Genomic DNA, 72,089 nt, shown 5'->3' on the forward strand with positions numbered 1-72,089 from the left:
AACATGAGCGATCATTGTGAATTATGTTAGTGTCTCATGTTCTAATCGTATTCGCATTTCTAACTATAGAATAAAAGGTTGTAACTTTCTGTTAATGGAATTCCATATTTAGTGAGTGGGTTGATAAAGCAATGTCAGACATAAAAAAGACCTTCAGGAATCCTGCATTTATAATGTATTAGTCATCATCTGTACTGAGGATTCCTAAACCTGATGGATTAGAATTCCCTTGGGGGAGTATGAAATAATAGAGACCTACTAAATTAAAATCACTGAAAGTGTAGCATGACAACTGTAGTTTCAGAATGCATCCCTGAATAGTTTGATGATCAGCCACACTTGGAGTCACACCACCTATGTGGAGAGTCAGACGGATCTTTTATGTTCCTGTGTCATGCTTCTTGTCATTAATGGGAATGACATTCTTGGGCTTAGAACAAAGATTTCTAATTACAAATCATCAATATATACTACATTAGGACCTGGTACTAAATGTAGAATTAACTAAATCCAAAAGGATACATTCATGTTTTAAAAGAAACAAACATTATGAAAATTTTTAAAAATTGCAGAAATTGGGGTGGCCTTCTTAGAAGGATTTTTCAGCACTTTTAAAGTTATCTTAGAAATGTGTAAGTTTTGGTGGTACTTAACAGCTAGAAGACACAGTGAAATTTATTTCTATTTTTTGTCTCACCACATATTGGCTGCCAAGTTGAAAGCCACAACCTGGAACTTCATTCAGAATGTCATTCTGCCTTGTTTTGTTCTTTTCAAGTCTGACCTTTACTTTATCCAAATATCATTTTGTCTGTAAATATTAAAATGAGTTGCTGGCCACTCAGTGTTGTAAAATACGTGAAACACTTTTAAGGATTTTCCGGCTGGCATAGAAGCTCTAATTGTGCAAAGTCAATCTCTTAAAAACGTTTTACTATGGACGGCATTGCTTGCCATAATTAGGCAAGTAAGAGAGTCACTCGTGAAGCTGTAACAATTGGGTATTATGCTTTCATCTCAAATAATTTCAAATATTAAATGTTCATAGAGTAGGATTTTTAAAAGGTCTGTGCATCTTAAAGGCCACTTAGGCTACAGTGGAATTGCCGGAACCCAGCATGTACCAAAATGTTTTTGCATCCTTAGGTAATAAAAGTGTGAACCCCTGTGGCTGAAAGAGAATTTGAGACATTATCCTATCCCAAACTCCCCAGCCTGGTTTTTGGTAAGGAGGTCATTTACCCCATCCCAGACATTTAGGCATTATTACCTGCCTACTGTGGTATTTCGTAACCTCTCCATCAGGAAATGCTTTTACATATCTGAAATGTACTGTTTCTACCTCCCCGCCAACCACCCTCCCCCACCCCCAGAATTCTGGTAGGAAAAAAGGCTGCTTTAAGATGGAGAGTTCAGGCTGCAGACTAACTCTTGAGATTTGTTCTTCTATTCGGAATGTGGTAGCTGTATATTTGGGTCCCTCGGAGGATACCCAGAGCCATCACACAATTATGCAATGTATGCACTACAGGAAAGCACCAAGTAGAATGATGGTAGGGGTTTATATTCATATACACTCCCGTCTCTAAACTCAACACCTACCCGCATGTTATGTCCACCCTCCAGCACCCTCCTCTACACCGAGGAGGAACACCACAGGGGGATTTTGTTGTTGTTGTTGTTTTGTTTTGTTTTTCCTGAACTTGCTCAAAGGTGCCCTAATAGCAGCATTGACGACAGTGGCTACAGTAGTGAGTCTCAGTCTTCAGAGGGCCTAGACTCAACTTGGATACATGTTTTTAACACTCCAGTTACTCTGATACAGGTAGTCCAAAATCCTCTTTCAGAAAGAGTGTGTGGGTAGTTTAGCTGCATTCGATTGGTACCTGGTTGTCTAATCAAGCTACTTCCACTGGGGTCACAGAGGCTTTGGGCTGTTTGGTTGGACCCCATTTGATTTTCAGACAGAGGTCAGTGGAAGTCTACAGGTCATCAGTGAAGTTGACTAGCATCAGCGATATTTATATAACTTTTGACACTATATATTTCACTTTGCCTGTTTTTTATCCTCATGTTAGATATTTACTGTGTGCTTTCTTTCTTGTATTCAAAAAAATATTTATTAAGTACATAATGCATAATGTTTGAGAGACCATGAAAATCCAGTCATAATTTAGTAGACTGCTTCAGATTTGCACACATATAACCCCAACTTAAAGTGTAAAGTAATAAATTTAATAAAAATCACAATGCTTTAGAGTTTAGAGACGAACACATGATACCATTAGTGTTGTGACATGATACATGATCCTATATTATCTACAAAAGCAAAGACAGGACTCAGACACACTAATAATTAGATTTAAAAAAAAAATTTTGTCGCTTCACTTATTTTATCATTCTTTCCCTTTGACATGTTATAATAGTGCTGATAGTTAAAGTCTATTGACCATGACATTTCATGTGTGTGATATATATGATTATAAATTTGAAAGTTTTCAATTGAGATTTTTATGAGATATAAATGCATAACATAGATTAAAATGATGATCCTTACAGAATATGCATACTCAGGAGCTACTAACTTTCAGTTTAGATGTTGGTTCCAATATTGATTTTTGTATTGCAACTCTAGAAATAAATTCGGAGTTAAAGTTGACAGCATAATGCTTTAAATGCGTTGGATTGTTTTAGCTCTGGCAGTTTATTTTTTAGTGGTTTTGGTGTATATTAGGATTTTAATCTCTTTAGACTACCTGTGTGCAAATGGAGAATGAAAAGCCGGTTGGCTGATCATTGACCCCTAGGCACCAGAGTAAATCTCATCATCAGACTAGTTTGTAACCATATGAAAGGATACCTCTATCTCTTACCTGCATGATTGCTCCTACGGTTCACAGGAGATACTGTACGTAAATTAACATTTTTTTTTTGAAATTGTAGATAGTTAATTGGGATTTTTTTTAAATCTGTCCCCTGGGTTAGACAAATAGATGTAATTGGTGAGGGTAGAAACAGTGAGTTTGGAAGTTCTTCAAAGCATTCTTTTCAAACTATCTGAGCCCAGTCTGAATTTCTCATTTGTAAAATGGGGAAAATATTAAGAGCTTTGTGATGGATTTTTGTAAGGATCAGCAAGATGATGCATTGCTTAATTCAATGCCTACCTGACATAGGGTATGTGCTTCAACTTAACCCAACAAATGATTATGGAACATATACCATGTGTCAGTTACACTGTGCTAGGTGTGGAGGAAACAAATAAACAAAACAGTTCTGACCTTGTGGGCCTAATAGCAGGGAGAACATGAAGCTGTAGGTAACTCTAAATTCAGAAGTAGTCTGAAAGGGCAACTTTTATTGTCTATCTCTTGTAAACATGCCTGTTTATTCTTATTCACTCCAGATTTAGCAGCTTCATTTATGACATACCCAGTAGTTTTCATTACCTCTAAAACAAGTTAAAGTTAGAATAACATTTGTTCAATTCACCCTTCTTAGCTTTCTACCACTTCAGATAAACTCTGTTGAAGATAGAATAGAATAGAAAAGTACCAACTAACATATCATAATCAACTCCAGTTTCATTTTAGCTTAGATCAATTTCGAATGATGACTGGACAAACCACCTAGCTTCTCTAGGTGTAAGTTTCTTCAGTTATTTCCACAAGAGGTTACATTTGTTTTTTAAAAAATGAAGAAAGGAAAGATTCTTTAACAAGTACTTACTGATCGAGTACTCTAAAGCCAGATACTGTTCCAAGAGCTGGGAAATCGGCTGAGTCGGTGAACAATTATTCATTCCACGTCAGAGGGGCGAGAGGGTGCTAGGGAATAGAGAAGGGTAAGAGGATGCAAAGAAGTGACGGTGGCAACATGGAGATTTTTATTTTATTTATTTATTTTGGGGGGGGCTAAGGATTGTCAGGAAAGGCTTCCTTTAGAAGATGACTTAGGAGGAGAGAACAAAGGAACCCAGGGAATGAGAGGTAAAAAAGCTCCCCAGGCGGAAGGACCAGGAAGTACAAAAGGCCCTGAGGCCAGAGAGATGGAGATATTTTAACCACCACAATAGAAACTTTGGATTTTTCTCTAAGTAAGATGAGAAATCACCTGGAGCGATTTAAGCAGAGCCTTGAGATGAGTGTTTACCAGTGTCAGAAGGAACATAGCGAAAAGAGACCGCAGAATTGGACTAAATGTGTTTCTCTTGATCAACTTACCTATAGCATGAAACTCTTTGACAATATGAATGAATGATGTTATAGGTTTTCTTTCCAGGAAAAAAAAATGCATATTGCTATCCACAGAAAAGTTGGGTCTAGGCAAAATGTTTCAAAATTTCTATACTTTGTTCGATCCTTTCTTGATGATTCTCTTTTAACCGTAGTAGATCTCTGGGAAGAAAATGCTTGATGGAGGCCCTACACAAGTACTTGATTCTTTAGACCACTTGGAAAACTGGAGAAAAGAACAAAACGAAACTCATAATCATTTTAAAGGAGAGTCAACATGGCATTTCAACATAGAGACCAATTTAGGCAGGAGATATAAGGAGAAATCTGGAAATCTCTTTCAAGATGTGTTAATGTATCCATGCATGAATATTGTTGCATGTAAAATGTTTTACTGGGTGGGAAACTTAATGCAGTTTGTCCAAGCTTAGAAAGTATGGGATCATATTAGATGAAGGTTCTAATAAAGATACACCAAAATCCTAAATAAAAATACTACTGGTAAGAGCTTTAGGTATTTTGACTTTTAACTTTTGATTACTAGATAGTATGATGTATTTACTTTATTTTAGGATTTCAGGATGATGATGATGATGATTATTGGAAGATTAAGCCTAGCCAGCAGTTATATTTTTCTAAAAATTGCACTATCTCTTTAAAAAAAGATTGACATGCTCTTCGAATTGTGAAGCTGCTTTGTTTTCAAAAACAAATGGACACATTTCCTATTTAAATAGTGGTCTTCACTGTCTGCCCTTTGAATAAATGCTGGGAAAGTGTCTGATGTGCATGTATTTATCTTACAGCTTGACAAATGGAATGAAAGCCAAAGTGTTAAGCCATTACTGTGTAGGGGAGTAGAGGTCTTAACAAATACATTTGCTATTTCACTTTCTCTGTGTGTTCTGTGCATTAAAGTCTGGTTTACTGATATCCTCAGAAAGCGCATGGTCTGTTAAGTGGTATTGTTGACAGAATAGGGGTTGGCCACAGCTTCCAAAAGAGTAGCTTTATTTGGTAATAAATCCACAGCATTAGAAAGGTAAGAGTAGGAGTCAGGGATGGGCATGACGCGAAGACTCGAAGGAAGAACCAATGAACATCCCCCCACTCCCCAAACCTCTGGAAGCGTATGTTGGAGTTTCTCCTCTCAGACTAGGAATCAGCCATTACCTGCAGCAACTGTCCTGAGTGTAAAAGCATGGACACTAAAAGCCCATGTCCCCCAAGGTGGCATCTGAAGCTGTCACTTAGTTTCATTACAGAGACACGGCAGAGGTATAGGATGCCTCTTATGAAAATTCAAACTCTATGTTCTTGAGAAAATAAAAGATAAACAGTGACAAATCTCTTCAACCCCTTCCTTCACCATGCCATATCCCACTCCTTCCTCCTCACCCCTATCTCTTCATCTCTGTGTCCCTGTTTTTCCCTTTTCAAAGTAGACCTAGGTCTCCACCACCCTCAGAGATAGGAAAGCTCAGGACAAAGTGAGATCAAAGTTCTGTACTAGTTAATCCTTAGCTTTTTGAGCTTCCCAGGGCCCAGGTCCTCCTGATTTAAAGAAATTTCAAGAATAATTTTGACAATCAGTGATGTTTGCTTTAATTTGTTTTGTTGACTTGAAAAACTAGCTCTTGTATTTGAAGATATAATTTCACTGCATTGCAGTCTGCTTTCAAATTAGCTTTTTCTTTCTTTCTTTCTTTCTTTCTTTTTTTTAAAATCAATATATCCTGTTTTCTAAGGGCAGGGACTCTGTCATATTTATCTCTAAAACCTCGCAATGCCTAGATCAGTGCTTTGGACAAAGTAGATGCGTATTAAATGCTTCAGTTGAATTATATCAAAATCTCCTGCTATTCTTTAAAGAAATTTTAGCCAGCCATGCACCCAAGACACTGCCTAGGCAATCTAAGACTATAAATAAAAGGTTTTCTGTATATTTTGTATTTAAAATTACTGTTTTTGTCTTGTTGAACATAATAAAGTTATTCCTGAACTTGTTTTTAAATTATAACACTAGAATGGTTAAAATTTGGTATTATTTACCTATTAAAAGTTAATTTCTACTGGATATTCTTTAAAATATTTAAATTTTCTGAAGTCACTGGACCAGATCATCTAAATCCATAGGACACAAAGTAGTCACTTTATTTGACGCCGACATATTCTCTTTAGGATTTCCTTTAAAGAAAGTCTATGCAAAATCCACTGAGCATAAAAAAAGAACCTCTATTTCTAATAGTCACTGGTGCCTTTTTGAGCTTTCTGTGCCTGGGAATTTAGCATTAACAAAGGAATTAGTGATGTCTTATATTCTCTGTACTCTAATCTTATATTCAGCTGTGATATCATTCATAATTACTATATATTTAAATCTCAGTTTGGAATTCAGGTGTCAAAGGAAAAGTAGTACTGGAAAAGTCTTCATTATCAGTTATGAGTGGCTGTAAAACTTACAGTGTTAAAACATCCCTTGAAATAGACATTAGAGACTTGAAAAAGGGATAATATAAAATTGATCAAAACCTATATTTCAAAGCAGCTTTCCCTACCATCCATGAAAAAAAAAAGAAAAGAAAAAGAAGAAGAAAAGCTTTAGATAGAAGTGGTTTAGGGTTTTTTCATATTCGAACACTTAATATCAGGCAGACAGTTCTATCTTTTATTGGAAAATTTAGGTTGATAAATAGATATATAAATATATGGATAGATGGCTAGACCAGATCAGGAATAAACTCCTGAAATAAACCACTCACCATGAACCTCATCTCGTTGTGGGGAAATAATCATGGAGGCTCATTGACAGCAGAAGTTAATTGGGATTCTGGGGGAACATCTCCTGTCCAGCAGCTGACCAGCATTTTATTAGGGAAAGAGTCTTAAGCTTCAGTGGGATTCTGAAGAACAAACCCACGAAGAGCCAGATTGCTGGGAGAAGGAGGGATCAGAGCTGGAGGGGGGAAGGACCTGAATATTGACAGAGGTCTGCATCTCTTCCTGAAATGGCACCCATTTCACTCCCGCCAGAAACCTTTCTGCTCAGAATCACATAGCACTTAGCAGCAGCATTACCTATCATTGCAATTGTGGGTTTCCGCACTTGATAATAGATCATTAGTTTTCCCATCAGAAAATCCACACTTTAAAACTCTCTCTGTACATATGTTATATGTGCATACTCAAATTGTGAATAATGTATTTCAGATATAATTCTGGCTTCAGGCATCACACGTTTACTCCGGTAATATTTTATCATTTTCTATTTCCACCTATTCTACTTGTTTGGGGGAGGGGTGGTGAAAGTTAATATAATTATCTGTAAGGGTTTTTTTTTGTTGCTGTTGTTTGATTTTATTTGTTTATTTTGACTTATCAGATCCAATCACAATGTGGAAACAGGTATGTTTTCTCATTAATACTCTTGGAAATTGGAGACCAAATTAATTTGATCCAAAGAAATGAAAATACTGTGATTATTTTGGAGACTATGAAGATGTAAATGCAAAACATTTGAACCACAGCAGAATCTAATCACCGCTCGGTAACAAGTTCCTATAGCAAAAATGGATTATAATAACTAAGACCAGATTATTAATTGGGGAGAGAAATAGAGGTGTAGAAGAACTTCCAAGACACACATTATGGAGAGAGAGACAACATTATATTTAGAATTTATTTTTGGACGAAATGTGTGTCCTCGTGTTTATCTGTGGAACCCAAGAACAATAAAGAATGGTGATTTTCAAGTTTTTACCAATATCTTCGTTAGGCCTATTATGGTTATGCCATTAACTGGAGAAGTGTTACAATAATTTTCAATTCTTTTCATTTTTGTTGCCTTATTTTCTTGGACTTTTTTTCTGAAAGTAAATGCCAACGCATTACATAGTCACGTAGCAAATGTCTTATGATCTGCAAAGCCAGTCTCCAAAGTAAATAAAATACTACCCAAATCCACTTTGTCAGTAGCCTATCAAAAAAGTACTTTTTTGGATTGCTACTATTTTTCCTTTACAATGTGTTTGAAGGCAAGTTTTATATTTGAAAAACTAAATGAACGCTTGGACAGCAATTGATTCTCTCCATCACATCCCTGCTGGATATGCATCCACCTCGTTTTCCAATAGGGCAGTGAGGGTTCTGAATTTCCAGTCTTAGTGCAGATCCCCAAGGATTGAATATGGCCAAAAAAAAAAGCTGACAAGCCTTTGTTACCCAGCACTCTGGCCATCAAAGGCAATGCCAGTGATGGGGCAGAATTTGCCTCTCTTGCTGTTTCCCTGATCCTCTGGATAAATTGATTACTTTGATCCTTAAAGCAGTAAATCTGACACTTCTCAGCAACACTACATTCCCTTCCTCCCCATTTTGAATAGAGGGATGTTTATAGCACTTGTCTGCTGCTCAGAATCACAAATTCAAGATTAACAGTGGGACTGTCACCCCTAGCTGTCCTACTGTTATCACTGGCCCACTATGGGGACACGTGCATATTTAACTTGAGACCTTTTCGTGGTAAAAACAGCACGTCACAGCTGAATACATTTATTATAACATTAAATGACTAAAACTGTTTATTCTGTGAACATAATGGTTTTCTGTGTCTTCGGTTCATCTTAATCTGTTTTAGTGCCCAGCTTCTCTCAAAAACCTCTTTTGAATGCAGAGTTATTCATTTCAGAGAATAGCTGTAAGAGGAAGAAGAATAAAACAAAATTAGCAGTTGATCAAGAGTACTTTAGACTGCCACCCTTTCCATTAACGATTTGATTTGATGTGAGTGCAGTGCTTTTCCTGGTACATTATGATAGAATAACCCTGACAGAAAGTAAAACCAAAGAAAACTAAAACTTGATCTAAGATACAGCAGCCTGCCACCCTCTCTATTAGCATTTTAATTTGATGGGAACTGTGTGGTGTCTTACTCTCAGTTCCCAGGAAAGGCTTTCTCATTTAAGAATGCCTTATCCCTATTAAGTCATCCTGAGTTTTTTCGAATTTATTTATTTGTTTGTTTATTCTTTTAAAGATTGCCTCTGCTTTCCTGTTGGCATTGGAAGGTGTTTATCAGACATATGGCTTTTTAGAAGAAATCTAAGCCTGCCTCTTGATGACAAAGTATGTTTTCATCAAGACTAAAGTATGCAGTTATGCGTGGGGGGGAACCTCTAATAGTACTTTTGTTGAAGTGGCTTCCTTCAAGAGAGATGAATTAGTCAGATTTTTATTCTTTTTGCTTTAAATTATTCTCTGCCTTAAAAATGAATAGGACAGAAAAAAAATTTATCTGAGAAAGACCCTTTTGTTCATCATCAATTGAAGTCACTGCCTTAATTCTGCAATATTTGGTTGGTGGGGACGGGAGCAGGTATTAGATCTCCTCATGGATGTTTGTTCCACACACCTGGAAATGAAGTAGAGACCTTTTTAAAATTCCTCTGCCAAAGGCTTTGCTCCCCTTCTTCCACAGGCTTCCCAAAACCGGGCTTTGTGTCCTTGCTTCCACTGTCAGATATAGGGGTAAAGAACCAGGGAGTTAGCCGCATCAAAAAGGAATGTTTTTCTTCTTCCGAAATCTTAACTCAAAACGTTTTAACCTCAGGCCTAGTTGATCAATTATCATCCTGGAGCAAACTACATACAGTGAGTCTATTTAACCCCTTCAGGATGACGGTATCTCCCATGAGGATTGCTTCAACTCCTTTTTTTCTTATTTTTATTTGTACCCTTCTCTGCATCCCCAAAGATCAGAACATTTCTATATTCTGATGTTTAAAAACAATGAGGATCTGAAAATTCGAGAACAAAAAAATAAAGACATTTTTATTACTGTTATTTTTATCAAAAAGGAAAAATCTTATTTCTTTGAATTCATTAATTTGCCACTCAATAGAGAGAGGGTTCTGGCTCACTCAATTTTATATTTTTCTGAGACTTTTGTGTAAAAGCTTCCCTTTTCAAAATCATTTCTTATATGCATATTCCCTAACTAAAAGTCTTTTTCACATCAAAGTTACACTTTGAAGCTTTCCAGCAAAGTAGCAGCTAGGCAATGTATGACAACAGCAATAATTTATTTGCGTCGTTTTATCGGAGAAAAAAAAGTTTCATCCTTATTTAAATAGCAGTTTTAAAGCCTAATTAACTAAATTGATAGCTTTATGTATGTAAATTGCCATAACAGAAGAAGGGAATATGCAGGATGGGGTGGAGGAGAGTGGGGGGCAGTCTGCCCTTGTTGAATAATGCTGCTTTATTAAGCATATCTGTATGCTCCCTGTGTATCCTGAGACCTGTCTGTGGGGTTATAAGTTCTAACAGGGGGATCTGTATGGAAACAAAGTCTTCAAACGTTTAGAAGCGAATGTAGCCACAGTCTTTGGAAGATGACACCTGTTCATTATTTGGAGATCTTATTACTTTGATGCCTTTATATAACATACACGAATGCCCTTTAAAGAGCAGATTATGGAAAAGAAAAAAGTCTCACCTAGTCAGTCCAGAGACCAATGGGGAACAGGGGAATATATTCTGCCAAAGTGGTTTTATTACCCTGTAATTGTCTGTGTATCTGGTATGTCCCATAAAGCTCTAATTACAGCTTATTTTTATATAAAACACAACATATTTAACATATACTTAACCAAATATATTCAAGTATTATACTACTAAATATACTGTTTGTATAATAGTTCTATTGAAAGGTTATTTTCACATATATATTCAAGTATTATACCACTAAATATACTGTTTGTACAACAGTTATATTAAAATGTTATTTGCATTTACATAAAAATTATTTAATATATACTTATTTATTTGTAAACTTACATAAAATTTTATTTCTGTCTTAGGGCAAACCAATTGAAATTTCTGGCATTCAGCTGTGTTTGACCTATAAAAATAGTGATTTTATGTGATTCAATGTACTACATATAAAAGTATATATAATTGCAGTTGACATATATTCATTAAAAATAAAATTCGGGATAGTTTTACTAATGAGTCTTTACTTTGATCATGAATCTGACAAACGCTTTGGATTTCTCCTTAGAAAAATTCAGAGTGGTATACAATTTTAGGATGCTCACCGCTTTCCAATGAGCATCACGAAATTTGTCCAATGTCTCTTAAGAACCTTCTCCAAGTACATGAGATTATATAGGAAGGCAGGCCCCAGAGGACCAAATGGTGTCTAGAGCATGGGCTGGCCTAAGGAAGGTTGATTTAAGGATAGGCTACAGGCCTAGCACTCACAGGGATTTCTAAATGACCAGGTTGGGGAGATAAACTAAAGGCTACGGACATTCGAGTTGATTCTCTGAATAGTTGATGCCTCCCCACCCCATCCCCACCCTCACTGTGGTGTCTTTTGACTTCTTTCTCTAAGGCTTGGTGTTTCTGCTGGTGAGAAAGGAAAGAGCAGTTGCTATCTCGGATCCCTACACTGTATACCTTAGACGGAATTTCATCTCTGTCCCCATCCACCAGTTTTTCTCAGTGTTTTATTTGGTCCCAGAGACCATCTCCTTAGCAATGAGCAAACGATGGGCAGGGAACCTAAATCAGGGATTCTTGGAAAAGCGTAGGAGAGAGTGGCGAGTCCCTAAGATAAAAATCTTTGTTTTAAGGGTGAGTTTGATGTGGAGGAGAGTAAATAATGTGGTTGGGCTCTTTCAGTTTAAGCAGCTTTTACAGACCTCCCATCTTTAGTCACCTCTTTGAAATGCATGGTGACAACACACTGATATTGCTGAGGTTAATGACTAACTGATTAACAACAGAGAGCACATTTGCAGACAAATGAGCTGTAATAATTGTTGCAGGAACTCCTTTGAAGAAAATGTTTTAAATAGGCTTATGAGAACTCTTGGAATGGCTTCTTCACTCAGTCCTGCAAGACTCTCCCCATTTCTTTCCAACCTTCTGTGCCCTCTCTCTGAGGACAGTGGAAGAGAAAAATCACCAGGTTTATCCCAAATAATCTGAAAAAAAAAAAAAAAAACCAGTGCTGGTTTATTCAATGTTAAGTATTTCAGGTAGTAGTCATGTAAATTAGCTGAAATTTACACTGTAAGCTGCTTTGATCTGTAGTCTAGATTTGCTAATTTAGAAACCAAGAGTTTGAACTTAAAATTCAGGAAGACTCAATGTGCCTATATCTTTAGAAAAGGACTACGGCATGTATTCAAAACAGTGAAAGTGACAACAACATGTTATTCTTATCTGCAGGTATCAAATTCAGGAAGTTACAAAAAAAAAAAAAGGAGTATTTTCAACTTTTTTAAACCAATGTACAATTTTGATAGCTAGAACACTAATCCCCAGGGTCCCAAAATCTTGTCAAATTTGCATTGATCTTATTCCGCCTCATCTTAAGAATTACTACTTTGGCTACATGCAATTGCCAATGTGGCAGTGGCCTTCAAAATTTGGAGTGCATCAAAATCACCTACAGGGCTCTAAAGGAAAGAAAAAAAAAAGGAGACTTCTGAGACCCTGCCCCTAGAGTTTCTGCTTTAATAGGTCTGGATAAGGGCCTGACAATTTGCATTTCTAGCCAGGAAAAGCAGTGCAGATGATGCCAATCCTGAGACCTTACTTTGAGTGCATCGTTCTAGAGATATGTTCATAACTGGATGCCCTTCGGGTAGAGAGATGCCCACAACTGTTCCTCTCCCATCTTCTAACCCAGTGGTCTCCAACTTTTTTGGCACCAGGGATGGGTGCTCCTATGAGAATCTAATGCCTGATGATCTGAGGTGGAGCTGAGGCGGTGATGCCAGCGCTGGGGAGCAGCTACAAATACAGATAAAGCTTAGCTTGCTAACCCACTGCTCACTTCCTGCTGTGCGGCCCAGTTCCTAAGAGGCCCCAAACCAATACTGGTCTGTGGCCCGATAGCTGCTCTAACCCACCCGTGGACACTAACAGAGTCCACTGTTTAGGGAGGAAACAAGCAACCAGTCACCCTGCCATTGTTGTTTCGGTCTATGGTTTTCCTTTTATTCTCACTTTTAGTCATTTACTTAGTCAACATGCTTTCATTGACTACTTCCCCAGCCTAGGCATTAAGCTGAGGTCCTGGAGTTACGAAGTGACTGCATTCTGATTAAGGACCTTACTGAAAGCCCTGCCAGCCTGGGAAGGAGGACAATACATTAAGGTATCTCAGATGGATAGAATCAAGAGGACAGGGATACAGTGATCAAACTTCACTCATCCACAGACTATTTCCATAATATTTTTCTTTTATTCCTTCACTTAACAATATATTAAATTTACTTTCAAAGTGATCATGTATCATTATCACAAAAGTTAAAACCAGTACATTTTGTCATCAATAAAAGGTAGCCAAAAACACAGAAAGAACTACAGCAAAACAAGTCCACTAAATTCTGGCTAGACATTCTTACCTGAAGAAGGGTCTGTGCCAGAGATCCTTTGGAGACAAAAAAAAAAAGAGAGAGAGAGATGAGCAAATGTCAGAGAGATACCGAAAACATTCTAACCATGCATGATGTCTGCTTCGATATTATTGGAATTGTTTGAAGAAAATTGGAAATGGGAGCCTTTATCATTATGTAATTCATTGTTATTTATTGCTCTGCCAAATGTGCTATCTATAATTATATTAGGACCACCAGTATGATTTCTCTCCCTTTTTCAGAAAAATAAATAAATAAATAAAACTCCGCTAGAAGGAACAGGAAAATGTCAGAAAAACAAGATTGACAGACTGGAATGATAGCCTTTAGCCCCAAGTAGAGCCTGAGACAGCCAGAGTAGGGAGGGTATATAAAAAAGTGGTGTGCAGGACTGGACGATGGGCTTGTACTATGAATCAAGAAGCTTGTGCCTTCTTTATGGAGTCACCTCAGGTCATCTGCATTGCCCCAGCTTGGAAGGGGAAATTCGAATCGAATGTTTCCCTAACCCTGGTTTTATTGAGATATAGTTGACATATAAGATTGTATCAGTTTAAGGTGTACAGCATAATGATTTGGTATATGTATATATTGTGAAATGATTACCACAGTAAGTTTAGTTAACATCCATCACGTCACTGTTATAAGTTTGTTATGTGTGTGTGAGAACTTCTAAGATATGCTCTCTTAACAACTTTCAAATACACAATATGGTATTATTAATGACAGTCATCGTTCTGTACATTATATCCCTAGGACTTATTTAACTTATTACTGGAAGTTGGTATCTTTTGACCACATTCATGCACGCATTTTGACCATCATCAATCTGTTCTCTATTTCTCTGAGTTCACACACACACACACACACACATCTACATCTACATATACATACACACATCGCATGCTCTTTATCCAGTTATCTACTGAAGGATGCTTAGGTTGTTTCCAAATCTTTGTTATTGTAAATTAATCATATTATAAATGTGAATCTAACGTTCCTAATGCAAAAACAATGGCCATTGTCTAATGAGAAACTTTAATAAGTGTTTCAAAAGGCATTTTCATTGCATTGAGTACCTGTGTTACTACTACACAGAAGTTCTAGTGGCAATATTAGGAGTCACATTTTGTTCTAATGATTATATGATCCCTGCTTCTGATGTAGGAATTGGAAAACATTGTATCATATCAGAAAGTACCATGGGTTGCAATTATCACCCAGACTAGGGAGAAAAGTAAAGAAATCGACTTCTTTTCTTGGCCACTGAGTTTGTGAGCACCTATGGATTCTCTTTTATCATCTCAATGAAAACCATGAGTCTACATAGTGAGAATACAATTTGGCATCAATATGGAAAGAGTAATTGCCAAAAAATAGTACTGTATGACTTCGCCTCTAACACCATTATGTATATAACTTAAATTTATATTTACTGAACTGAAATAGTACTAAGAATTCTGAGAAAAAAGAAGAAGAGTTAGAATGTAAAACTTATTTTTACAGTATTTTTTTCTAACTTTGACATACAGTATCTCAGTTTATTTTTAAACTCATTTAACAAATAGTAAAACTTGGCCCTGGAGAATAACTTAATTTACACAGGTCACCTTTGCAGTTGATGACATAGCTACTATTAGAACCCAGTTCTGATTTTCAGCTCCTGCTCCATGATAACTAGTTGTAACAATAATAATATTAGTGATAAAAACAGCATCAATGATGAATAACATTTATTGAGTGCTTGTTATAAGCCAACTCTTTTACATGAATTATCTCATTTAATTCTCACAACAATCTATGAATCAAGAATTACAGATCTCCTAATTTTGCAGATGAGAAAATGAAACTCAGAGAATTTAAATAATCTCCTTGAGGTTAGACAGCTAATCAATGGCAGAGCTGGGACAATACACAGGGTCATTTTAACTCTGTGAACTTTTGGATTCTTATGTGTCTGTTCTCAAACCATCTTGAATGTATTTTAAAAGTAGATCTAATTCCTGGAGACAGACATTGTTACAGAACGAATGTCGGCTGTTAATATTCATCTGCACCTCTGGGAACCAAAGCTCTAATGTCCTCTCTAGGTCACCTAGGATGTTATCATCTGTCCCCACGTCCCATGGCCACATGTCCTCAGAGGCATTCATTCCTCTCATTAAATGAATTCCTGCCAGGGGGTTTATAAGATGCTGTCATGGCTTTGGGCCATCATTGGCATGCAATATTTGCAGATAGGACTTAAGCAAACGGCTTTGGGTACTCCTAGCTTGCTTGGGAGGAAAGTGGTCTTCTACTCCCTACATTTCTTTATATGAAGTCAGTCCAAAAATGTAAGTTTTTAACCTCCTGTCTATCATACTGTGCACAAAACACTTAAAGGCCTACAAAACCTGACTTCTTTGTCCAACTAACAGTACCTCCAACTTACAGCAATTGCATCGCTTTCTTTTTTAATGCGATTTTAAAATAATTACTAAATGAGAATATCATCTTTGTGCAAAAACCTTAGAAATAGAAATAAGGTTGACATCCCTATAATCTCTTTCTTCCAAAGGTAATCACTGTTTTTATGCTGGTGTGTGTGTGTGTGTGTGTGTTTTCCCTGGACCATTTTCTACTTCTTTATGAATCTGTGTAGCCATAGAAAATATATAGTATTTTTATGTTATTTTCACATAAATGATATTATAGCATATACATCTCTAAAATGTGTGAGTATTTTTCCCTATTATAAGCGATTTCACAAACTTTTCATATAGTATGTAGTTTTTACTTCATTCTTTCCATTGTTTCCTGACCTTCTATAATCTGGATATGCTATAACTTAGTGTATTAGTGGATGAATATTTGGGCTGATCAGAATTTTCTGCTATTACAAACAAGGTTGCAGTGAGTATCTTTGCCTAATACATCCTTATTCATCTCATCCTTGTCCACACATGCAGTTTTTTTTTTTTTTCTGGAAATGATATAGAAGAGTGAAATTCTGGATCATAGGGCATGACGTTTACAAATTTTAATAGCTAGTGTCCAATTGCTTCTCTGATAGGTTTTCTAAAATATATTCCTATTAGCCATGCAAAAGAAGGCCTACGTCCTCCACCCTCAACAGCACATGCTAGTTTGTAAACATCTTCTACTTTCTTGTGACTATTTTGGAAGCACCGAGAGAGAGAGGAATAACATAAGGTTAAATATACTAGCATCGCCCTAATTGCCTATGTTAGGGCTGTGATTCAGAAAGGATGAAGCTTGGTTGGCCTGAAATGTGACCCTTTTAACTTCATTTTTAGCATATTCCAGGCTCTTCACCTCAGTTGCCACTTTAGAGCCCATTTCATTTATTTCTGTTCTAACAGTAGCACCCAAGGTAAAAAAAAAAAAAAACCCTCCAGAAGATGGGAGGCCTGACGACACGATGTAGTTGAAATGCCAGAGACAGCATTCTCTATTGCCAAGAGAGATGGACTGTGCCTCTACCTATTTAAAAGTTAACTTTATTCTTTTCCTGGAAATAAAATCAAAATGAGTTGTACCCCCATCCACACACACACACACACCCTCCCCCACCTCAACCCCAGACAGCTCCTAAGGAATTAATGACCAGCTGAGGTTAATGAGTCCCCACTCGGCTTTGGGCCATCAGCTCTCCCAGCTGGCCATTAATCCCCTAGAAATGCCTCACGCCTTGGTAGTTACTCCTTAATTATGGAAGGCATTAAGGATCAGGCGAGAATCCTAAGCGAAATGAAAAGGCCATTTTTCACTGATGCTCAGCGTGGGACACTTTGAGTCCAGGTGGCACCAGGAAACACAACCACACTGCGATTAAACCAACTGCTTCCGCAGAGGAGTCATCAATCTCATCCAAGTTCAGGGAGGCTCTTCGAGGTTACCTTAAGTTCGAGACCAAACAAATAACTTGTGTCCAATGAATTCTTGATTAAATTGTCTGAGGACCAGTACTGTGGGCTTATGACAAGTCGAAGATAACTAGATCTTCAGATTTGGGGAGTAGGTGGGGAAGTTGTCTATATGGTTTCATTTCTTAAGGGAGTTTAAGATTTCTCCCATCTATCTATCTATTTATCCCTACTAAAATTAACCTGTAAATTATACTCTTGAGTCAGAACCATTGATTTTTAAATGATTACTCAAAACTAGAATTCTTCCCATGTGCCTTACAATTTTTATTATTATTTTTAACTGACAAGGTTGAAGGCACCAGCCACTACCATTCTATTCACCAGAGAAGCAATACTTTTTAAACAGTTTTTAATACGGAGGTTTCAGTGCTTAAAATATTACAACTTCTTAGAGGACGATACTAAGTTTAATGTTAAAATAGGTTTTTGGAAAGTTTGATTAGCAAACATTAACATTTTCATCTGAATTGTCAGAGCCAAACTCGATCGAAAAGAGCAGTGTTTTAAATGAGTGGACCCAGAGACGTACTCTTTGTCTAAGTCCAGAGCTGTAATAGGGCTGTACGGCCTATGCTTGGTGTTCAGTGCATGGGAGTGTTTAGGGCGGGAAGTGCTTGGTGAGCAGTGAGTGTGAGCCTGAGGCAGCACTGACTGAGAGGGAGACTAGAGGGAGTCACACAGATAAAGCTTAAACAAAATTTACCTACTTCATTTTATTCTAGGGTAAATCTTACCGAAACAAGCCCCGTTATTATTTTTCCTAGCATGAAGATAACATTAGATTAATATGAGGTTAACACTGTATCACACAGTAAAACAAACTCTAAAAAGAGGAGGTGCAAGGAGAAGCAGTTCCCGGTAGCCCCATATTGGGCTCATGAGATGAAGAATCTGGGTGTGAATCCTGATTCTGCCCTGTACTTATTGATACGGGGCTCTGTGCAATTGCCTCAACTCTCTTGGGAAAAAATGCCCCTTTCATATGTTGAGGCTAAAACAAAATAATGCTTATGAATAACTGTGCATAATTCTTCACAGTTATTACTTAATATATGATATTGTCCATGGATAGATATAATCTAAGATATTTAGTGAAAAATAATAGTTACATTAAAGAGAAATCTTGGAGTCATCTTCGACTTTTCCTTTTGTTCGCTCTCTAAATCTAATTTGTCAGGAAATTTACTCCGTGTATCTGTGCATATGTGTCTGCTGCCCGACTTCTACCAGCTTCTCAACCACACTGCTCCTACAGCTTCACCACATGGACCACTTAACAACCAGGTCCAAGATCTTATCTCCCATTCCTGTCCTACTGTTACCCAGCCTTAAATAATCTCCCGGCTCCCTGCGTTTCTCTTCAAAGTTTTCTTCCAAATGCTGGGATGGAATTTTGTAACACACTAGGTAGGATCCAGAATTCTATTTCCTTTATTACTTATCCAATTCCTCTACATCTTATAAGACGCTAACTTCATCTCTTTCTTGCACTTGGCCCACATCACCCTGCCATTTTTGGCCAAAATCGTATAAGCCTTTATCATTTATGTCACACATCTAACCATTCATCTCACATTTACCTGGATTGTCATTTTGTGATTTTGTGTGTGTGCGTTATGTATATACAATTATATTGTACCTTCGAGGCAATTGCTTACATTTTGAATTCAAAGACTATTCTTCGAGTCTTCTTTTTAGCATGTTTTTAATTTTCTAGGCAACACACATAGCCTAAGCGATAAAATATTTACAAAAGAAAAGCACAATTTTCCTTTCATGAAACTTATTATAGGTTGAGCGGGAGATAGACAAGATAGATACCAATGAAATGATCACGCTAATGTTTACCTAATTATAATTTGTGAAAATAATATATAACAAAAGAACCTGTTTTAGGCTTGAAGATCAAAGAAAGTGTACTTAAAGAAAAAATGGGAAAGGAGTTATCTGATTAGGAGCTAATTATTGAGGGGGATTGTAAGAACATTTCATACGAAGGGAGGAGACAACCTGTAGTGAAGAGAGAACTCAAATTTCAGAGAGGGACAGGAAAGGCCAATGGGGCCAGACCCAGGGAATAAGGGATAAAAGAGGTACAATAAAGCTGGAGAAAGAGGTAGCCTTCTCAAGGTGTCTGCAATTTCTACTAAAGAAATCGATAAACATGTGTTGTCTCATGAGGGCTCCACACCCTCCAAGCACCTAGTGAATATATGTTGAATGAATATCTAAATGAAATTGTGACATTTGTATAAATGCCATTTGTTCCTCATTTATAACTGGAGAGTGAATAGGAAATCTGTAATGATTTATTGCAGGATTCTCAAGGGCTTAGATTTCTGACCCAGCTTTCAGACTGATAAAAATACTTTGAATTATGTGCAAAAAGAATGAAGTAAAAAGGATAAAGCCAAGGGAATGTAGTCTACTTAGAATTATTGAATGTTTAGTTCCAGAAATGAATGATTTAAAAGAGATTTCCTTTGCTCTTATTTTTTAAGCTATGCCAAATAAAATATCTCAAAATCTAAATAAATTCCCACTCCGACTTCTGTAGCAACTTTATACAGTGTCTCTACAGAGGTTCAACATAAATCTTCATGAGTCTGTTGCATTTTGTACCTAAAGCTTAGCTTCTCTAGTACTGGGAAAAAAAGTTTAATTAGACTTGACAAGAGGTTCTATTTTACTGTGGATTATTATTGTTTGGGATGAAGATAGAAATACTAAAGTATGTAAGTGTGGCATCTCCATATGGGCTAGGTAAGAAGATCTTAGCAGTAATTCAATGCTATGTTTCATGGCATAACGTGGTTTTGAGTTGAATATCTGTACACTTCACTCATCTCGCACCCCAAGGAGCTTTACTGCACAGAAAGGATATTTCCCTCTTTCCTTCTTCTTAAGACATCATCTGGTCTCTGTCAGAGATTAAACTCGGTTCTTTAGTCAGTCCAGAGCGACACATCTATTTAAAGCATTAATGGATAATCAGACTCCTCAGGGAAATTTAATGTGGTTAAATAGTAATAAAGGAACTTTCCAATGGAACATAAACAATACCATAATGAAGAATATTAAATCATATGTTTTGTCACTGAGCCCATTATAGAGCCAATTTAAAATTATAATACATTTGCATTTAGCACTTGCTGGAGATTGGCAAATTTGTTCATGTGAAAAATAGAAAATATAGATTAAATGTCGTTAGATTTCCCTCTTAGAACTAAATAATCACTCCTATATAAATGTATCTATATTTCTTCTTTCTTTTCTTTCTTTCTTTTCTTTTCTTTCCTTTCTTTCTTTCTTTCTTTCTTTCTTTCTTTCTTTCTTTCTTTCTTTCTTTCTTTCTTTCTTTCTTTCTTTCTTTCTCTTTTTACTATCATCTATATCTTTTGTATATAAAAATATATAATGTATATTCTTAGCCCAGTAAATACATTTTAATGACTAAAAAGATATATTTTATTGAGGCATTTTAAATATTTAAAAATTAATCACAAGCAACAGAAAAATTAGTGATTTGCTTTTAAATGCCTCTCTTCTCCCAGGAACTGGCTAGCATTTTGCTCCAACACATGATGCATGATGTATGAAGAGGACTGGACAAAGAGAGAAGCAGTGTGAGCCAGGAAGAGTGAATCAGAGTTGGCTGGTGTGAAAGCCAAAATGTGCCCAGACTGTCTCCTCAGCAGCAAACAGGAGACAATCTGGTCACCTTTAAATGACTGGCAACTGCACCCTGAAACCAGTTGCTGGCATTAGTAGAGCTGGTTTTTATGTATTTCTCTTCATTTCCTGAAAGGTCTTCTGATTTTTTTTTCAAGACAACCAGCAATAGTCCTGGACATCATGCTTCCTTTGTGATTTATAGTTTCTTTCGCCTTCTAAGAAGGCATTACCAAAAGTTATTAGCTTGTTTCAACATCACTTTGTGATGATATACTAATGGTTCCAGAAATATAATATGATGTGGCATTTTCAACAATATTTTAACGCAGACATTCCACCCCAGGAACTAGGGTGCCTCATTTAGTGTTGTCTGTTACGTAAAAGTAGAAACAATTTAAATGTTGAACAGTAAGAAATGAGTATGTAATTATTGGCAATGATGTACAAGTGTTTATTGACAAAGGATACTCAAAGTATATCATTAATAATGAAGGCAGGATCTAAAACAATGTAAACACATATACACACATATACATGTATAAATAGTAGTTATATTTTATGTGTAAGATGGGCAATTTTTAGACTTGTTTTTTTGTTTTGTTTTGTTTTGTTACTTATATAATCCTGGTTAAGAGTGGCAATAGTTATTTTTTCTATTTAAGTAAATATGTCTAAAAATAATAGAATTTTCAATGATCATAGAAGGTAAGTTTTTCTTACACAATGTACTGTTCAAGGTTCTCCAGAGAAACAGACTCAATAGGAGATGCATTATAAATATAACATTGTATATATAATAAAGAATTGGAAAACACAATTAGGAATACCGCTAAGTCCCAAGATCTGCAGTCGGCAAGCTGGAGACCTAGCAGAGCCAATGGTTTATTTCTGGTCCAAGTCTGAAGGCTTGAGGATCAGTTGAACCGGTGGAGTAGGTTCTAGTCTAAAGGCTGTCAGGCTGGAGATACAGGAAGAGATGATGTTTCAGTTTGGGTGCAAATGCAGAAAGGAACTGAAAACCTAGCTGGAAGACAGTCAGGCAAGAGGAATTCTTCTTACTCACCATAGGAAGGTCACCATAGGAAAGTTCTGTTCAGACCTTCAACTGATTGAATGAGAATGAGGGAGGGCCATCTGCTTTACTCCATCTATTAATTTAAATGTTAAACTCATCTAAAAACACCCTTACAGAAATATCCCAAATTATGTTTGACCAAATATCTGGGCACGTTGTGACACAGTCAAGTTAACACATACAATTAACCATCAGACACACAATTTCTTAGACCGTCTGCATTTCCCATGTCTGGACCTGTGAAACATTGTAGATTTCAGAATGGTTCTAATACGAAAACAGAAAATGAAGAAAGAAGCTCCAATATGAGAGAATCTTCATGTCCTCTGTGTTTACTCTGTGCAAAATAAGATTCTGAATTGTTTGTTTCTGAGAGAAGGTGAAGAATTGAGAAATTTTGTGAAATAATTTAGCTGAAGTCTTTCTGCTGAAGTCCCATTTCCTTTGGACCTCCATTACTATGATTGATTTTTGACATTAATCCTAAGCAGTGATATCTGTGTGTGTCATCTTTATGGTTTTTGAGTAGAAAAAATAATGTGAACACACAAAAAATAATACAAAATGAGAAATGTTTTTTATTATTATTATTTATCTGTTTTGTTTTGGTGTAATGAGTGCTATTATATACATACATAGATATTTTGGTTTTGATTTTGGTCTTTCAACCTTAAAACATTTATTACAAATTTTAATGACCTTTTTTCTTATAGGTAATTGTATTAAGTTTCTATTGCTGCTTTAATGCATTACCACATACATAAATTTGTAATAAACAGTACAAATTTATTATCTTTCAGTTCTGGAGGTCAGAAATCCAAAATATCTCTCAACAATTTAAAATGTAGGTGTTGGCAGAATGGTATTGCCTTCGGGAGGCTTTAGAGGGAGGGTCTGTTTCTATGCCCTTTTCCAGCTTCCAGAGCCCACCCCTATTCTTTGGCTCCTGGCCCCCCTTTTTTTAAAAATCTTTAAAGGCGGCAAATATTTCATTCTCCAGTATCTTTCTTTTACAGATACATCTTCCTCTGACTGACTCTATCTTTTTGCCTCCTTCTTTCACTTTTAAGGACCCTTCTGGTTCTGCTGCGCCCAGGGAAATAATTCAGAATAACCTAAAATCCTATGTTAAGGTCAACAATTAGCAACATTAATTCCATTTGCAGTCTTAATTCCTCTCTGCCACATAACCTGGAACACTCAGGGTTCCTGGGATCAGGGCTTGGGAATCTTTGGAGGACCATTATTCTCCCTATCGCGACAATTGCATCTTTCCCACTAAACGCAGCCTCATCGGGACTGGGCTCAAGAAGTCCTGCTCTCCCTGTTCTCAGAGCTGGCATGTAACCTAGGCAAAAGCATTTGTGCTTTATTTTGCAAATTTATACCTGAGAGAAAGGAACCAAAGACTGAGAAATTGGACATGTTTCATTTTGGTGGTAGAATCTGAAAGAAGCTGGCATGGCGTTTCTATGACAGAGATTCTCAGAAGCTACTGCCCCCTGTTGTTCATTAATTCCCTGAACTTATTCTTTTTTCTTCCTTTATTTTTGTGAGTGACCATTTTTTCCAATGAATTCTGTTATGCCTTCATCTAGCTAAGGTGAATTTCCTTGACTCACAACAAAACAATCTTAATGATACAAGAAATAAAAGAAAACAGGGGAGACTGAGGGGATTAGAACCACTCTCCGAATGAGTAAATATGATTTATTCCATATTACTGTGCTTAAATATTATAAATACCCTGGATAGTGAATAGAATTTCTTACTTTTCTAACAGCATGCAGGTAGAATTACAAACTGCATTGCCGTTCCTTGGGACTAATCATACAGATGAATTAGGGAACAACGTGGTTATTTATATATTATTTCTATTTGTTTAAATGAACTCAATGCCCCAAGGCCAATGGGCCTGTGTACAAAAATTAATAAACACGAGACTAAGTTCTTACAGCAGTCTCTGGAAACCTCTCTCGTTTTTGAGATTCTCCACTGAGTATAAATACAAAAACAACTATAGAAATCTAGAGTGCCTGAAGGGCTTGAAATCTAAGCAAAGCAGATTTTATTAAAAAAACAAAACCAAAAGTTGACCTTTTTTTTTTTTTTTTTTTTTTACACATGGCTTTTACTGAAGTAAACTATAACACAATTTCTTTAAACACTTCACAAAGGAATCAAGCAAGATAAATGGCTAAAAGGGCAATTTGACAATGAGAAGAAGAAAGAAGAGGAACTAAAAAGGGAGGAAAAAAAAGTTAGATAGGCTCAAAAGATCAGGAGGATCCTCCAACTGGAAGTCTTCAATGACTGCGTGTTTACACATATGTGATGGCAAGGCTGGCTTAAGATGTTGACACAGCTACATATGTGGTTTTAAGCCAGAGGAGATTTTGCAATACACACACCATGGGAAGCCATGATGTGTGTCAGAAATGAGTGTTAGAAAGAATCAATTATAGGATTTGGGTCTCGGTTGGGTGATTTAGGGAAAGTCTAAATAAGGAGAGATTTGCTTTAGATTAAATACTGTCAGAAAGTGGGGGCAATTTTACAATTGGCTAGCTCAATAAATTTTATTTAGAAGGAGGAGAGAATAACAGGAGGATAAATATGCAATTGGTAATAAATAGCAGTCATCTAGTTTGGCCAAGAGATGAGGCAGTTGATATTTTATCAAATGGTAGATGGTAGAGTGACCTTGTTTTTGTGTATGCTTAGACAAAGGTATGCAATGGCCTTGTTTTTTTTTGTTGTTTTTTTTTTTTTACTTTATCATGATCTCAGTATTCTGGTCTCAGGTTGGTATTCTATGAGAATTTATGTTTAATAAGAGAATAGCATGGTCTAGCTCTAAGTGTCAGGTAGGTTCTAAATGTCAGAGGCTGTTCTTTCTCTCTTCTCCTCTCCTCTCTGTCTCTCTCTCTGTCTCTGTCTCTCTCTGTCTCTCTCTGTCTCTCTCTTCCTCCCATTTCTATACATTCTATAAGGCTCAGGATTCATACACACACACACGACCAGCCAACCCAGAATACCAATAGTATCGATATTGAGAAAGTGTGCTAACTGAAAAAAGTAAAAACAAAACAAAATAAAATAAAATAAAAGAGAGTTTGAGAAGTTCTGAGCTACACAATTTAACTCATCCAGAGATTTTCCACTCATGATAAATTTTGGGATTCTATTTTGTCAGGTGATGTGTTTGAGATTACAAGAAAGAAAAAGTGAAAAATAGCCCCAAGTTTCCTAAACTATTTCTTCTGCTGGTTGCTTCTTGCTTTAAGTGGGGATGAACAAATACATCTCAGTGAATAACACATAAAAGTTCCCAGGTGGATGTGCCTGAGACCTGGGGCACCCAGAGGAGGGGGTGGTCCCCTGAGGCAGAGGGGACCCAAACAGGATGCTCTGAGATGACTGTAAGAATGAGGAGTGTTTCATTTTTAGAATGATGTAGATCATCTTTGAGTTGGACTCTGAACCAAAACCCCACAATGTAGCCCATCCTCATCCTTCTCGGGGCCTTGTACCTGCTGTTTTCTGTGGCTTACAGTTAGCACCCTCTGTGGTTTGTGCCCCCTTCACACTGCCAGCTCCCTTCTATCAGTGAAGTCTCTGCTCAAATGAATTTGATCATACCCCACATCTTTTCAACCCTATTTCTCTTGTTTTAGTTATTTCATAGGGATTACAACTAAGTGAAATTATGTTGTTTGTTTATCACATGCATTTGCTTGTATCTTCCATGAAAAAAAAATAAATTCCAAGAGAACAGCAGCCTTGTGCATTTCGCAGCAGTATTCCCCGCACCAACGACAGTGCCTGGCATGTGCCAATAAGTGTTCAGTGATGCCTGCTGAATGGATGAATGAATGAAATCTTGGCTCCATTCGTGTGCCTGTAGAACGATGTGGTCAGAATCATAACTAAATAACTGTCTTAGGAGAAAAAGTACTATCTGGGACTGTCAGTTCATCAGTAATGGGAGTCGAGAATCTCCACACATAAGAGTGAATTAAAAAAAAAAAAAAGAAGGGGCAGTGGATGATTCTTCAATTCTCTAAAGCAGAACAGAATCAAGCAAAATGTCAGATACTGATACGAAGGGAAAGAAATCCAATGACAGACAAACAAGAGGCGGGGAAAAACACACAGAGATGTCATTGCTTTGTTTTGAATTTTTACTTTTGTCTTTAAGAAAAAGTTTATCTTTAGACAGAAAAATCAGAAGGGATGCTGCTAAGAAATTCAAGATGAGAGAAAAAGGAAGAAACCAAAGGATGAAAAGACAAAAAAATATTTGAAGATATTTTATAAATCATTGCATATTTAAAATCAGCAGGGTCTAATGACATGCATTCTACCTACTCAGAGGTCAGTACATAGTTTTGCAGAACACCCTACTGTTAATCGCTAGAACTTTTTAAAAGGCAGAGAAAAGTTTTAAAAGAAAAGAGTACATTTAGATTTTGCCTCAAAAAATAGGCGTTAGGCATGGCAAGTATCCAGCTAATTGCAGAGTGGTCAGCTTAGTGGTAATAATCAAGAAGATACGAGAAGAAATTATCTTTAAAAAATCATATTACAATAACCTAGAGGGAAACAGAATTCTGAGTAGCAAATAAGGTTTTGTGAAGAGTGAATCATGCCATACTAACTTAATTTCCTGCTATTATAGAGTGGCAGGACATGAGATAAAGGGGAAGCAATAGATGTAATCTACCTCGATTTCACTGAGGCTTCTCTGTCCTGCATAGCATTCTCATCACTAGACTAGGGAGATTAGTGTATGCTGTACTACTATTAGGAAGGAGCCTAAAGCCAAAAGTCTGACCCAGAAGGGTAGCCGTCTGTCCCAAGATAGATGCGTGTTTCAAGGGATGGTAGGACATTGCAGTGTACAGTATATTATGAAAGAGCAATCAAGGGTTTAGCAATGGGGGCACAAGAGGTTTGTTGCCCACCACCATTAATCATTGTATCTTTCAGTGATCGGATTCTCATCTCTGGGACTCGGTTTCACAATCTCTTAAATGGGTGGGTTTAAGGTAGAGATTTCTAAGATATCTTTTATCTTTAAACTTGTGTGTTCCTTTGGCTAATATTGTTATAGGGATTTTTCATGACCTGGGTAATAAAGCTAAAGGTTCTCATAGATATTGTTGGCTATTTCAGTTATTTACAACTTCCATGTAACAAAAGTTACACAGGAGAGGTTGCTTTTTTTCTTTTTTCGAGGGTAATTCTCATATTTATAGTTATTCATTTGCATAGTAATTACACGAGTATTTTTGAGTGCTTAATATGTGCACAATAAGAGGAAATGAAGGATGAGTTTGTCAAAAGCAGCTACTCTCACATGTATCATATAAAATATCTATATCAAAATTATCCACAAAGCAATAATTACAGAAGACTTAAAATGGAATGTTTGCTAATAGATTGAAAACAATGATGAATATAAAACTCCAAGTTTAAAAATTATATATTTAGTGTCCTGTAAATTATGTTTGCTACTTAAATTATAGCAAAATGGTTGACTATATTGCAATAAATAGAAACTTGCAAGTGCATAAAATGTAGACCTCATTTTGATCGACTTAAAAGCTACTTGCTTATGAAAAGCCTATAAGATTTTCTTTTTCATTAAATAGTTTATTCAGAAAGCTAACCAATCTTGGTCAACTCCAAACTATTCTTAATCCCTGAGAGCTGATCGATTTCTCACAATTTATCTAGTTGATTAAGAAAGCATATCTTTAAATTTCTGGTGAAAAGATGGAATAACATCCTAAGGTGGTAATACACTCATTGTTCATTACTTCACTTTTTAAGTTGGCATTTCAGATTAATTAAGCATTTGATAAAACTCATGTTTATGCAAGTGTTTACAAATTAGAAAAGCTGTTAGCAGTGTTTAATTTGTTTGAATAAATATATATATATGTATTTACTGTTTCTAATGGAAAGAAGCTTAAGGGAATTTAAGAGTCATAGCCTTATTGATAGACATTAAGCATATGCAGAGTGTAATTATTATTGCTAATATCGTACATTTGTTGCGTGTCAACAGTTAGGTGCCGCAAAGAACCCTGTGTAATTCCGAAGGCAGGAACATGTGCTTTCCATGCCAGGTGTTTATATCACGATACATATTTATCTTTTTGTGGGTGTTTGTCCCGCGCTCTAAATGAAATATGTTTCCCTGCCACTAATTTTCTCACATGAGTGTTATAATGAGAATGGAATGCTCCTCTGGTTCTTTGGCGTGAGATTGGTCCAATTATACAGAAATTCCGGAAATAGCTCAAATCCTGTTATGACAAATATCATTCCAAGCCTTAGCCAATGGCCAGTTATGTCTTGCACTATGTGATTAAAATGAATCATTTGGAACAAGATAGCATCCCGCTCTCTTAACCAGTCAAAGAGTTTACGTCAATCTGGATTCCTACAGATCTATCTATGGACACACTGCTTCTCACTCTCAATATATGACTAATGCTGATTCATCTTCAATATTTTTTTAAATAATTTGATTTTGAGATGAACATAATCACTTCTTCAGACAGGATTTAAGTACCTACTTTGTGCCAGGTTCTAGGCTGAATGCTGGATGTACAAAGGTAAACAAAGAAAAGGGTGTTATCATCATTTATCATCTGATCTATTCCAGCAGATTTCTATGTAATTTCTCTGACCCCAATCTTACTGGTCTCTTCCAGTTCATCCTCCATCAAGCCATTAAAAGCCACCCATCTCAAAAATAAATCTGACCATGTTGGATCTGACATTCAAACCCTCCAATGATCGCTCTGTTCACTGATAGATAAAATCTGGGCTTTGAAAGCATAAAAAGTCCGTCATAATTTGACCTCTCCTCAGTCCTTTTTGTCACCCTCACTTACTCTTTATCTTCAGTAACATTGAACTACTTATAGTTCCTCTCCACACTATATCTTGCCTGCCTCATTCTGTCTCTAGAAGAAATTATTCCTTTTTCTGCTAACTTCTGGTCTTTCTTAACACTCAGCTCAACCTCGACTACTTTTCTGCTCTTCTTGTCCTCCAGGAACCAGGTCAGATCAGGGCCAGCTGCATTAAAGCATTTGCCATACCATCTGCTTATCTCTATAACTGTGTTCTCCAGTTATAAGCTTCATTTACCTTGATCAGGCCCTTTGAGCACCAAATCTAAAATCAATTCCTATCTTGTAGAGTTCAAATCCAGACACCCAACTGGTGGACAGCATGGCCCAGGTTGGGCTCAGAGACTGTGCCTGTTCTTACTCTTTTAATTTAGCTTCATATAAGCTTTACTTACAGGTATCACTCAATCACATTTTGTTTCTTAAGCAGAGAAGGGATGCTCCAGCCTGCAGTTTTAAAAAATGAATCTGAGTCCAGTCTGGATGAGTATGGGGCAATTTTAACTTCCATTACCTCACCATATACATACTCTTTTCCTCTTCTTTCTTTCCGTTCCGAGATCTGACATCCAGGAATCATTTGGAGTCCAGGAATCATTAGCACTTTGAGGCTCTGTTCCATTTCTAGTCTTTAAAACGTCCATCTTTGGGGACATAGTTATGTGTTTTTAATTCTGTCTCTTCATATTTTATTTAATTTATTAATGTTATATGTTTGATGAAAGAAGGAAGAATCAATGATCCGTCTTTACTTCTCTCTCAAGAAATAAACAGAAGTGAGAAATAGCTATGGGAGGGGTGTAAGGGAAAGAGTAAGTTAACTCAGCAAATAAAAGTGAGAATATACTATGCACAAAAAACATTGTTAAAACACAAGAAGATGGAAATGATAATAAGATAGAGGCCTTGACCTTAAGAGGTTAGAATAATATATACTTAATCTCATTCATGCATAGAACAAACACGTTACTGAGTGCCTGGTACATGGCAGACATTGGTTAGATGCTGGGAATATGGTGGGAACAAAACACGCAAGATTCTTGAACCCAACAATTGTTGGAGAAGATTGACAGACAAAATAAAATAATTTCAATGTGGAAATGTGGTTATTTGGAGGGAATCGAACCTGTCTGGAATACCTGCCTTATGATTAAGCTGACACCAAATGATGAGTTGGAATTAGCTATTTAACAGATAGGAATATTCTCAAAAAAAAAAAAAATGTAACAGTGTGCAGGAGGCCATGAGGGTTAAAGGATGGCACTTAGGAGGTACAATACTAGTCAAGTTCAGCTAGCACAGACATGGCCTGTCTCAGGTCATCCAAACCTGCTGCTATGTTCGATTCCCTCTCCAAAGCAATTATCTCCAGTTATGGAGAATGTATTGCCTCCTTCAGTGCAAGTCTGTCTTTGGACATTAATATGTTCCCTAGGTATTCATGGTGATTTCCAGGTACCTCCCACATTTCAGTCCCCTTTAGATGGCTTGAAATTACACAACCGAAACTGAATTTTTAAGAGCCGATATAATTTTCCTTCCAATGTTCTCATGTCAAGTATCTCCAAATTGTTTGGAATCCAGTTGAATAAATTATAATATGTGTGACTATCTTTTCCCTCCCAACCTATCTTGAACTCTAAAACGATATAATGTCTCACTCCTAAATTACTTAACACTGTTGAAATGCCAACTAATTCTTCTTGGTTGGCCAAAAATGAATACAGGATGACAGTTCCCCCAGGAAATTTTCTCCTCTGGGAGATGAAGCTGTTAGCAGAGCAAGTCGGGGACCTGTTACACATTCTGCTGTTCGCCAACTGAGGCTTCCAGCAGATGTCTGGAGAGTTGCAATCCCCACCCCAACTCTGTCTTTTCTCTGCACTGACTCTACAATCTGTGTCTAGTGACACACTATACATTTCTGCCATTTACCCCAGAGTACTCTCCTAATCATAGTACTTCTGTGCTCTTCTTTGCCCTAATCCATATGCTTCTGCCCTCAGGTCTGGGCATTTCCATATAAATGGATATCTTTATAACATTCACCCCTGCTCTGCCTCCTGTCTAAGCAGTCTGTTTATTTAGCGATCTAGCCTACAAAATCCAGGTAATGCTCACAAAATCAGCTCACTTTTGTTGGTTTATCTTCAATGTGCTGTATCCAAGGATCCTCTCTCAAACTGTTTTTTAGATTCCTGTTTTTTTTTTTAAATCAGGAATTCAATATTAAACTTTCTGTGTTTCTCGCTACTCTGAATTAATAGCAAGGAGAGCTTGTTAGAAATGCAGAATCTCAGGCCTCATCCCAGACCTACTAAATAAAAATCTGCGTTTTAATAAGATCCTCAGGAGATTCCTATGCACATTAAATTTTCAGTGCACAATGCTATTTAGATATACCTGATTTCCCTGGTATATCTAAAACTTCTGCTTATTCCTCATGCCATAAAGCCTTCTAGATCAGTTTCAGCTGGCCTCTCTGCAAACTCTCAAAAGGTAATCAGTCTCTGCCCAAATTCATCATCACAATATAGGAAAGACAATTGATTTATGTGGCATTTAAATGTGTAACTCTGTACTTTGTCCTCTCCAAGCAGCATGCATTCATGTGTCACTTTCTCGTTAGCATATCTGAGATTCACTACATCCAATTTCCAGAAAGGGGCCATATCACATACCCTTCCACCTATTCTACAGTGTTTAATTGGTATTCTTAAATTGACTTATATTTTTTAAATTCAACATAAAAACTTAATTTTATTCCAAAATGTATCAGTTGTATGAATAGAAGATAACCTTAAATATACCCCCTCCAAAAAGTAATGAAAAAAAAAAACATATTATTAAATTCTGTTATCAGTCCTATACCTGAGCCCTTATAAAGACTTTTCTTTGTTAAACAAAAAGATCAAGAAGTATTAAGTACATGTTAAACATACATAGCTCCACAAATAGTTTTTCTCTTTGATGTAACGAGAAGCATTGGAAACCAGAAAGGGAACTTCTTTCATGTTATGTCTTTTAAAAATCATTACTGACTAAAATTAATATCAGTAAAGAGCTGATATGGTTAAAGCTATAAATCTGAATGTGTGTCTACTGTAATGAATTGCATCAGAGGAAAAGTTGTGGTAGCTTCTCAAAGATGATGCTCCCTACTCTCAAATATGCGGGTGTAGTTTTTCTAAGTAACAAGTGGTCATGAGTGGCAAGTGACTTGTACTGGCCTATTTTGCTACCATAAATAAGGAGACTTCTTATCGAATTGATACCCTTCTAGTTTCAAATACAGTTTGAACAATCTTTTTTGGGGGGGAAACAACCTCTTATTCTGCTAAGATCTCAGTGTTTATACTGGTACATTTTCCATAGTGACAAGTAATGCACAAGGGCAGAACAAAACATCACCACAGCCTTGCAAAATCCTTATAATAACATAGTATTCCTTTGAACCATTCGATCAATTGTAGACATAGTAGTTTAAATGTACAGAAAAACTAAATGCAATTCCACGGGGGAAAGATGAAAAGTATTTTGCAGCATAAGTTCAGCATAAAGAGTTTGAGAGAATATTTTTTAAGAGAAGAAAGTTTTACCTAGACTCTCTGGATTATTATATTTCTAGTATGGCAATAATAATTTCTCTTCAAAGATTCAGAGAACCCATATACGACTGATTGAATTATTTCAGAATGCCATATTTCACCAACAAAGCATGTTTTATGCTAATTAAAAGTGGCCAAGGAGTCATGAATTCCCTATGATCTTTATGGAGAGAAATCAATACCTGTATCTATTTTTATAAAACTCCAGGGTTTTACTGGTGGATATTAGAATCCAGAAAGGTAGGCTTTTATGTTGTGTTTCTTGTAATGAGCAATCTAGGGTCAAATAGAAGTCTCATACAGAGCACAGAATAAAAGAGTTTAACTATGAACAATTGAAAAATAAATTCAGAATCAGATATTTGTAATGCTGCTTAAAGCGAGGCTAATCTTTATTCAACATTTTTTACTCACATATAAGACTCCCATTGTGTGTTGTCTTAGCAATGGATATATTACTGAGGCTCTAAAACTTTGGTATTAATGCAAAGAATTATGATTTTATAACTCATTGTGGGAATGTATGAATACACACAAACACCAATACTTGCTATTTCTAGCAGCAATTATCATAATAGGAGCCTTTAAGGAATCTTGGTTTTACTGCAATTCAAAATTGTTGACGTGTGTTGCTAGGGAGTACTGGGGACTACTTGGGAGAGGGTAAATGACAGGAATAGCTTTAAATGGTGCTAAGTTATCTTTCTTCATGACTCTAGTGGATGCCATTCAGATTGGCCACACCCATGATCTTAATCATCATTACGAAAAACTCAAAAGTCTATCTAATCATATTAGATTTTATGTCCAATAAAGTTACAACATAATAGTCTAGCTGCAGCACCGACCCACATCACTAAGGAATGAATTTTATTACTACATATTCCTAATGTGTTTTCAGCAGATTTTTCTGAGGAGTGGGAAGAGACAAGATTCAAAGAATGAATGAATGTGTTCCAGAAGAGCTTTCTGTTTTGCATTCACTTAAATATTAAGTTCAGTAATATAACTGGTGTTCTTCAATGATATCAATTTTTTGCCATAATGTGTTTCTGTATACTAGTGATTGAATTATTTCAGAATGCCACTTGTTATCACTTACAACTTACACATTACCAATCTACGGATTAAACTGGTGGTTCTATAGGAAGACAGGAAGGCATACCAAGCAACAACAAAAATAACATGAAATGATAAAAATGTTATACTGCACTCAGAAAATTAAAAGAAGCTCATTGAGAGCTGTGTAATTGAAGGTTATATCCTCTCCCAGGTAGTTGCCTTTATTTGCCATTGCCAATGAACTAACAGTTACTCGTATTCATCATAGATGAAGGTAGGATCCAGGATTTTTTTTTTTCTGGTTGCTGTTCTAAGTTTACCCAACAGAGACTATTGTTAGTACCTTATGCCTTAGAATTTGCTCACAGTGCTGGGATGTGTTCTGAAGTCTTCTAGGGGGAAAAAAGGGCTTCAAAATATACTCTCCCTGTCCCTCTTGTTGAGAGCTCTTTTCTTGTAGACCCGTAGGAAGTAGCATCGGCAAATCTGTGCTCTTTGATAATTGGTACATGCAGAATCCCTGTGCATTCTGGTCCCTGCTGACTTGGGAGAAAGAGGAGGACAGGGGGCAGTGTCTTGGGTGGATCGTTCGTGCTCAGGCTGCATGCTGAACATGGCTCCCGGGCAGCCGTCATTCGTAGGCTACCTTTTCATTGGAAAGTAGGCCTCCACCTTTGGCAGGTGGCTCTATTATACTAAGCGGCTCACAAATCTGGAGGAGAAGCACCTCAAACGTTCTTTGAATGGTTGTGTTCCACATTCATCGGTGGTGTTCAGAAAACCTGTGTGAGAGCAGCTATCGTGCTCTATTTAGAGGCAGTGGTGTGTCCTGAAAAGCTTTCGCGGATAAGCCATGTGTGGCCCCCAAAGCCACCTGCCACAGCTGTAACAGAACACACCAGAAGTCACAATAATGATGAAATGCTTGGCGGATTCCTCTCTCAGCTTCCTAATTATTAAGCTTATATTTTACAACCATTTGAAGTCTTTTTTCTTTTTTTGAAGAATCATTATTTCTCTCAGCATGAGGGCATTCCATGTGGATAGTTTACATAATCACAGAAGACTGGGTTTTAGTTTTATTTTTAAGTTAGCTATCATTCAGATCTAAGAGGCTTTGGTTTAAGATGCGATGAAAGAAATACACCCAAATCCTCTGCCTCAAAATGCCTCTCCTTATCAGCACCTGCAATTCACCATTAGATTGTCTTTCAGTACATGAAGATGTTTATACCATCGAGATTCATTTGTTAAAATAAAAAGGTACTAGAAATGAGTAAACAATAAAGTTGCGACTTAAAAAAAAAAATGTAATGAGCATCTCTTAGATATCACAGACTCTGCAGGGTCCTGGGAATTCAAAGATGTATATATATATTTGCTTCTCTTTCAAGAAGCTGACATGAAGTTTATGTTGAACCTTGGAACTAAGTTGAGAAATAGGTCCATGCTTGGAAAGAAGAATACAGAGAACACAGATTTTATTTCTCTTATAATTTCAATAAGAAGTAGGCTCAGTTACATTTGGTTAAGCTGTGCACTTGACAGCCACTTGTCATAATATGTCATTCGATTCCTAATATGCTTTGTATACATTCAGCAATAAGCTTAGGCATAAAAAGAATAAAGAGATGAGAAAAAAATTTCTACCCTTAGAACTAGATAGCAGTTTTAATATTTAAAGGGCTGATGAGAATCTACAAAATGGCTAATGTTTCAGGATGACCCCACTACTATCAAGCCATATCACCAGATAACATAAACAGATATAAACTGCCAGAGCAGCAAAAGCATGCGGTGACCCTATGTTCAGCTAAGCACGGCATTCACTATAGTAGTTAACCTTTGACTGTAGTAGTAAATTAATGCCAATCTCTAAAAAACACTTCTATGCAAAAATCACTCTGGAAACATTGATGAATAATAATAAAAGACTAATGCTAACTTGACCTCTAACAGTAACCAGTTTATGGCTCGAGGAGGTACCAGGAGGTAGTATTGGATGAGGGAGGAGCATATGTTTATCAGGAAGGTTATTGAATACTAGATATTTCATATTTTATGGTTAAATTCTGCCACAGTCAAAGAACAGCAACTTGTCTTATAAAGATAACAATGTCAGGTGTTCCAACCTATTTTAGTAACACCCTTTTATTACTAAAAGCGCCTCTGGTAAATGCCCAAATTGCCTATTTGCACTAAATAAAATGTCACTTTGTGAATAAATTAGGCATCTTATGCTACCTTCTGTACGTCTAATGACATCCGTTGTAATATAATGTTTGCTCGTCTCTAGAGGCTGGCTCTAGAAATCAGCTTGCGCCTGTGGCTGTGGGAGATATTAAGTAGAGCATTTTTGCAACCACTTCCTCTGGCAGAATGTCACTGATATTCAAGGAAAGACTTGAAAAACATTTCCAAAGTATTTTTCAATGCATCTCTAGGTCTTAAAGTTTTGAATTTACATGGACCTTTTGACATGCCATGGTCCCTGTCCAGTGGGAGTTACTAGCAGCTTGTAGTTCACACTCTTCGCCTTGATTCTGCCTGCGAACAAGTAGAATCAGATTAATTCTGTGTGCTTGGCATAGTGTGACTAACTCAGCCATTTTTTTTTGTCCCCAGAGTGGTCTGACTTTGCATTTATCTTTTTCTGCCTCTACCTTTAAAACAACTCAATTTTCACTTTTGTTTTCTATGCACCTTGATTTCAAACAAAAACTACAAATTTAGCATGGCCGCCAGAGCAGGAGGATGCATCTGTAGTGCATATTGGTCCAAATAAGCCCTCAAAGTTGCGAAACTTATCCAAATAGCGTATCACTGTGTTGACACTTGAAAAAGTCTTCTTTTGGATTTCTTGACCCAGTGCATACCGAAACATCAGTCGTGAGCTGATGTTTTGAAAGATAGTCTCTTAAAAAAATGGTCCAGATAAAACTGTTGCACAAAAGTATAAGGTATAAAGTGTTTGCATTTAGCATTTTTTTATTTTCTATTTTTGTTTGATTTGACAAGAACTGGTAAAAGCAAGGACATAGATAGATGATACCCTAGTGGCTCTTCTCTAAAAGAGAAATTATTAGTTTCAATCGTTCCCTGGCACGCTGAACTCTATAAGAATTAAGAATAATAATTTCTAACATAGACTGTTTACCACATGCTAATAATTATTTAAGGCATTTTACATGAATTACCTCTTTGAATATTTACAACTCAATGAGATAAATAATGTTATTACCCTGGTTTTGCCAAAAGAGAAATATGGGTACTGCAATGAGCCACATCAAAATTAGGACTAGTCAACTTATTAGCTGTATTTTTTGCATTAGGAATTCTCCTTTAAATTGGGAAGTTGTACAGTATGTTGTTTACAAACATAAGTTGTGCAGTAATAGAATCCTAGTTTGAATAGTCACTTTTCCACTAACTCATTAGTTGACTTCATGTGTCGGTCAGAATTATTTCTGTTGCCAATGAGAGAATTATAGAGGCTTAAACCACACAAATATTGGGAGAAAAAAAATATATTCCTCATATAACTAAAATTTCCAGAATAGTACAGTTTTGAGGCATGGTTGGCTTCAAAATTTAGACCATGTCACCAAAACCCAATCTCTATATCCTAACTCTTCTGATTTATAGTAACTTTATTCTTAGGCTTCATTTGGTTACTTGATAGAGACTAATGGTTTCAATCCTAAATTCTCCCAGGTTCAAGCTTAGTGGAAAAGAGCTTTTTCAGTCCAACAATTTCAACAAAAATCTTAAGCCTGATAAATGCAATCCTGAGCCAAAAACTGAAGCCAGAAGAATGGAATGCATTGACTAGACAATTGACAGGACAGCAGAAACCTATCACATACTCTTTCCTGGAGCTACAACTTAAGCACAGAGAAGAGTGAATGATGAGTGCCTCCATGACAAAAAAATTATTCCAATTTTGCTCTTATTGGAAAAAAGAAAAGTAGAGTGGGGATTGGGTAATTGATTCTGAGCATCAGAAGCAACAGATGTCCAGTACAGGTGGGGACAGTTCATCTCTCTGAACGCTGCTTTCTCATCTGTAAAGTGATGGGAATAATAATTTCTTCAGAGAGTTGTGAGAACCCAACTACAGGGTGCAACATCTAATTAGTAGGCTTCTCTCTTTGTTTCTTTTTCTCCTTCTTTTCTCTTCTTGTGTCTCCTCTTAGTCTTCATTTTTATTTATTTTTACTTTGTCATCTTTTATTATCATCATCACCATTTTTACCATCATCTTCATAAATTATTTACCACTGCATCAGGCTTGTCAAAAGCTAACAAATGGTAGTGATATTTTCTTTTTTCCTAAAAAGAAAGATGACTCCCTCCAGAAAAAAATGGAGTAGAATGCACCCAATGTTAAGTCAGAATGTGATTTCCAGAAGTCATTCCCCTTAAAAGAAGCACGCTAAGTCCCAGCTGAATATCACTCTAAGTCTATTTTCGGATTGCCTTGACAACACTGCACACATTAAGGCTAGATCTGGGGATCGTCTGGTCTGCTATGAGACCAGATTTTACTGTTTATGGTTATTTCTTTCTACTTTCAAGTCTCCCTATCTTTGAGCAGCCACCATTGCACCTTATAAACTTCTCCTAAAAAAAAAAAAAAAAAAAAAGTGAACCGCAACCTAGAACACATATCTCTCTCAAGCTTTCATTTCACATCAGTGTGAAAATTATACATTTTGTGATTTATAACAAAATTATAGAAGACAATCATGTTCCCTGTCTTTACCTCTGATTGGATACATCATATAAGCCATACTTTATTACTAGTCCCCAAATGATGTGATTGGATTATAAATGCTAAAATTCACAACTTCTTCATCATTGCAAAACAGCAACCTGATTAGTAAAAACATACTTAGTTTTAAACCCAGTCACTACCTTTCCTAAACATTAAAGCTCAACATATAGTTCAGTTCAAATTGACAAATGTACAGTGAGGTCCTGCTTAACTTTTCTTAATTGTCAAAGTAAAATATTGGGATAGAAATGTACTGTTCCGGGATAGCTCAGCTGCATATCCCAGGACAAATGAATGCAGTCTTAGAGGGGCGGGAAAAGCAACATGGTATCAATTCATGTTTAATATAGTAATCATGGGGATGGGTTGAAGGCATAGTTCCTAAAAACAAGGACTGCACAAAGAGAACGGTTTCATATCTCCTAATACAAACCTCTCAGAACAGCTAAACTAGATAAATATATGTAATTTTTCAGCTGCACTGAGATATAATTGATAAAATTGTTAGATATTTAAAATGTACATCATGATAATTTGATATACATTGTGAAAGGACTCCTTGCATCTAGTTTATTAACATATCCATCACTGTGCATGTGTATACATATATGTGTGTGTGTGTGTGTGTGTGTGTGTGTATATATATATATATAAATGTTATCTATTGCTATATAAGTGTGTGTGTACATGTAGATGCATACACACACATTTCCTTTATTCATTTATCTGTTGACACTTAGGTTGTCTTCATATCTTGGCTATTGTGAATTATCCTTCAGTGAGCATGGAAGTGAAGGTATTTGTTAAATACCCTGTTTTTATTTCCTTTGGATCTATACTCAGTAGTGGAATTGCTGGATCGTATGTTAGTTCCATTTTTAATTTTTTGAGGAAACCCCTTACTGTTTTCCATAGTGGCTATACCAGTTTACACTCCACCAACAGTGCATAAAGTTTCCTTTTTCCACATCCTCACCAATATTTGATATCGCTTGTCTTTTCATTGATAACCATTCTAACGATGTGAGGTGATATCTTATTGTGGTTTTGATTTGCATTTCCCTGATGATTATTGATGTTATTCACATTTTCATGTACCTGTTGGTCATTTGTATGTCTTTTTTTGGAAAAAAATGTCTGTCCAGGTTCTCTGCCTGTTTTTAAATCCAATTGTTTGTTTTTTGCTAGTGAATTGTGTGATTTATTTATGTATTTTAGATGTTAATCTCTTTTCAAATAAGTGATTTGCAAATATTTCTCCCAATCTGTAGGTTGTCTTTCTTTTTGTTGATGGTTTCCTTTCCTCTGCAAAAGCTTTTTAGCTTTTTGTTGTTGTTGTTGTTGCCTTTGCAAACAATCATTGCCAAGACCAAAGTCAAGGAGTTTACTCTCTACATTTCCTTTTAGGATGTTTATGTTTTCAGGTCTTAAATTTAAATCTTTATCTTAAGTTGATTTTTATATATGATGCAAAATAAGGGTCCAGTTTACATGTAGCTATCTAGTTTTCCCAACACTATTTATTAAAGATCCTATCCTTTTCCCATTAAATATTTTAGACTCCTTTGCCATAAATTAATTAGCCACATATGCATGGGTTTATTTCTGGCTCTCTATTCTCTTTCATTGATCTTTGTGTCTATTTTTGTGTCAGTATTATATTGTTTTGATTACTATAGTTTTGTAATATATTTTGAAATCAGGAAATGTGATGCTAAACTAGATTCGTATTGTCCCATCAGAACGCCACATATATCTTCATTTCAAGTTATTCATTCAGAGATTCAGAGATATCATCTAGAATTACCTCAAACATTTTAGTTTTTAGGAAAAATATTTAATTTTCAGATTTTATGAATTTTAAATAGTTGTGGATTTTGGGGGGAGAGGGAGATGAGCATTATTTATCACCTTTCTTTTGATATGTCTCAAACCCCATCTTGCCTTTAACAATGAGTTCGATTTTTACTTCCTCAAGCTTCCTTATCTAGTAAGTTGGAACACAAACACAGCATGACCTCTTTAAAAATTATTTTTTGAATACCTATGTGCCACCCACTGAATTGGATTATAAATTGAAGGAAAATGATGTGATCCATTTTTCTTTCTAGTTTTGGTCTTGAGCCCAGAGGCTTGTAGAAAGATTTTTCTTTAGCTGTAGCAATTATTGGAAATAACAAGAGTGACTGCATATTGAGCTTCAACTATGTGCCATGCACTCAGATGAGCATTTTATGGTCACTCTTGTATATAATCCTCAAGAAACACTAATGAGGCAATTATTGTCATCTATGTTTTAAAGTTTCAGAAACTGAGACTTAGAGTGATAAAGACCCCTATCCAAGATGGCAGGCATTACAATTATCTATTAAATCTCAAAGCCTTTTAATATGTTTCTTCATAGTGAAAAATAAGTTCATTTGTAAACATTTCTGCCTTGAGGGTTGTGAGATCCTTATGTCACAACACGTGTTCAGGCCCTCACTGAACCCCTCACATCTAGACCTGCCTATGAATTTCTTTAATAACCTTCACACATCAGTATTATTGGCACTTACTTTGTCATCTGTTGGTATCTGATAGACTGTAAACAAATGATAGATAAATGTTATGTTGTGTTTTTTTTCTTGATTCTTGGTATAATGTCTTACATATTACAGCAGGTTCTGAATAGATCATGTTTGCATCCATAGATAAAAGAATGAGTGAGTCAGTCAATCCATCTATCCATAAATGTGACCATGAATGAAGAAGTTAAATGATGCTACAGAGATTTGTCTACAGAATATCTTCTAATCTGACTTGGGTCAGTGACATCAAAAAGTGTCTTTTCTCTATTCTCACCACATTAAGCCTTGTAGAATGCTCTGCAAAACTCTTTCTAGGGTTCATTTCCAACAAACTGCTGCCACCACAGTGTCCAAATTCCTTGACTTGCATTTGTTAATACCTTCTTATTTATTCCAGTTAAGATAATGGCCTAATATGTATTTAAATACCTAATATGTATTTATAGGAATCCTGAATTTTGCTATTACCCATCAACATTTTTATGTGACATAAACAAATGCAAATATTTAAATAAGCAACAGACTACTCAACAGTGAAGTGTGCCAACCATTTGAAGCAGAGGTCAAACCAACATCTTCTGAACATTGATTTAGCAGATTAAATTCAGCCAGAGTTGTGGGTGTTTACACATGAGCCTTTCCTCAATAAGCGTATGGAAATTCTCATGTTTCCAGCAGAACCTGGACCGTGTGATAAGGGGAGGATCATGTAACGCATAGATATAACTCAAGATTGCTAATATACTCATCTCTGCAGAGTAAATTGAAAAAGATCTATTATGACTTTTCTAGCTCTTTAAAGTGGTTTCTTCCAAATATTTATAAATTCTATTTTACTTACTCCAGCCTTGAAAATATAAAATATAATAACTGGAATTATTATTATCCTTTCAGTGAGTTTTTGATCTCTTTGACAACAATTTTTCTAAATGAAAGTTAATCATTTTATCTGAGAAAGGTCAAGGTAAGTCACTTCACCCTATGTTACTAGATGAAAGATCCATTTATTTTTGTTTGTTTTCTTTTTGCTTACTATGAAGTTCCTATAACCTAACCCAAAGAATAAAATGTTTCAGATTATTCTAAAGAAAATTTGAATAATTAAATAAGTTAAAAATGTGACTTAAAATTCATAAAATGACAATGCTGCTTACATATATATTTATAAAGTAGCTCTCATCTAATTATGCATAATGAAAAAATCTGTCATACTATAATCCATCTCTAAATATCTGACCTCCAACTAGATATCAGAGGACAATTATGTTGAACAACACTACAATATAAATAAATAATATATAGTAGTAATGTATTATCATTACTAGACCAAAAAACTTTTATTTGCCCTTATCATCCAGCCTAGATTGATATGTATTCATCACAAAATACAATGTGACCCTGATATTTCTCTCTTCCTCTCTCCCCTGCTCATTCTCTCATGTGCTCTCTCTCTCTCTCTCTCACTCACACACACACACATACACACACACACACACACCCCTCATTTATATAAGGTTGATTGGCAGCTGGATTCAACCTAAAGCAAAATTATTTATAAATCAATATCTTTACGAAATTAAAAATGATTGAACACTTAACCACAAAGAAGTATGGAAAAAAACATCTATTGTGTTCACTTCTATGACTTCGTTGCTATCATCTTACAATCGCAGCCAGGCTTTCATTAGGGAATTAGCTAAATGCGCATTTGGCAATGACTTACCGTTTGATGAGTATTTGAGGAAAACTTTCAGGATGTTGTGATTTCTATCCTTTTGCTGATAGATATACTTACAGTCTTCATAATTGGTTTATCCCAATAGATACTCTCCCCAGAGACCATGCAGTCACGGAAAATATCACCCAATTTCCTTCCAAGAATTGTTGGAAGGTTTAATCAAGAAATGTTTGTAAGGTGCACTGAAGGGAGAAGTAGTCTCCAGCGGCAGAGAGAAATCATTATTACTGGAATTAGTCTTTACAAAATTCTCTAATCTCAGACGAGATGGAGATGATGGGGAAAAAAAAATCCTAGTCAAATTGGGAAAACAAAGTTTAATAAATTTCCAAATACATTTTTCTCTTAATTGGAAAACAAATGTTTTGTTTTGTTTTGTTTTTTCTTCCTTTTTAATGTTAGTTGCCACTGAGGTTCTCGTATTTAAATGAGCTTTTAGAATAAAAAGAAAAAAACATTAAAGTTAAGTGTTTGGACTTCATTCTATGCTTCTACAATTCTAAATTGCTTCTAATTTCCTTCTTTACACATGCAGTGTAGGAATGGTTGTTTTTCACAGATCTTGCTTTTCCAGTAATTAGTTGCCAGAATTAAGTTTGCAATTATCCAATTGAAATATTTTAAGAAAATGTGTCATGTATCAGAAAAATAATTAAAATCCATAATTTGAAAAGAAGCTTGGACCTTGTCTAGTACATTGTAATAATTTGGATCTTTGTTGCAAGAGAGAAAGATCTGACTCAAACTGACTTACAAAATATATATATTTATTATAAGGCTACTTAGTTATTCATGAAGCCCAAGAACGAGAATATGGCTGAGCTGAAGAATTACTGAAGAAACAAAATCACACGTACTTAGGACTTGCTTTCCATATCTCGTCCCTTTTCTACACTGATCAAGGTTAGTCTTCTCTTTGTAAAGTGATTTTGTATACTTCATCGGGCCTTGTAGAAGGAAGTCTAGCTGTCAAAAATTGCATCTCATATTCTGGGTTCTCCAAAATAGCCGGACACACCTTCTCTGTTTCGATTCCAGAGTTTCTAAGGAGGGATTCATTGTTCCAGCTCAGGTTAGATGCCTGCATTTAACTGATCAACTGTAGTTAGTTGATGAGGCCCCAGTGTAACTAAATTAACAGCTCTTAAAATAACCATGTATGTGGTGTGAAGAGTGATGGGCAATCTTCAGACGAAATGGCTTGGTAGACAGTTCTGTAAGAACCCACTGAGTACATTTTTAAAAGCTAATGCTTCTAAAATGTTCCACAGATTGTTCTTTTAAATGTAGAATAAACATTAACCTTATAAAAGTAACTCTACATAACGATGCCAAAAATATAAGAATGAAAATTTAGTAAATAACCGTGTAAGACATTAGCATCACACAAGGATAATTTGCCTAAAGAAATACTCAAAGCAATTCATGGATAATATTCTCCCTAGCTTAAGTGTATACTGAATAATGAATCTATGGCAGCCCTTGTGCTAGGGACCGAGAATACAACAATGAGCCTGAGGCACTCTAGTGGAGCAACTGACACATTAACAGATAACATACAGTAATGCAGAAAAGACGATGATGGAAACATCGGCAGTTTATTACAGGAACATGAAGGAAGAACAAAGCCCCATGAGGAGTGAGACTTCCCAAAGGAAGCAGCCCCTGAACCACATCTACAAAGAGAAGTAAAAGTTATTCAGAAACAGAAATGGAAAGTGAGCAAGGAGAGGTCAGCAGGGGCCAGATGATAGAGGAGCTTAAAAACACAGCTCAAGAGTTTGCATTTTTCTGAAGGACTCTAAAAAGACAAGATGGGAGTAGCATGGTCTGATTTGTTCCAAACCAGGTTTGAGTTACTGTTTCTGTTAATACAGTCCTAGAGAGTTTGTTTCCAAGTAACTTCTCTAGTAATCAAATTAAGTAAGCTAAGCTAATTTTGCAAAAAAAAAAAAAGTCCATCATGTTCTGACATGTCCTAATTATATACAACACCCCTGCCTCACACCCACTCACTGGTTACAAGAAACGATTGTACTCAACCAAAGAAATCAACAGAATGAACTATTTGGACACATTTTTCTTCTGTGTTCCAAGAACACAGAACACTTTACTGAGTTCCCTTCCTACATATCACTCACCGCCACCCTGCCCAGCCTTTCAATTATAGTCAAGCTAAATCGCCTGCCTTCCACTGCCTTTACTCATCATAAAGTCATTTGAATTTGCTCATGGGAATTTTTATGCCCTGGACTGACTCTTTTCTCTCTATCCACCAGAATCTGTGGTTCTCATTATTAAAAACTCAGTTTGAGGCCATTCCTCCCAGGGCTGCTCATTACTTCAGATAGGGAATGTGTGGGGCTCTCCTTCTGTCAGTCCCAATCATCTCTTCTATAGCATTCATGATATATGAACACATTTTTGTTTCTAACATTTGTGTGTGTGTGTGTGTGTGTGTGTATTCTTCCTAAAATACCCAAAGTTAAAGCCTCAAAGCACTAAGATAGATCCTCTCAAAAATGTTTATTAAACTGAGTGACACTAACTTTAATCACAGGAACAGCAAATGGACACGATCTGCTTTTCTATGTGATGTTTTACGTGAGTTTCGGAAACACTTTGCACAACAAAAATATTTCTTTTGCTGCCTTGTAAAATGAGATTGTGTCCTGAAACAATTTTAAAATCCCAATCTCAAGAAACTCATCATTTTCCAATAATGAAATGTATTGGCTTTAATCTGTAGCAAGTCATGAGAAATCGGTTCATGAAATCAAGGCATAATAATTTTATGAAAATCTATCTAAGAGTTTTAAAACATATATAACAATTGGTTGTCTGTTACTTGTCCTCAGTGATTGATTTGCTTTAGCTAGCACCTGGGCCTCTTAATTTTCAAGGGGAAAAAAATGCCAATTTAAAGAAGAGTTTTAATTCTCTTCTTAATTCAATTTTTTCATACTCTGAGAAGGGTTCTTTTTCATATGTGTTATGTTTCTGTTGGGTCTTTTTCAATATAACAACAGCGACAATGACAATGATAATAATCATAATCATAATCATAATCATAATAATAAGCAACATCTTACTTTCCAAATAATGCAACTGTCAGGTAACAAAAAATACTTGTTAAGTTACAAGTACGTGACTATTTTTTTTTTCTCATACTCTAGTTAGAAGATAGGTACCAAGCTATTACTATTTATTTATTTATTCATGTTAAGAATGTCTCCCAGACTCCTGCTCTAGGTTATATGTCTGTGTGTACCCCCAATTCTCGTACACTCCCCTGGTGCTCTCAGTCCTTAAACCTATTTTACCCCTCCAGACTCAGCTATTTCTACGACTCTACCATTCTTCTAACCCTCGCCCACTTTGTTCTCTTCTCTTTTCAACAGTTAATATTTTACTCCAATCATATAACGTATTTGCAACTTAATAAGAACCTCCTGAAATTTCATTTTCAATGTCAAGGCTTGGCCGTTGGAGTGGCAGTGAGGTGCGGTGGAAACACCAGAGGGGGAGGAGGAAAGAAGCTCATTTTCTGTGTGCAAGTTTGATGTGAGATTTAGCAACGTTTCACACAACAAAAAGATCATTGCTTTGGCATCTTGTAAAATACGATTACGTTTTGAAACAATATTAAAATCACAATCTCAGGAAACTCACCAATTATGACATTTATGAGCTGGATGACCTACGGCGATGCATTAATCCTCTCTAGAATCATTTCTTCTTTTACACTAGATCAACGGTTTTACAAATGTGTATTTTTAAAAATAGACTATTTTTAGAGGGGTTTTGGGTTTACGGCAAAGTTGAACAGAAGGTACAAAGATCTCCCACGTACCCCCCTCCCACACGTGCACAGCCTCCCCCCTTATTAGCATCTGACAGCAGAGTAATACGTGTGTTACAATTGATGAACCTACACTGACACATCATTATCACCCAAAGTCCATAGTTCACCCAAAGGTTCAATCTTAGTGTAGTACATTCTGTGGATTTGGACACATAATAGTGTTGGCCATAAGAGTATCATACAGAGTGGTTTCACTGCCCTAAAAATCCTCCATTACAAATGTGTTTCATATCTTTGTTTCTTTTCATTCTTTGTTGCTGTTTTTATTTTAATTTATTTTTGCTTTTGAGCAACAGTAGAATTCTCCCTTCTTTTTTTTTTTTTTTTTTTTAATTTCTGTTGAATTTAGACGTTTAAAGCAATACATAAGAGAATGGCTCCAGTGAATGAAGAAGTTGAATCCTCCATATCACCATATTACCCCCACATCCTTCATGTTGGTCAAAGGGACCACTGTAAATTTATAGGACTATAGTCTGAAAACCATCGCCAACCTGATCTTTATGTGCCTTCCACTCATGAAACTTAACTTGGATGGAGCTGTGAAAGTGATCACTTGTTCAAAATGGTGCTGCTTTAACACATTCTCACAGTAGCTGTTAAAATGATGATAGAAAGCCATTGATGTTAACATCATAAAACAGGCTCGACAGACCATCAGATCCATATAGAAGGTACTCAAATGGTGTCACTATTTGTGTGGTGGCTAATTGCCTCATGGGAAACCAACAAGTGTCACCACTCTCCCAGCTTAGGCTCAGAACCCTGGCTCCCCACTCCCCGCCCTGCCTCCCTCCCAACACACACAGTGTTAGAACCTGTCCTATCATCTGTCCTAGTCCAACCCTTCTTAGTTCCCAAAGCTGGGGATTCAAGTGAGATGTGTATTCTCTTTGGAGACCTGGCTCCACCTACATGATCTGGACTTTCAAATAATAGAAAATTTGTCTTTCCCATTATGAAAAAAGAAGCGCCAGGCAAAAATGCCAAAAGCAAATCATGCAACAAAGACATACTAAGAGATATTCAACAGCTTATAGTCTGTATAGATTTTACTATTCTTGTTTAGTAAATATAATCTGTGATTCATTCTTAAAAGCATTTGCTTAGACCCTGTGGCTTTTGGAAAGTCAAACTTGATAGCAGATGCTAAGTACTTATGTATTCCTTTCACAGATTTGCTAAGAAACTTGTCCTTATGATAACATGCATTTTGATATAGTAATTATCCACACAAAAACACACACAGAGAATTTATGAACAGTTAATATGGGCACGTGGAATGGATAATGGCAAAGGTTTCATTACAACTTGTGCAATAATTTTCATTTCAAGTCAGCTAACTGTCATTAAATATAACATTTGAGATTGGGATGGTTGTGGCAGATATACCTAATTTGGTTGATGTACAGACACAGAGAAGTATTGAAATTAGAAAATCCAGAAGGCACAACTTTGCCTTTGAGCCCCAGTGTATCTTTTAACACCACTTTCGTCTTGCTCATAAACCTTCAGTGCCCCTTATTTCTTACCTAGTCTCAGTCTGGCTTTCAGGCCATCAGTCATTGGGCCACAGATACCTCCATATTTTCTTTACATCGGTCAGGACAGATATCTCACTACATTTTTTTCTAAATTTTTACAATAGCATGTGCGTATGCTTTTTTTCTTATCCACTCAGAAAGATCCTGGAAGGGAGTCGCTGGAAAACAATTACTCAGAGGGCCATTTACAACTTTAAAAGGCTAACACATTGCAAGGAAAGGGAAATAGAAATGATGATAAGTTCCGAGAAAACAAAATGGAGAACATAGAAACAATCCGTGGAAGCCATACTGAGAGAAGTAGCTCATTTTCGAGCGCACGCTTTCATTCTGGCCCTGGGATCTCAAAGTGAACTGTAAGACTTACACTAGGTATAAGCATCTAATAAAGAGTCCTGTTGATGAAAGCTGCTCTTATTGCTGTTGCTGTTATAAATGTCCTTATTACATTTGTTATGGAATTGGTAACATCATCATCATCATCATCATCATCATTATTATTATTTAATTATTGACTACAAGACACAGTGATTACATTCTTTACTTTTCATCCAGTATCTTTTTGCCAGGGCATAGAATGAAACTTATAATTTGATCAATGCAGAGTTTCTAAACAAGGAACTTTCCTCTCTTAGCAGCCCTGAATTTTAATTATTTAATCTCATTAATAAATGTATTTGTGAGATTCAACTCAATTAAATATTCTTTTAAATTATGTTTATAATATCTCCTCCTTAGATAAACTATTTTAAGATAACTCTCTGTGTGGATCTTTGCATACATGTATAGGTTTTAACATCTTTTTGTTTAAAGAAATAGAGGCTAATGTAAATTTATGTAGTGAGATTGAATTGTGATCCAAAAAGCATGCTTTCTGCCTTATAAATGAAATGATTGGTCTTGCATTTGTGTCATCTCCCCCATTGAAAGGAACAGCAATTGTGATAATTACTGAATGTCTTTGTTTATATAAAACATCCCAAATATAGACATTTGCTCCTATCGATATATATGCAGGCTTTTATAAACGTACTTGGCATGTTTAGCAATTATCACTGAAAAGTATTTTCACGAACTTGAATGTAGACATTGAAAATTTTATTTAAATAACCAAATAAAAACACCATCCTGTCATTATTAATATCTCAGAAATGTATTTGTACTTCAGTGAATTCAAAGTAAAGGTAGTTTTTGCCTAGCATACTTATTCATTTTATCTTTAATTTTTATCTTGTTTAAATTCTGCCTTAGCCTATTTTGATCACAAAATATACTGTTTTATTTCATTTTGTCAACTAGGAAGCTCAACATACCACTCACTGGGTATCTGTCACATTCTCAGATAGGCTCTGGGCTGTGCAAGGTGGTTTTTTGGTTTTTTGTTTTTGTTTTTGTTTTTGTTGTTGTTGTTTTGTTTTGTTTTGGTTTGGTTTTTCTGTTGACTGACATGCAAAAGGGTGGGACACAAAAGATTTATTCTTCACTCTCGGTGATCCCCAGAGAAAGTAGATCTGACATTTACGATCACTTTGATCACTTTCTTAATGAGCCGGGGGCTTTGCTTGTTATTACGATTTGGTGTCTGTCTTATCGAATGCAGGTTCCTTTAAAGCAGACGCCATGTACATTTTCTTTGCTATGGCATTCCTGGTGTTTGCCACAAAGCTGTGATTTAATGAATATGTTAGATGAATGAGCCAGATATTTATTTGTTTTGTATTGGGTCAAAACTCACTTCTTTATGTAGTAAAATTATCCTATGCTTCACATAGTGACTTTTCTTTTTTTAATTGTACCATATGTTTATTTGATGCTCATTGATATCTGATTCGCCAACATAGTGGCCCAGTTTTATTTCTCCACTTACTAGAGCCACCCTCTGAAGTCCTCATAATCAATTGATATTTATTGAGCATTTGCTAGCTTGTGGCTTTGCACTGGCCCCTATGTTTAAAATATTTCTCCTGAAATGTAAGAGTCTATCATTTTTACATTAAACACAGTCCTCCATCAGACGCATAGAAATTTCAAAACTGGCATTGACTGCCCCCTAATTAATCAATGGTGAATGCTGATCTTTGTCGATTTGGGCTGGGTGCCCTCTCAGCCCTGACGGGAAGGCCTGAAGGAGCGTTGATTGTAAGATGTTCTGACTACAACTTATGTCACTTAATAGCCATCATGTGAAATTTACGATCCTATATTACACTTTAGGGAAGCTTCTGCAACTTGCAGGCTCACTTTGTTTGCAGTAGTCAAAACCCTGGAGGCATTGGCATTTAGCTGTGATTTGAAATTGCTGAATTGGGCCGTTCCACCAGATTGGGTGGCCTACACAGCAAGTCTAATAACAGGAGGCATCCGTTGGGGGGAAATGGCCAGACATGCTGTATTCAGATTATCCTCTGTGAGAAAGCATTAATGCTGGAAGAAACTGTTTTTCTCTCTCATTCCCTCTCCATCTCTTTTTTTTCTGTCTGAGGATGAAGTACAGATGGAACCTTTGTTGACCTTAGGCTCAATGTTTTTATTCATCATTTGTGGAGCCCTTGGTCAAGTTTCTGTCACTGTTATTAATCATGCAGATTCCAATTGTCAAACAGACAATTGGAACCCTTCTGCACAAAAGCTGAGTAAACAGGGTGCAGTCGGGGTATGGGGTGGGGTGGAGAAAGAGAATGAAAACAGAGGATTAAGGCAAATAAAATGGATTAATCCTTGACATGATCATTTATACTAGGACTTGGAGTTCAACAGAAGAGCTGTTGTAGATTATGTGTGTGATTAATCACTGCTATAGTTTCATTGATGACAAAATGATTAATAAAGTTTAGGACAAAAGCAAATCCTTTTACATCTTCAACTAAGTGTGTGAAATCTAAGCAAGGGCTTCTCATTCAGACTTTGATTCTGTTGTAGGACAAGCAAACTTCTAATTCAAATTTCTGATGCCCTAGTTAGAGGAGAACACCGGTCTTTACAATAGATTGGCTCTCCCTTCACATGCAAAATAGTGAGGGATTAGAAGCAGGAATCCATTTCTGAAAAGACTTCCCAGCACGACGTGTATTTGTGTTCAACTACCAAGGAGCGCAAATACTGCTAGCAAAGGAATTAAGCAATATTCTCTCTGGTACCTTCTTTGCCCAAGTAGGCAATAGTGCATTTCAATACAAAACAGAACATCAACATCAGAGAAGACATGGGAGAATGGATGGATGCAAGGAGGGATTTAAGCCAGAAAGCATTTTATATTTTTGGTTTTCTAATCATGCTCTATTTCAATAGGGTATATGTATCAGTTTGTAACATGCTTTCATATACTTCATCATTTTCAACTCCTTAGAATTCAAGTTAACTCAAATCTTACTGTGTACGAAAATCACTCGGGACACTTAGTGAATATGCAGGTTCAGTGTCGGGAGATGAGGAGGGGAGAGGGGGCCAGTGACTATTCTGTAGGAGACAATGCGTATTCTGTGTCTTAACACCTGCTCGTCAATTTGATGCAGGCAGATCTTAAAGAGGTTTCAAGAAATTCTGTTCTAAGGCAATGTATATATATTTTTTAATTGATGAGGAAACTAAGGATCAGAGAAACTAACTTAAAATCAGAAAGCTAGAAAACTTTGATGTTTTGACCACTGTCCAGCTTTCTTTCTGCCTGGACCAGTTCGTGTAAGAAAGAGTCCTGACATTGTCACAATAGACAACCACAGAGGAAGGTGGTTTAAACAAAACAAAACAGTCCTTTTTAAACCTGACTGCACATTTAAATTACATGGAGGGCTTCAAAAATATGGATGTGTTGTCCTACCCCCACAAATAGTGATTTTATTGGTCTTGAGAGTGGCTTGAGATTTGAATTTTTTAAAGATCCCCAAGTGATTAAAAGTACAGATAAGCTTAGGAACCACTGGTCTGAATCTTTAAATTACAACAGTGTTTCCCCCATTGACTCAGGCATGCCATGTGATATATGAGATGGCTTTCTGTGGTAGGGGAACATTTTTATTTTTAACAGTTACACAATCATGTGCTGCATAAATACGTTTTGGGCAACAACAAACTGTATACATGATGGTGGTCCCATTGGATTACAATGGAGCTGAAAAATACCTACCTCTGAGTGATGTCACAACCATCGTAATGTAGTAGCACAATGTATTACACATGTATTTGTAGTGATGCTGGTGTAAACAAACCTACTGTAATGCCAATCATATAAGTTATAGCACATACTATTATGCACGGTGCATAATACTTGATAATGATAACAACTATGTTACTGGTTTGTATATTTACTACACTATACTTTTTGATCATTACTTGAAAGTGTATTTTTTCTACTTATAAGGAAAGAAATATTTGCGGTAAAACAGTATGCCATGTTATTCTGGCAGCAGCTTCATACATCTCATGATTACTGTGTCTCTTGATTGTACCATTTTCTCTTGTATTTGACTTAATCTCATGTCGTGTTCATCATGGCCCCCAAACACACAGAATCCACTGCTAATGTTGCTAATAAGAGGTTCTATTGAGTGATTGACTTGGAAAAAAAATTAAAAGTGATAAAAGACTATGATAGTTATTGTTCACTCGCCAGGTAGGCATGTCCCCTTAAGCCATAGCTACAATCTTGAGGAACAAGAACAAAGTGATGGAAAGTGTTAACGGATCTGCTTCTTTGACGGCATTGAGACTAATAGAAATTTGAGAAGGTCCCGTATCAGAAAAGAAAAAAAAAACTTCCAATGGCCTGGAATGAAGACCAGACACAGAAACATATCTCACTTGGCACGTGACGATTATCACCAAAGCAAAATGGTCATTTGCGTTTTCGAAAGAACAGCCTGGATCCAACTATGATGCTGAATTTACTGCTAGCTCTGAGTGGTTTAAACAATTCAGGAATTGTTATTCATTGAATAGTGTAAAAGTAAATGGTAGGTCTACAACTGCTGATGTGAAGGCAGCTGAAGAATTTTTGGAAGCTCTAGATAAGCTGATTATGGAGGAAAATTACTTTCCAGAGCAAATATTCAAAATGGATGAAACCTTCCTATTCTGGATACAGATACCTGAAAGGACTTCCATCTATAAGGAAGCCAAGTTAATGCCTGGTTTCCAGGCTATTATAGAGAACAGTCTTGCTTAAAAACAGTATTGCAGGCTACAGTTTAAACCCTTTGTGATCTGATATAGTTTGAACCCCAGGGACTTCAAGCATGTCAATAAGCACACACTGACAGTATTCTACAGGGGCAACAGGAAGTCACGAATGACCCAGCTCCTTTTCCAAGCTGCCTCCCTAAATCACTATGCCAGTGAAACAGAGTACTGTTTGGAGACTCACGTTCCTTTCAGATTTTGCTTATTGCTAATAATGCTCCCAGACATCCTCCTTTTATTTGTGATCTTCATCCCAATATCAAAGTGGCAATTTCTCCTCTGAACACTACTCTGATCCAACCAATGGATCATGGAGTGATAGTAGCTTTCAAAGTCACTACCAGGGAAGGATTTTTGTCCAGGCTATTCCTACAACTGAGGAAAACAATGAGAAGACATTGATGCGACAATAGAAGTGCTACGACATCTTTTACCGCATCATGAGCCTCGCTTGGCTTAGAGTGATATTACCAAGGAGAGTATGGATGGCATCTGCAAGACAACACTAAAAAGGTTTGTCCATAACGGCAAAGGGTTTGCCAGGGAAGAGGAGGTTGCAAAATTCCACATGACTTTGGTGGAGACGGCAAACAGCTTTAACCTGGGTGTGGGTGAGGATGACACCGAGGAGCTCCTAGAGGTGGATCCTTTGGGACACTTAACTCATAATTGCAAAAATAATAAAGTTGTATCTCAAGTTTGTGACTTATGCCAAAATACTTCCCAGATGAAATAGGCATCTACATGTAATATAAATAAATTTGAAAAAATATAGTTGAACATAAATATGTGTAAATACTTTAATGGGAAACATTTGCTTTTTATGAAATCAAAGACAGAAACCATAAAGGAATCTGCTGATAGATAGAACCATGTGATAATTTAGTTCTCACATGACAAAACTGATGACAAATCAAAAATGAATAAAAATATTCACAAAACGTTATGAACCTTGACATATAAATAAATTATAAATCAGTAAGCAAAAGACAAATATGCCAGTAGAGAATTGGCCAATATACATTAATATGCAATTCTCAAAGAAAAATATATACAAATATTTATTAAACATGAAAAAATATAATTAATGAAATATAAATTAATAATAAATACAAGTTCATCAACTTGGCAAAAATACTAAATTATATGTAGTTTATAGTTACATTAATTTTGGAGGACTATTTGACAATAAATAGCAAAAATATAATTTTTAAAGCCCTCTGACAGTTTTAGTTTTAAGAATTTATAAAAGAAACAAATATCCCTAAGAAAATTACTCATATTATTGTTTAACTTCACATTATTTAATACATTAGAAGTCAAGAACATTCAACATGTTCAAAAATATTAGAGTGGTTTAAAATGTGTCCATCAAAAAAAATGAAGTAGAACGCCATTATTATTATTTTTGATGTGCATCTTAGTCAGCTCAGGCTGCCATAACAAAATACCGTGGACTCGTTGGCTTAAACAACAGACATTTATTTTTCACAGTTTTGGAGTCTGAGATGAGGGACCCAGCATGGCCAAGTTCTGGTGAAAGCTCTCTTCCTCCTGGCTTGCAGACAGGCAACTTCCCACTGTTTCCTCACATGGCAGAGAGGGACTTTAGGGACTCCCTCTTCTTATAAGGGCTATAACACCATCATGGGATCCCCACCCTCATGATCTCATCTGGACCTAATTATCTCTCAAAGGCCCCTCCTCTGAATAGCATTGCCTTGAGGGTTAGGGCTTCAAGATATGAATTTCATAGGAAGGGGAACGTATACATTCAGTCCAAAGAAACAAGTATGACAAGCTTGGGTATTGAGTACAGTTGAGCCCATTATATTATTTTCTCTACTTTTTAAGTGTTTAAAATTTTTCATATGAAAGTGTGTTTTTTTTTTTCATTGATATAGAAGGATAACATGTAATGACAGAGAAAAAAATTCCAAATACATCTAGCTAAAAATATAGGCTAAAGAAACTTATACAGATATAATCTGAAGTTTTGGAGTAAAAAGTAAAGTGTGTCATTCTGGCATATACTCATGGGGAATTTAAGTATAAATATTAGATACTGAAATTTCATAAGTGTTTTTTACATCTTCAAGACAATTCTGGTAAGGATGGCATTTTACGGATGAGAAAAACATGGCACGTAGCTCATCAGCTCACTCTCCAAGTTCACTAAGAAGCATTGGGTAAAGTGGGGTTTTCTTTGTTTTGTTTTGTTTTTTTGTCATGTTTCTTTGGTTAAGTACTTGTTTTAGTACTTAAGTACTCTGGGGAAATGCGTGACACACGCCATTCAGTCACTTGGCATGTTAATTTGCCTTTCATATGCCCCATGTGATAAAATACATGTACATAAAGAAATCAATCAGTTCCAAACCTCGATCTTTATCTATGAATCTATCCCACACATTCACGTACACACGTGCACACACACACTTCTCTAAAGAAGTCTGTCATTTAAAATCGTCGTTTTAAAAATGAGTATGAATATTATAGCTGAAGGGAAATTGGAAGCCTTCTAGTCTAGTGAGTTCTCCTCCTTGATCATCTCTCGCCACCACCTTCTGTCAGATACGAAACCCTTTCTTCACACTAGCTTTTGATAAGATGCCAGTACCCGATACAGACGAAAATCTGCATCTCTGGTGGGTGCAAGGGAGGAGACCTCCAGTGATTCCACTCCATCCTCCTCCCGCTTCAGCTCTTAAGGCAAGTCCAGATTTCCTCAGGATCCAGTTTAAGAAGGAAAGTGAGATCCGGAGAAGTGAATTTTAGGAGCAATATTTGCTTTTACACATTAAAGGTGATACTTCTCAGTTCATCAGGTACATTTCCAGAAGTTACCCAAAACTTGAACTTCATTCTAAGAACCAGATAAGGATATCTCTTGATTATGTAACCTAAGAAAATAGGGTAAAAAATATACTTTAGAAAGAAATCAACTAAAACAAGTCAAACTAACAGGACATTTATCACCTTACTTCAAAATTTCACAATAGTACAGTCTTGGTTTCCAGAATTAACTTTTACATTTTCAGGAAAGGCCAAATGCTTTTCTGTTTCAAATTTGAGACTCATTTTCCTTGTGGAGCTAAGTGGACACTGGGCCTCTTTCTTTCCTGGCCTTTCCTATAATCTCTTAAGAAAATCACACTACCACCAGCAGCCTGCTTTCACTGCACCTTTAAGCTCTTCAAGATGGTCACATCCGATAACCACAGATGGCTGTCACTGAAGGTGTAGAGAAAGTGGAGACCTCCATAGGTTTTCTGTTACTCTCCATGGAGGAGCTGAGAGTCCTGTTTGTTGTTTTAATCTACTAAGTTTTCTTCTTTGGATACAAATAAATCTCAGCCACCTAACCTTTTCAAAGAACTTACTCTCATTCCTCAAAAATCAATGACCAGGAGGATCTGAGGATTTGGTTCTAAATGAGCATATGTCACTCTTACTCTGAAGAAAACCCAATGTTTACATTTTTATCTGTTGATATTTTAATTAACAATTTAAGTGCAATGTTTGCCCTGTGAGTTCAATGGGAAAAACTCTGCAAATAAACAGCAGTTCCCTCTTGGACAATCACTCTGTAAATTAGCTTACTTTGTCAATAAAGTGCATGCCTATCAGGCTCTTCAAAGCAGCAGGGGTAAGGATGTTCATTTACTTAAGCAGTAGGTTCTACCATTAGCGTTTGTGATTGGTGTTAATTAGAACTGTGCGTGCGTGTCTCTCTGCCACAGAGCCCACATTTTCAAAATCTTAGTAACAATCAAGCTATTAATAAATTAAGGACCCATATTTGTTTGTGTTCTTTTTTAATCTAATTGAGCCTTTTTGAACAATACCATCTTGATAAGCATTTGAGGACTGGTTTCTCAGTACTATGATGGCTTAAATTATGCTTGATTTCTGCTTTTAAAAGAGCTTCATATAAATATTTAACATATTCAGTGAACTTTTCTACAGTGGTTACAGTTGGAAAGATTATGTATTTTGGTTATGTGAGGCCAAGATTTATTTGTTTTTAACCTGTACCTGTTTTGGCAGCGGCGGGAAGTGGGGGGGGCATTAAATAGACTTTGATAGAGTAAATATTTTTTTTTCCCCAAAACCAAGAATGAAGGGTGCAGAGAATGAATCTATGTTATCCAAGATAATTTAGAGATTGTTATGAGGTATCCGAGTGGTTACTAAAGTTATATTAACGAAGTTCAGTTATCAGAGCCATTATGCAGATCACCGAGATGATGCAGGTGAAGACACGGGAGCCCTGAGTTTAGAGAGCTCTTCCATTCCCTGTGGAAGAGAGAATAGTTAGTCGACCGTTGAACAATGTAGGGGTTAGGGACACTGAACTTTTTGCATAGTTGAAAATCTGCGTATAACTTTTGCCTCTCCCTAAACTTGACTATATAGCCTACTGATGACCGGAAGCCTTACCCATAACATAAACACATTTTTTTTGCATATTCTGTGTATTAAATACTGTATTCTTTCAATAAAGTAAGCTAGAAAAAGAAAGTTATTAAGAAAATCATAAGGAAGGAAAACACATTTACATTATTTATTGAAAAAAATTGGTGTATAAGTGGACCGTTGCAGTTCGAACTGTATTTCAAAGGTCAACTGTATTTCCCTTTGACCTAAAATATCCAGGTCAACTGTATTGTTCAAAGGTCAACTGTATTTCCCTTTGACCTAAAATATCCAGACAGGCTAGATAATTTTTAGCTATCAGGCTTTGCCTTGGGAGATATAAACTAAATGTCTCTTAATTCCCCTGAAAATGGACATCAAGCAAGACAATAACTCAAAGTACTTTCAATAATGCTGGTATTTAGAATGAAGAAAAGAAAGAAAAATGGTTTATATACCACTGTTAGGAAAAATATATATTTAAATTATATATATTTAAATACATATATTTAAATGATACTTTTTATCAGCAAGCACATGTTCCTCTGAAGAAGTTCAGAAACATTCCATTCAGCTCTGTGCTTTGTGTTGTCTGTACCTTAGAGGAAATTCTTAGAACTCAAAACTTGTTATATGCCTTGAAAAATTTCCTATAGATAAAGTAGATAATGAACAATTGTTCTTTTTCTATAGTTTATTTTTTTTGCTTAAATATCACCAATCACTCAGTGAACCATTTATTTCTTAGCTTCCTGTCTTAATTCTCCTGCTTTGATTCTCGGATATCTAAGAGTCAGTTGTGACCATGCTTCTGAGTTCTTACATCTTTATGGGTGTTCAGAGCTAAGGATTTTAATGATTAGAAAAGCCGAAAGAAATCTTACAGAAACACTTAGAAACAATTATACTTCAGTATCCAGTTTTCATAAAAATATTTATTGCATTTGACTTCAGAGAGTGGAATTTGTCATGTTAGTGGAGTTTAGCCTCATTAGCTCCTAATTCTTATGCACTCCTGAACTCATGCTCCTCTGCCGTGAGCATCTCCGTTGCTCTGCAGTGACCATGTGCCGTGCTACACAAGACTTATTACAGTAGGTAGAGGAATACTTACAAGATGAGGACGCCTTTAATAATATGAAAGGGAAACATGAAATGCCCAACATACATGAAAATCAAATTTATTTCTAAACTGTGTGCTCTGGCAGGAAGGGGGACATCTTTTCCCCACAAATTAACAGATAACTTTTTATTTGTGTATTCCTTGTATGTGGCAATTCTATGTTTAAGGATGTTTTATTTTTTCTTTATTATATTGAAGTCTGTGTTTGCAGACACTTGGGAAAAAAAGGCAACATATTGCCTCTTCCATACTATGTTATCCTCTTTTCCTAGATTTTAAATAATATCTCGATTTTAAATAATATCTCTCTGGAAAAAGAGAAATATCTTATAGAGATATAACATGAATTCTTAGCTGGTATAGAAATTAAGGTATTCAATGATTATATTTCTAATGAAAATGTATTATGTTGTGAGATGACAATCCAATTATTTGTCTACTGCTAGATGCTTGGAATTTCCAGGCTATATCTGTAATCTTCTTTAAAAAATAAATAAATAAATAAAAGCAGTGTTTTAAAAGATAACTAGCCAGTTATTTTCATGTAGTGTTGACCCTTGAACAAAGTTTGGAACTGTGCAGGTCCGCTTATATGTGGATTTTTTTTTTCCAGTAAATATATATATCTGCCCTCCAGTTCCTTCAGGTTTTGCATCCACAGATTCAACCAATCATGAATCAAAAACAGTGTTGGGAATCCGCCATATGAATAGCCATACCATTTTCGGCTGCCTGGAGAGTTGGCACCCCCAATCCCCGCATTGTTTGTGTATGTAATTTTATGTAAGCAATTTTTATCACTCAAGAATACTTATGGAACCTATTTCTGTACCTACATATGCAACAATTATTCCACCAGTAATGGTTAATGTGCCTTATTCTAAATAAGATTTTAGGTCATAATTCCCTCAGAAATAAGAATTAATCTATTGCATGCATTTTTACATTTTTTAGGACCATAAATTACAGCCTCTCAAAGTTATGAATTTCTTTTCTTGAAATGACCAATCCTTTTTAAAACAATAAGCAATTTTCTAAATGGTATACTTCTGATGACATTAAAGGAGAGACAATACATTTCTTTTTTCTTCAAAGATTTAATGAAGAGAAAAAGAGAAAAGACTGCTTAGGTCTGCTGAGACTAGTGTACTTCTATATAATATCAGAGATTTGCAGGTTTTCATGGCCTGAGGCATGGGAAAGATAAAGCATTGATTTGGTTTTAAAGGATTTTGTAAGCAAATGTATACAAAGTGTTTATAAAGGCCCTTGGAGTACCTTGTAAAAACATACTGAAAAGATGGTGTTGAATTTATAAATGTAGCCATTAATAGTAGCCAAGATCACAAGTGCTTCTATTGTGCAATGATACATTCTATTTTTGTATTGTAAAAAATACGTATGCTTAGCCTCAGTGACACCGTATGGATCCAGGGGTTGCTTACATTTGCAAATATTAACACATGTCCCTTCACCACAGTAAAACTATATTGACTTGCATGACCTTTGGAAAGGGAGAATATGATTTCATTTTGGCTTGGCATTCACCGAATATCCAAATACTTCTTTTCTTAATTAAGAAAAATGCTTATTTTAAATTGAAGCAGACATATCAGCGCCTTGATCACATCCCCCCGCCCCACCCCAGACAGTCCATTTGGGACCCAGCGCGCCAACCAGACTTGCAACGATCAGTACTGTGAATTCTTGGTTTGAAAGATCTCTGTACTGTGTAGCCCAGCTCTGCAGTGTGCAAAGCAGGCTGGGAGTGCCTGGGTACAGATGCCCTTGAGAGACAATGCTCAATTAATGACCAAAGGGGATTGATTGACAAAAACCTTACCTCACTGGTTTCTCAAGAGAAATAACTCTGAGGCTTGTGTTCTACACTGTTTCCCAGAGTCCCCACGTGGGATTATGTTCCAGTCACCCACAGGCTGTTTGTTAATGTACACTTTACTGGCTTCCTTCCTTTTCCTGTCTGACTTCTCTACCATTGCTTTCTGAGATCATTTCTCAATAAAATGCATGAAACTAATTCTTGCTTTAGAATCTGCTTCTGGGAAAACCCAACATGAGCTATGTAGACTTTTTTGATTTGGTTGTATATTCATGTGGTTAAAAAAAAAAATCCATAGAATAGAGTATATATAATGAAAGTAATTCCTTACTACCTGTGTCCCCCAAGAAGTAAAACATTTATAGGTATGGACGAGAGGAATCCTTGCCTGGTTCCACATGTTTTAGAGTCTTGCATGTCTCAAATACAAAAATAAATAAGTTTTTTTTTTTTTTTTTAAAAGGCAAGATGCTTTTATTCTCAGTTTCTGGCATTTAATGCTGGCACAGGGCTACTTATCACCTTTAGGATTATAATTCAGGCCCCAGTGCTTCTTCATGTCCCTGTTGTCAGCTGACGTCGAAGATGGACACTGCTTCAGAGTACAGGGAGGTTTTGATCAGGGAAACACTTAAATAAGAGAATAGACAAATTAATTAACTTGTCAAATCCTTTCTCTCAGCATACATATCATAGATTCCTGAACGATGCAATATTGTTTCTCAGTAGTGCTAAATATCCATTCTGTGTTCTCTCCCTGTTCTAATTTGTGGTCCTGAGATATTAATGAATTAGCACCGTGTTCACCACAGTTGCACATGGAAACTGAAGAATGTTTAAATGATTAAATTATTTAAATTCTTATTAAATTTGTATGTATTACACAAATCTATACAAATATATTTGAAGTATGATGAATTGGGATACAATTTTTTTACTATATCCACTAGAGAGATGAATGCTAAAATTCTACTTTCTTTTTATAAAGCTATTTAAAACATTAAGTTACATTTCAAAAAAGTAAATAGAGCATTTCAGTTTTACTTGAATAATTTGATTTAAAATGGCAGTGTTTATTCTAATTTATAATTTGCTTTTTAATTTAACAAATAATTTATTTATATTAGAATAAAATAATTCTGAAAGCATGAAAAGTGCTTCCCTTTTAGTATACATTTCTTTTAATTTACATTTTAATAAAATTATATTCAAATTTTCAAATATTGAGTTCAGTTACTTTTTTATATACTTGAGACTATATGTAAGTCAAGATTAGGATAGAAATAAGCAATAGCAAACTGGAGCTCCGAAAATAAAAAGGGAGAAAGTTTTAAAAAAGGAAAAATGTCAAACAGGTAGTCTAATTAAATTTTTAAAATCTTGAAAAATGAAATTAAGTAGATTTTTGTCAAATGCGACCCAAATAATCATGAAAAGAAACTTACACATCATCTATTTAATGAATATTTAATTACTGCTCAAAACAAGATGACCAAAATTATTTTGATCAATTCTAAAACTTGAATAGGTCAGATAATACATCTGCATTTTCATATGCTTTACTAAGTAAAGATTTATATACTTATAAATACAATGAGAATTTTTTAAAAGATTATTCACATCAAATTCACAGTTCAGAACCAACAATCACATCTTCATTGCATTAATTACAAGCAAAAAAAAATTTGCAAAATCATCAAAGTGGACAAGAAATATAAACCGGTGTTATATTGTGCTTATTTAATGATGTTTCTTGAACACAGCCACCATATTTTTCTGATGTTGCAGGAATGTTTTATAGTAAAAACAAATTATGAGTCAAAATAATAATTACAATTTTCATTGGTTGAACATGGCAAAAAAATAGTGTTTAATTTTACACCAAATTTTTGTCAAATGGATATAGAAACCTTAGAAATTAGCTTTTACATTCTAATTTCAAAGACAAAATGTGTAGATATGATTGTTGTATGTAGAAATCCTCAAGATTCACTTTGGCAATAAATCATATTTGTGACTAGAACCATTTATCTTCTTAATTAAAAGAATACAAAATACTGCTTGTATACACATACACATGCATATAGCACATTAAATATTAAAAGTAAAAAAAATATTTGATAAAGAGAAAACAATGAATAGTATTTAACAAATACAAGGAAACTCTTGTCTGATACAAAACATTTAAGTGATTCGTTAAAAGAATATTATGTGTTTTATATTTAGCCAAGCATAAGGAAACTTCACGCAAAATAGACAAAAGTAGAAATGATCAAAAATATGTTGGCTTAATAAAAATATTTTGAAATGTGATGCTAGAATGACCAAACATGTAAAAGGATTTTGAAAAATGATCACTATCTAGAATAGTCAATTAAAATGTGAAAATTAATTTTATAAAGTGAGAAAATAAATCACACAAATTTTAAATCAAAAGTAAATATTGCTATCATGATTAAGAGTAACGTTGAACATCTTATATTCCTCATAGATATTATTGAATCTCCAAAAGAAAGAAGAGTAGAAGTTATTGGAGGCGGGGGGCACGGTTACATCTGTTCTTATACAGAAGTACAGGTTTTAACTTATGTGAAGTTCTGAAAAGAGACCTCCTAAATTTTGGCATTGATTTGAAATGTTTCTAAGCTAGCTTTTTGATAAGGGAAGTAATATGGCAGGTAATGAAAGAGACACATGAGCCAGAATTTTAACAGAAAATCCAGAACCATTCTTTGGTCTAGGCATGTTGCTTGGTTTGAATTGGTTACCAGGAAATGTGGCTTCAGCTGAATAGTCTTGATAAAATAGGGACTAAATTCTGTTAAAGCAGTATGAATGAATTTAGACAATGTCTGAAATGCACTAAAAAGGTTGTAAATAACAGAAAATCCTTAAATAAGGAGTGTATTAGGATTTTTGGTAGAAAAAGAAATTAATTTGAAATGAGCATTGTCCACAATTTTTGATGATTATGAGCATTGCTAGCAAAAGATTTTGCAAGACAAGCTAAATAGATCCAAATTCAGCAATATCACTTTTTAAGTTTTTTTCTTTTATTTTTTAAATTATAAATCAGGAGAAACTGAAATATGCAACATAAGGGCCATTCCAATAAAACATAAGAAAATTATAGCAAGAGAGGAAAATAACTGCATAACTTTGAAGGAGAAGATTAAAATAAAATAACAATTGTTATTTTATTTGTCATTATTTATCAATATGTAATCTCCACAGAAGATTTGAAAAAAAAAATGAATAATGTATACAGTTCTCCATTTTCTTTATAATAGCCTAGCATCGAAGAATTATAAAAAAATATAAGAAATACTGTATGGATCTAGATCAAGGATCACTAAACTATGGGCAAACCAGCCTGCTGCCTATTTTTATAAATAAAGTTTTATTGCAATACAGCTATGTCCATACATTTAGTTTTTGTATCTGGCTGCTTTTGCACTACAATGGCAGAGTTCAGTAGTTGCTACAGAGATCAAATGTCCCTCAAAGCCTAAAGTATTTATAATTTGGTCTTTTACAGAAAACATTTTTTAACCTCTTAGATCTAGACAGTGCTTTAAAAACAGTGAAAATGTTTGTTATGTTAGTAAGTATGATTTACATGGTAAAAGAAACTTTATATACCTTGCTATAACTGTCAATATAACATAGATTATTTAAAAAAAAAAATCCTGACCATGATATAATTAGGGAATTTTGTAAATGGAGATATGAAAAAAACATTATGGGATAAATTTATAATAATCTATATCATTATATATTAATCATTGTTCTTGTTACTTCTGAAATATGTTAAGAATCCATTTATAGCTGCTTTTTAATTTACTTTATTATTTTAGATAGTTATTTTAAATAATATTATGTAATAAATATATAACAATCTGTCTTTATTGCTCCTCCAAACATCAAGAAATGCATCATCATCAAAAAGTTCAGTCATCATTGATATTTTGTCCACTTCCAGTCATGAAACCATGACTTTGTGCCTATGTTTCAACTTTCTCATTATAAAGACCTATTTGTGAAAGTAGTGGATAGATTATTTGTTTTGTTAGTTTAATTTATAACTTTTAAACATTTAAACAAATGGTATGTGGCCTTCATTTATTCTCTTAATCCAGGACCTGCAACTACTAACACTGAGTTTGTTCCTCTGTCTCACAGATATTTTCCCTAAAGCCCATCACTGCTACCATGTTCTGGGACATCCTTGCAAACACACACACACACACACACACACACACGCATGCACACACACAGGCATCTGAAGTTGCATTTACTCATCTAGGTTACCATTAATATCATTTAAAAGAATCATAGCATCTCTCTCAACCTCTTCCCCATTGAGAATAACAGCCTCAGAGATGATAACGCCTGTGGGAGCTTCAGATAGATGCTGGCGATACAGGTTTCTGAACTGTGTTCAAATGTACCCTACCACGTAAATTCAGTTTTTTCTTTAGCCTTCACAGTGTTTTATCTATCTCTGTATTATAAGATAACTATATGATAATTTTTGTCACAACTATTTCTGTATCTCTTTTTAAAATAACTCATATAGCTTTAAGGGGTAGTAAATAGCTCTTCACTCTCTGGTTGTGTGTGCCTAAGTCTGAAGGTAGAGGTCATAAAAAGAATGAATTGGCTTGCACAATTAGTGAAGAAAGCTGGACATAGTCAAAGTACATAGATTGAAGGAAACCAGAACCAGAGGGTTTTATGTCTGGCAGAAAAAAATAGTAGAGAAAACCAGACTGGTCCTCACCTCCCCCTCCTCAAGAGGAGTTTAGGGTTATATACCTGACAGAGATCTTTATGTCTTTGGGGGTAAGCTGTGGGGTACAGATCTCTTCTCCATTCTACCACCTGGTTTTAAGCAAAAAACAAACAACCAAAACAAAACAAACTATAGAATTCACTTTTATTTTGGATGTGAGAGAATCTTTTTGGTGAATACCAAGAGATATTTTAGTACTTCGTGGCCTTTGAAACAGAATAAAATTGGACACGGCGTGTGGGGACAGCTGATGTCTGGCTTGCCTATTTTATATATCTGTTTTTCTTTCCCAAATCTGTGGTTTCACACCACAAGGGAATGTCTTAATCTTTCCAATCTATCTGGTTCCAGAAAGGTGCTTTGGATCTAATCATGTAACCATTAATTTTTTAGAAATCTTATTAGATGAATCAGCTTCTAACCTCCCCAAGGTGCGACTTGTGAAGTTGACTTTGCATACATACTACAGATGTGGTGAAGAAATCTGAATTTTAAGATGGATGGCATTCAAGCGGGATCTCCCTTCAGTTAAAATAGAGGCACACGTATCACCCATTCTCAATTTAGTGTGTTGCTGAGGTTAAAAACTCTATTGTGATCAGAGAAGATCCCTCAGTATCCAATTCTAAGAAACTGATTTACATAACTGGAAAAGACTCTCACTTATTTTGTCATCCCTGTTCCTTTACAGTGTGCTTATAAGTACCACTTTGGAAGAATCCTACCCCGCAGTTTTAGTCTTTGCAGTGATTTGAGACTGAGTCCTTACAAACATTTCTCATTTGAGAATTTGATGCTCTCAGCATTTAAATGGCACCCCTTGAAAAGATTTATACCTTAAAAAAAAAAAAACCACCACTTTCAGCTCTGTGAAGAGGATATGGAGAAATTAATGCTTCTAAAAGAAATCTTGAAAATCAAAATTGGTTTATAGAAACAGATCATGTAGTACAATCTAATTTCTATTCCTAACTTTCCCCCCCTCCCCATATCTTGGATTGTTTTTGATATAACACTCTTTTGGTAGAAATGCAAAATCAAAGAAAATAGATTTTTTAATGATTGGAAGGAACGGCTTTTTCATAAAAGATGGGGTTCACTGAATTTTCCAAGCACACAGAATTTTTTATTATGTTTTTTTTAATTAACCAACATTCAGAAAAGAGGTTCCATGGTCCAAAAGGAAGATAATATGTCAGATTATATTGATTGAGAGAGAGATAATAATAACAATAATAGCTAAAATTTATCCTGAATATTTTTTCTGAGAAGTTCAAAGTATTTTATATATACAGAGCTTTATTTTTCATCCTGCAAAAAGATTATTTTCAGAAGGATGCTGACCCATCAGGAGGCCATAGGGAAATAGTTTCATTATCCCTTAGTGCCGGGCTGTGTAAGAAGAATATTTATCTTTCCAGGGCCTGAAATGAAGTGAAACATACATAGTCATTCTGATCATACAGCCTGAAAGTCCCTGGGGCCCCATTTCATGGTCTGTGAGTGATTTAAGTAAAAACATTAAGAGTATATAAATAAGGAAATTCTGCTAAGACATTTCCTCCTTTGTAAAATTCTCAAGGTTTGCTTTTTTTAGCCCTAGTGATCTATCTTCATAATGTTTTTCTTGGGGGGAAGGGGCGTGATACTGAACTAAGGACATGTGTGTTGGCCATTTTCCAGCCTCAATCTGGGCAATAAGAAGAACCGAAGAATTGTAGTATTTAAAATGAACATTATGGCAAATCCAAAATAACGAACTATTGAGATGAGAAAACAGATTAAACAAAAGAAAGTGACTTGTTTAACATCTCTCAAATCTTTAGGGTTCAAATGATAATGAGTACACATTTCCTTCTTCTTCCCTGGACATTTCTGGAGGGCAGGGCTTTGAAAGAAAGTCACTAATCGCATTAGCTCATATCACACTTGAGCCGAACCTTTGATAAGGCATGTAGAAAAGCCCTCTCCATTTTACAGAGTAAAGCAGGAACAAATTATGTGATTCGTTCCCTTCCTCTAGTTCTTTCCACGTTCTGCCTACCACGTTCTTATTGAGTCACCATTCCCAAAGCCCTGTTCTTTTCCTTCCCTAGAGGAAGAAGGATTAATTCCATGAATTCATTTGCCATCATCGTGTTCAACGCTAAATGAGTAAATAAAGAATTTTTCTTTAATAAAGGGTTAGTTTTGTATAAACTTGGTACTAGAATCTTCTCTAGAATCTCCCTAACATCTACCCTCCTTGCTTCGGAATGCTCTAAAGGTTAGCATTCTCTCCACTACAAGGAAGTTTTGTTAATTATGAGGTCATTCTTTGCGTTAACGTTTAAACATTCTTCATTATAATGAATTACCAGCTGCCGTCCTCTCTCATATAACCACTGGCCCTAGCTCTGTCCTTTAGGGCAACACAGATTGAAAGGAGTCCTGCCTGTGACAGTTGTTTTCATATCAGAGGAGAGCAACCTCATCACTCTTCTAATTCATCTCTTTTCCAAGATAATGCATTCTCATAGAACAAAAATCAGGTGTCTCCTTTAATTTTGAATTAAAGTTTGTGAAAGATAACTAAGTCATAAAAGTTTTTCACCGTGAGGCATGTAGAGGATATCCAGTATTCAGCCGTTTATCTGTTGCTATGAACAAATGTCTTTGCTTTACGATTTACCTCTTGTTATTTGTGAACTAAAATGAGTAGATTAAATGATGATTATGTCTCCCAGTTCTAAATGTTCTGTTCTTATCATATATTTTTTGGGGGGGGGATGGAAACATTATCGGCCTACTGCTCCCTTAAAATTTTGTTTGTGGTTGGTAGTTTTAATCCACAGATTCCAGGTAAATTCTAAAGCATACAGGAAGCTAAATATGAATGCCTTGAACTATACTAGGAACCTACAAGTCTAAAAAAGTAACAGAAAACACTCCTCATTTTGTAGATTTCCAAGAATTTTCAGAGAATCCATGACAAAGCCGATGAAATAGATTTGGGGGCCTGTGAAGACTATAATATCCTAGTCTGGTTTGTCCAAGAAAACATACCTTATTATATTAAGGAAAGCAGTCTATGTTGTTTCTTTTTTCAGAGGAGAAGGAAAAATTCATTTTTTAATATTATGTAAGGATTGCATCTAAGTTACTTACAGACTAAAGGTTCAGTGTGGACTCCAGGACTTTCATGGTTTAAGCGAGGCCAGGTCTGAATAGTAGTTTTGCTTATGTAAATGAAATGTTTATTAAGATACGGGGGGCACAGATTTATTTTAATTTTATTAAAATTCAATAAAACAAAAATTTAAATATTTCATTTTAAAGCAGCCAATTTTAGTTGTAAATCCAAGGACATACTTCAAGTCTCCTAATGCTAATTTATGCTTTTTGTATTATAGTAATAGGCAGCTACTTGGGATCTACATATAATTCACTATACTTAAGTATGAGATTATATGTATCATTTGAGATAAATGATACAATGTTGGCATTTTGAAATTTAAAATTTATTTGGACTAATCAACTTAAAGTTACAGTTGTGAATATTTTTGATTCTGGAATATACACTGGTGGATGAAATATCTCTTTCCCTCTTCTAAATAAACACTGAGTCACAAGGTTGAGGGACAAAAAAAAGTAGCCATCTGGTCTCTACTGGATGCTCCAGTATCTCTTGCTAAAACTCATTTCCACATCGTGTATGTGTGTGTGTGTGCGTGTGTATGTGTGTTTGTCTGCTACTTTCCTACGGCACTACTAATAAGCTCATGAATACTGCACAGATGTTTTCCCCATTCTGTGGAATACTTATTTTTCAAGTGGCTTCTGAGAGCAGATGTTCCCATGTGTCTTTGTAACTTCTTTTCAGTTGATGCTTTTGCAACATTTAAAAAAAGAAGTATAGGGGTGGAAAGGAGGGATACTAAAGAAGACCAATTACAGAAAGAAAATAAAGACCAATGTATGTTTAACTTTTTTTTTTTATGAGCCCATGAAAGAAACTCTATTCGATTTAGTTGAATTTAATAAGTATATATTTAAAAACCTATATGTAAGTCCCTTGGCTCAATTCTAGGGGGTTCAAAGTAGACAGATGTCACATAAGTTGGAAGAAAGATATTTGCAAAACAAGAACACATTCACGAGGCATATATGTGAGCTGGTATCTCAGGCAGAAGGCAGGGATAAAGTACGAAAGTTTAGAACATATGCAAAGAAAAGTAAAATTATCAGCAAAGTCTGGGTATTGCCTCATGTGGTGAAATAATTGGGAATTTAAATCCAGAAGGTGGTTTAAGGGTAGAGTATGAGGAACCATGAATGACAGACTGAGGAGTTTGGATTTAAGTGGATTTGTACTGGTGAGTGTTTCTGAGTAGAGGAGTAACATAATCAGAGCCGTGTATTTTGGAAGATTATTGTGGCAATCCTGTGTGAGAATGATTTGGGAAAACAAAAGCAATAGTGATAAGGAACCAACCACAGCTATTCATTTTACTGGTGATAAAACAATAATGTAGGATGCAATCTATAAGCAACGAGTGAGTTATAGATGCAAAGATATTGAGGTAAGAGAATCATTGCTTAGAGCATTGCTATTGTTTTGTTGCCTCCTAAAAGATGTGAGTTAGAAAGACAAGAGAAGCAGTGCTTTCATGAATAGAAATTGGGATATCAAAGAAATGGTAACATAGAGGTCAAGATTATGAGTTTGGTTTTCTTGTAATACATGCGATTGTTAATGTCCAATGGGCAAGGCGCATCTAGCATCAGGAAGAGGGTGGATGCATCAAGATGCATCAAGATGGAGATGAATGTGTCATGATGCTTTCTGTATAGAATCAAACAGTTACCAGGAAAGAGGCTGAGGGAGGCTGGAAAAGAGGACCAAGAACAAGGCCTTGGTGTTTAGTTTGGTACTAAGAAGGGGATACAGAAAGTAGAGGAGTCTGCTAAGGTGACCGATTACAAGTATAGTGAGGTAGCAAGAAAAGCCTTAATTAAAGTTGAAGCACAGATCCCAGAAGAAAGAGGACCCTACCAAATTCCATACAGTAGGTAGTTTGAGGAATAAGAAAAGATGAAAAGATTTGGCTATGGTGAGGTTTTGATGACAAATACTGGGTTAAATGTTGGTTGATTGTTCGAGTTAGAAATTAGAAATTCAATTTATGCTTTAATTAGTTAATATTTTTAAATAAAGACATTATTTTTTTTTACATAAAAATACTGGACTTTGGCTTATTTTAGAGTCCAAATTACTGAAAATATAAACAGATTTGAGAGGAATCTACATTTACTGATCAAATGTTTGGTTTTTCACTGATCATGACTTTGGAAGGCCGAGAGTATTGACCTTGACTAGAGAGACCTTTACTCCCAGGCTTGAAGCCAGAAATTATGTAATCTTTCATCTTTCTACCTGTAAAACACCTCATTGCAAACATCAGCCAGACTATCTTCTCTGTAGACTTATTTGTCACTTATCTATGCCAGGAGATGATTTGTCTCTGTTACCTATTAATCCTAATTTTGCCTAGTATAATAATTTTATACCATGACAAGGACATTATTTCCCAGAACCCGTAGATTGGCTTTCCAGAGACATCTTCTTGTGAGAGTTTCCCTGTCTTCTGCAATTCTCTTGTAGGCTTGTTTTAAAAGTTTTTGAACATGTAACTTTGTCCTTTAACTTGTAAAGTTCTTCAAGATAACAGTTCCAGTTGCTTCTAATTGTTAGAGATCATTATTTCCATTAGAATGGAAAAGGATATGATAGTTAAGTTGATTGCTGTGCATTTTATAAATTTTAGAAATCCATTCTTTATATTTAACCTGAGTCTTTGGTCAAAAAAAAAAAACTTTAAAATTTTATTCTTTTTTCCTCCTTTGTAAATGGTATAAGAAGCCTCAAGCAAGTCACTTAATGTATGTAATTGTTATTTTGACTCCTAAAATTGATATGATGATATGCAAAAATGGATGTGGAGTGTTTCATGAAACTCGAAAGCATTAACAGTTTGTTTGAATTGCTAGTGTTATTACTTATAAGAAAGCAGGCAATTAGAATAAACAATCGTGGGATGTGACAGCTGGCTATAAAAAAGACATGAGCTATATTAATTATAAAAAAAAAAAAAGCAAATGTCTGTGATGCCATATAGTGAAGGAACAAGTTACACTAATCATAGAGTGGACCATGTTAAAATAAGTAAGTACTTTAGAATACCTCAATCGGGCATGAATTGAATAATTAGTATTTGTAATACTAAGGGAATATAATACTAATTATAATA

Source organism: Pteropus medius, unplaced genomic scaffold, assembly GCF_902729225.1.
Source record: "Pteropus medius unplaced genomic scaffold, Ma_sr-lr_union100, whole genome shotgun sequence".
Taxonomy (NCBI): domain Eukaryota; kingdom Metazoa; phylum Chordata; class Mammalia; order Chiroptera; family Pteropodidae; genus Pteropus; species Pteropus medius.